General features: G+C 41.3%; 1 protein-coding gene across 3 annotated transcripts; it reads right to left on the bottom strand.

Annotated features, from left to right (window-relative positions):
* Nucleotides 1-18,447: 18,447 nt before the first annotated feature.
* asb18 (ankyrin repeat and SOCS box containing 18) lies at nucleotides 18,448-62,278 on the bottom strand. Of its 3 annotated transcripts, XM_062959881.1 has the most exons (6): nucleotides 62,004-62,278; nucleotides 52,098-52,221; nucleotides 43,369-43,636; nucleotides 25,093-25,597; nucleotides 23,306-23,419; nucleotides 18,448-19,045 (listed from the first exon to the last, which is right to left on the bottom strand). In XM_062959881.1, the coding sequence occupies exons 1-6, from the start codon at nucleotides 62,229-62,231 to the stop codon at nucleotides 18,860-18,862; spliced, it is 1,425 nt and encodes a 474-aa protein (XP_062815951.1). In that variant the 5' UTR covers nucleotides 62,232-62,278; the 3' UTR covers nucleotides 18,448-18,859. The 3 variants fall into 3 exon arrangements, with proteins under 3 accessions (XP_062815951.1, XP_008112256.1, XP_016850918.1); XM_008114049.3 differs by lacking the exon at nucleotides 52,098-52,221 and having other exon boundaries at nucleotides 62,000-62,275; XM_016995429.2 differs by lacking the exon at nucleotides 62,004-62,278 and having other exon boundaries at nucleotides 52,098-52,910.
* Between the last annotated feature and the right edge of the window lie 678 nt (nucleotides 62,279-62,956).

Raw genomic sequence — 62,956 nt, 5'->3', positions numbered from 1 at the left:
ATGTGTGCAGGACTTCTAGAAGACAGAAAGGATTAAATCATCTCCCATTCATTTTGGAAGATATAAAATTGCAGACTTGCTCAGAACTGCTTGTGTCCTTGAGTGAAATCTGCAAGTAGATTAAAGAAATGAGCCCAGCTCTGGTTTTGTAATATTTTATTAAAAATTGATGTCAGTTAAATGGACTTATAATTGGCTTTGCAAATTGTAGCTTGTTTCCCATCATAATTGCTATTACCTCTGTATTGTCCCCTTCTCTTTTAACAGCCCCTGAGCAAGGCAATCAAATTATTTCCAGGCCAAAATGAATTAGGCTCCCCCCACCCAAAATATAACCATCTCTCTTGTTTTCAACATTCTGAGACTATATCTCTTCACTGTATCACATTTTGACCAACATATGTGTGTGCATGTGTGACTGGGAGAATACTGAATTGAGCTGTTCCATAGTAGAATTCTCCATTGGAATAAGATGATTTTTATACCACTTAAAGCTGGGATTTTATTTTTTGAGTGTTAAGCAAAACCCAATTTGGTCTGAACTGACTTTTTCAACCTGGTGCAACATGTAAAATGACCTCAAGCTTTGTTAATATAGAGATACCCTAGTTTCTCTGTTTCCCATCAATCATAGAACCTTTCTGTTTTACCAAAGAAGGAAAACAGTTCCACTAGGATTTATTTTATTTCTCAAAATAGGAATCTACTATTTTTTCCTTTCTTGCTCCCAACAGTCTGATGGGAAATTCCAGCTAGTATTTGAAATACCTACAGAGATAATACCTCCTGCTAAGAGCTTCTGGAAATTCCACCTTTTCATCTTGAAACCCTGTTCATATAGACCCCACATTTTTCTCCTTCACCACCGCTCTCATGTCCAACATATTTTTTTGTAAAACCTTTCCTGATGAATGGGGTGGGGTTGGTTCTGACGCTTGCACATGTTTATGGCTTTTTAGTGGACTTAATATGTTTTTCAGCTAAAAGTATGTACTGGGGAAGGGACCCTTGGATCAAGATGCTTTGCTGATGGCTTTAGCAATAACTCTCTTTGAGCAGTGGCATCACTTGGGATGGTGTCATCTACATGGATCTTCTCGCATAGCAGATCCATGCCACTATAAAAAATAACAACTGCAACAAAAGCTAGAGTGCATGCCTGTAGCTCATGCAAATGGAGGAAACTACATGATTTTGAAGACTTTTTTAAAAGGTCTGTATCTAGATCTGGAAAATGAGATGTCTGCTTATCTGAAATGGGTGGACACTGCTCCAGAGATGAGGCATTCATAAAACCAGAGTATGGCAGTTATTTGAAAGAAAGCCCATGGAATCATCAGGGTAATAATGACAGTTCTGACTGCAGCACATGCACATCACAAGGCAAAAAAGCATATTAGCATAGTAATCCAGTTCAAAGCAGATTATCTGGAATTAGATCCTGGGATATAGGGCAGTGTAGATCTATCCTTTGTGTATCTGGCTACAATCAGCCTAAGGAGTCATGAGTCAGGGCTGTGTTAAAAGGCTGTTTTATGAATTTGTGTTCTTTAACAAAATTCAATAGACCTAGATTTGACATGATATTAAAGTTATTTGAGAAGCTCAAACTAAGCAAATGCCTGTTCACATGGATTCTTTGGAATAGTGGGAACAAAAACTGGAATCCTGTCTCAATTAGAGTAGACCCATTAAATCAACCATTGAATACTGAATCAGCACACAGGTAAATCCAGTGGATGCAGGAATAGTCACCTGCCTAATAATAATAGGATTTAGACCAAGGTAGGCATTATATAGGGATTATTTTTTTAGGCAGCAATGTAACTTCTTATGTCACATTGTTATTTTTACATGGCATGGCACCTTCATGAAGAACATGCCAGGGCTCGGCCAGTATGACATTGGGTTGCTGTGTCTTTCCAGGTTCAGACTAATGTTTCAGGAACATTTTCCATGCATTTCTCATTCTTACTCCCCAACGGTCACAAATACAATTCAAGCATGCATATTTATCTGGACCAAGTTTTATTGAACACAGTATCATTCCCACGCAATTTGCATTGCAAGAGAATAGTGCTGAATTTGTTCTGTTAACCCCCCTTTAAAAATGCCATAGTTTGTAAATGTAAATCAGCTTCAGCCAGACATCCTTTGTATTGATAAAGGATGTTAATCTAACACAGTAGTTCTCAACCTGGGGTCCCCAGATGTTTCTGGTCTACAACTCCCAGAAATCCCAGCCAGTTTACCGGCTGTTAGGATTTCTGGGAGTTGAAGGCAAAAAATATCTGGGGACCCCAGGTTGAGAACCACTGTACAGTATATAGTACTATGGTATGGAAAGGACTCTCAGGTCCCTGAAATGGCAAGCATCACTTCTGAGCAAACATTTGGGCTGTACTATGCTGTGTGTACTTCTACTAGGGGTAGTAGGGGTTTTTTTTGGGGGGGGGGCTTTTCTTGGTTGTTTTTAAAACAACTGTAATAGTAACACTATGTAACAAAATTTGATAAATTCCTGTTTCTGTTGAGAAGTATGGCATGTGAATTGAAATATGTATATTCTACAAACACAGAGCCAAATCTATAATATTTCTCTAAGGCCCCTTCTACACTGCCATATAAAATCCAGATTATCTACATTGAGCTGGATTATATGGCAGTGTAGACTGATATAATTCAGTTCAAAAGAGATAATTTGGATTCTCTGCTTTGGTAATTTGGATTGCATGGGAGTATATATCCAACGTAAGTGAGCCTAGTTTACTGAGGATTTTCTTAGGCCCCAACTACACTGCCATATAATATCCAGCTCAGTGCTGGATATACGGTAGTATGTCCCTTCTACACTACCCTATATCCCAGGATTTGATCCCAGGTGATCTGCTTTAAAGTGGATTATAGGAGCCACTGGTGGGAGTGGGGTGAGCTCCTGCTGTTAACCCCAGCTTCTGTCAACCTAGCAGTTTGAAAACATGCAAATGTGAGTAGATCAAAAGGTACTGCTCTGGGGAGGGGAAGGTAAAGGTGCTCCACGCAGTCATGCCGGCCACATGACCTTGAAGGTGTCTCCGGACAATGCTGGCTCTTTGTCTTAGAAATGGAGATGAGCACCAACCCCCAGAGTTGGATACAACTAGACTTCATGTCAGGGGGAAACCTTTACCTTTACCTATGAGTCTCCATTGCCAGATAATCTGAGATAAGAAGATGATCTGGGATCAGACCCTGGGATATAGGGCAATGCAGAAGGGACCCTACACTGCCACATGATGCATTGAACTGCATTGCACGGCCTTTCTGAGCCATTTATAATGCAATCCAATTAAGTGCATTTCATGCCAATGTTGTTCCAGCCTAAGGAAATGCAGTGGAAGAGACAAATCCCTACAAAGTCATTCAGGTCCCAAAGAAAAGCCATCTCCATCCATATCTCATCAGAGGAGACTGTGTTGGAGAGGCAAAAGGGACTACAGTACTTCTTCAGGGTTGGTGAGGCTGAGGAATCTCTCTCTCTCTCTCTCTCTCTCGTCGAGGGGGCCTCTGTCCCTTTAAGGGTCCAGCCGAAAAACAGGGCGCCCCGTGGGGTGGGGGTGGGGGGCTCCCGGAACCCCCCTCCGGATCGGAATCTGCAAGGCAGGCATTAAAAGCCCCGCATTTTTCAATTAGAGCGGACGAATTCAATCAAAATTCCATAGATTAGGATGAAATGAGGCATGGGTCATTTACAGGGGAATTTAATTGCAGAGCCATTAGACAAATAGTATATTTGCCGTTCTCGCACGATCCATCATTTCCGACATCAATAGTCGAAGAAGAAGAAGAAAAAGAAGAAGCCGCTGCATCTCGGCTCCTGCCGCAGCCGGGCCTGGCTCTCCCTGTCAACACCCTTCCTTCCTTCCCTCCCTCCCTTCTTCCTTCTCCCTCTCCCCTCACGACTCCTGATTATCTTCTGATTTCAGCCATGGGGGATTATAAATGGCCATGCAATCAGGTTCATTAGGACGAGAGAGAGAGAGAAGGCAAGAAAGAAAGGAGAAGGCCCTCCACCCGCCTCTTTTTCGCGTTGGTTTTGTGGGTCACGCACTGGAGAGGGGGCACGGAGATGCGGGCGGGCGGGCGGGCGCCAACACCTCCCCCCTTTCCCCCAGGCTCCTGATCGTCCACACCAGTGGTTCTCAACCTTCCTAATACAGTTCCTTTATACTTAACGCAGTTCCTCATGTTGTGGTGACCCCCAACCATAAAATTATTTTCGTTGCGACTTCATAACTGTAATTTTGCTACTGTTATGAATCGTAATGTCAATATCTGATATGCAGGATGTATTTTCATTCACTGGACCAAACTTGGCACAAATACCCCATACGCCCAAATTTGAATATTGATGGGGTTGGGGGGGATTGCTGTTGTCACTTGGGAGTTGTAGTTCCTGGAGTTATAATCAAAGAGCATTCTGAACTCTACCAACGATGGAATTGAACCACACTTGGCACACAGACCAACAGAAAATACTGGAAAGGTTTGGTGGGCATTGACCTTGAATTTTGGAGTTGTAGTTCACCTACATCCAGAGAGCACTGTGGACTCCAAACAATCATGGATCTGGATCAAACCTGGCACAAATACAGTACTCAATATACCCAAATGTGAACACTGGTGGAGTTTGGGGAAAACAGACCGTGTCATTTGGGAGTTGTAATTACTGGGATTTATAGTTCACCTATAATCAAAGAGCCCCTTGAACTCCACCAACGATAGGATTGGGCCAAACCTCCTACACAGAACCCCCATGGTCAACAGAAAATACTGGAAGGATTTGGATTTTCTGATGGTCTTTGGCGACCCCTCTGAACCCCCCCCCCCCCCCCGGTCCCGACACCGCTTCTTGGTTTTTACCGACAAACGCACACACCTTGAGGATTCTGAAGTCCCTTTAGGTTGCGCCCAGGAGGCCAAAAAAACGCCCCCCCCCCCGCCCCCCAGAGTCCCCTAGTTTGGCATTACCCACGTAATGGCGCAGGCTGGTTAGCAGCCGGCTGCAACAAATCAAGAGGTCATGAGTTCGAGGCCAGCCCGTGCCTGCGTCTGTCTCTGTTCTATGTTATGGCATTGAATGTTTGCCTTATATGTGCAATGTGATCCGCCCTGAGTCCCCTTGGGGTGAGGAGGGCAGAATATAAATACTGTAAATAAATAAATAATATCCATCCTTAGGGAGAAGAGTTAGCTTGCTTCCTCTCTTCCTCCTTTTCTTCTTTTCCTCCCTTCTCTCTTCCCTTCTTCCCTCCCCCTTTCTTCGTTCCTCTTTTCCTCCCTCCCTCCCTTCCTCCTTTCCTTCCTTCCTGGCTTGGGAGAAAGTCAAGAGGCTCCTCACATTGGGCAACAGAAGAGGCCTGGTTTCTCCATTCTTTCCCATCGGCCCCCTTTTCACTCCCCACATTTCATAGAATCCTAGAGTTGGGAGAGACCTCATGAGCCATCCAGTCCAATCTCCTGCCAAGGAGCACGAAAAGCGCATTCAAAGCACCCCCAACAGATGGCCATCCATCCTCTGCTTAAAAGCCTCTAAAGAAAAAACCTTCACCACACTCTGGGGCAGAGAGTTCCACTGCTGAACAGCTCTCTCTCTCAGTGAGGAAGTTCTTCCTCGTGTTCAGGTGGAATCTCCTTTCCTGTAGTTTATTCCCAGTCCTAGTCTCCAGGGCAGCAGAAAACAAGCTTGATTCCTCTTCCTTATGACACCCTTTCACATATTTATACATGGCCATCATGTCTCCTCTCAGCCTTCTTTTCTGCAGGATAAATATTTCCTCCCTCTCTGGCCATCCTGGCTTCCCAACGGTTACTCCTGCTTTGCAAACTGCTTTCCTTCCATCGCTGAGGGCGTGAGCAAGAAAGGTGCGCCTACCGGAGGATCCCGCACTTCAGGAGCAAAAGAACCAGCAGCGAAAGTTACAAAAAGCTTTCTTTTAAGAGGACCGCATGGGGGACAGAAAAGAGACGAAGCTCCTGTCCTTGCAAAGGCTCATTTTACCCTTACGTTGCCTTCTTATGCTCGTTTGCCGCCTTGGTGGCCTCGCTGATTTAATTGGCACGAAACGTAGAAAATGAGTCCTTTTTTTTTGTGGGAGAGAGTTTATGCATCGCTGGCTGGAAAGCTCATTGCCTTAACTAGGAGCTGGCTGCGCTCGCCTTCGCCCTCGGAAAACGCATCTCGGGGCGCGCGCCTCCGTCGAAATTAATGGATCTTCCCTTAAAAGGGAGGGGAGGGAGGGAGGGAGGGAGGAGTCAGCCCCATCTCTTTCTTTCTTCCCCCTTTAAACTGGGAATAGCCAGAGGGAGTTTCAGGGAGCCTCTCTTCTTTGCAAAGTTGTCCAACAGGAGCAGCTCCAGCTCCAACTCTCTTGTGAAAGTGCGCCACCTGCAGGCTGCCAGGAGGAGCGCATGGGGAAGGAGGCCACAGGATAGCCTCAGGCCTGGAACCCCCTATGGCGCAGTGGGTTAAACCTTTGTGCGGCAGGACTGCTGACCTGAAGGTTGGGTTGATGATCTGAAGGTTGCCAGTTTGGATGCAACCCATGGAGAGCGTGGATGAGCTCCCTCTATCAACTCCAGCTCCATGCAGGGACATGAGACAAGCCTTGCACAAGGATGGTAAAAACATCAAAACATCCGGGCATTCCCTGGGCAACACCTTTGCAGACAGCCAGTTCTCTCACAGTTTCTCAAGTTGCTCCTGACCCCCCCCCCCCAAAAAAAAGCGTCAGGCCCCATCTACATAACCACCTAAAATCAAGATTATCTGGTTTGAACTGAATTCTGTTAGTCTATACTGCCATATACCTGCCTGTCTATACATGGCTGTGTAGGTTCCTAGCCTGTAGGTGCAGAAACGGATTCAGGCTTCAGAAATAACATCCAGAGAAAGAAGGCTCAGAAAGGGTGAAGTGTGTAACTGTAACCTCTCCAAATGAAACCATTCTCTAAAGCAGAACTTTCTAAATATTTCATGTTATTGAGATGTGCATCATTTCACAACACAGTCATTCAATCATACTAGCACTATAATCATGAAATATAGGGAGACCCAATATATCTCATGAAAACCTTAAAAATATGTATGATGTATTGCTTATATCACATAGAGCAGGGGTCCTTAAACCTTTTAAGCCAAAGGCTGTTGGGTGGGTGCAGATTATAGACACCTCCTAGGTTATAAGGCCAGCATGCGTGCCATTCCCTTTCCGCTGTAGTGGTACCTATTGATCTACTCACATTGGCATGTTTTCAAACTGCTAGGTTGGCAGAGACTGGGGCTAACAGCGTGAATTCACCCCACTCCCAGGATTAGAACTGCCGACCTTTCGGTCAGCAAGTTCAGCAGCTCAGCGGTTTAACACGTTGCACCACCGGGTGAGTAAATTATCCTGGGAGGCTGTATCTGGCCAGTGGGCCTTAATTTGGGTGCTCTGACTTAGAGGCTTCTTGTTATGTTCTTGTGACACCTAACTTACTGCAGCTAACACACTAAGTTGTAACAGACAGTTTTCTCTGAATCAACACAGTATGCATTGTATGGGTCTCCGCAACACTGAGCCCACTCTCTGTTGCTCTTTTTACATGCAAATCCCCATCGGGTTGCAACCTCTGTGGCTGAAGTCTCCATTGCCAGCAATTCTCCTTCTGCCTTGGAGCTTTGCTTCCACAACATAGTTATTCCAATTTGTCTGTGGTGCTATCACATGTCTTCCTTCAGTTCCCTGCCCCATTGGTGTCCTTTTGTTCCAGTCCTGCCCTCCCCGTCAGAGTCAGCCATCCAGTTTCAGTTTTATTTATTTGGGCTAAATATCCAAGATAAAGCAGTTATTGTTTTTAGTATTTGGACATTGATCAGAACTCTACTCTTATTTTTAGGATAGATGCTGATATACAGATCAATTTCCAGACTTTAAATAATAATAGAAAAATGGTAATTAAGAAAGGGAATTATGGGAAGGGCTGGGTCCATATACAGATGTGGAGCATGTTAAATATAAAATATATTTGATCACACAAACAGCTAGGTGTTTTGTTTTTGCTTGGAGCATAGCAATGGCTGTAATAAAAAGTCACACTTTTCAGCTAGAAGGAAGCCTCAGGGAAAAGAATAAAATGATAAAAGCTGACTTTCCAAAATCAGGTTGGTCCTGTGAGTTTTTAATTTACAAAACCAAATACACCACCAAAACCCCCCAACAATATTCATATTCTAGTGTGCATTAATCAATTGCAATGAAATCAGGCTGGCGATTATGAACTACTTTGACCAAACCCAATGAGTAGCTATGAAACGGGCCAAAGGCCGATGGCCATCTTCCTAAATAGTGCCTTTGCAATAGTAATTTAGTCCTTCCTGATTAATATATTACTACGATAAGATAATGAGAATATGAGTAGTTATATAAATTGTGGCCTGCCAGAAATATATAGGAAGAGAATGTATAAATGAATCACAATGAACCTGTCTGGGTTATTTATGGTGCATGTTCTATGTAAAACAAAATTATGACTGAGAAGCTCTGCAGAATGTTTTTCTAAAGGCAAATTGTGCAGTGTCAAATTGTTCCCATTAAAACCACAACAGTCAGTTGCAGCTTTGTTCCAATTAGGACGCAGGCTCTTCCAATGCATGTTTTTTTTGACCCTGCGAACTTGGTCAGCATTTATATTCTCCAAACAGTATTTTCATTTGGCTCATGTCGATATCAAAAATATTGACTATTCAAATACAGAAGCAGCCTCTTTAGTTTTACTGAACAAATCAATGGTTGGAAAATTTGGATAAACAAGGTTGGTAACAGAAAGGAGATATATTTTTGGGTATGAATGTTATATGATTAGTTTCAGAGTATTCAATTTGTGAATTCATTCAAAATCTTAGCATATATATCAGGTTCAGTATGAGACCCATATTTCAGGCAACAAGCAGATTTTACTTCAAACACAGGCGTTCATTTTTGTACTTTGAGTATAAATCAAATTCACTTTTACTTGTTAAATTGTTGGGACAATAATAAGGTAAAGGTTTCCCCTGACATTCAGTCTAGTCATATCCGACTCTGGGGGTTGGTGCTCAGCTCCATTTCTAAGCCGAAGAGCCAGCGTTGTCTGTAGATACCTCCAAGGTCATGTGGCCGGCATGACTGCATGGAGCACCATTACCTTCCTGCCAGAGCGGTACCTATTGATCTACTCACATTTGCATGTTTTCAAACTGCTGGGTTGGCAGAAGCTGGAGCTAATAGTGGGAGCTCATTCCACTCCCCGGATTCGAACTGCCAATTTGGTCAGCAAGTTCAGCAGTTTAGCGGTTTACCCCACTGTACCATTGGGGGCATTGTTGAAACAATACTGAGATTTATTTCTCTGCCCAGAAGGAGAAAATTTTGGGTTGCTTCCACAATAATACATAATTATAGTGGAAGCTTCAGGGCAGAATTCCAGAATCACACATAGAATGGCAGATGACAGGGAAAGGGAACAAGATCAGGCCTATGCTCATTGCCTTTTTTCCTTATTGCTTTTTCCTTATTTTTTTTAAAAAGAGGAAGCATTTGGGGAGCAGCTGGCAAGCACTACATAGTTACAAATACTCATCTTATTTTTACTTTTAAATATATATTATTATTTTTCTACAATAGGATGGTGGTTACTCCCAAACAAATGATTGTCACATAACGGCAGCTAAGCTGCCTCCATTGTATTCCCATAGTTAACACGGCACTATGATTTAAATGACCATAAAATGAACAACTGAGCTTGCTTGGGGCTGAACGAAATGTGCCATGAAACGTGTACTTGGGGAAAAGGCGCTTAGCATTTCTGCTTTAATTTGGGAGGAAGAGCGACTGACTGCTTAAGGAGAAACAATCTAAAGTAAAGAGCAGTCTCACATCCTTTCCTTATCCTTTCAGCGGAGGCTAGAAAAGGACAGGGTAGAGAGATTTCCGTGTCAAGAAGGCCCAAGCACCATTTCCTCTGAACTCTGCCACTTCTGGCCCCCTTTCCAATGGTCCACACTATGATCCCCCTTAACTGCCTATGGGATCCTCATGGGGTTTGGTAGTCTGGCCAGAGATATCAGAGGAGAATTTTTCAGCAGAGGGTTTTAATGATGCCATCTTCAAATGAGAACCCCAAGAGTCCATGGGATGTTGCTATAGCAATTAAAATAGTATCATACTGGTGTAACTGTACTGTAACTCGACTTATAGGTGGAGATAAGGAAGTAAGCAGGGAAGAAAAGACAGTAGCTACACCAAAATCATCTCTGTTCCTAATACATACAGAAGAATAGAGAAGAATTTGGAGTGGCTACTGCCTTTTCCTCTACCACAGAATACTCCTCTGGTGCCTCTGGCTAAACAGGGACCATTGACTCCACTATATTATTAGAAAGAAAGGGGTGGGAAGACAGAGCACCTCTGTTGTACACCAGAGCTACACCTCTTGACCATAAAACACCACAACCGCTGAACATTATCAGCAAGCAGTTTATTGAAGAATATATATAAAAGCCAAGCAATAAAAAGGATTAAAAGGTAAAGTCCAAAAAGGTTATTTCAAAACATGAGCACTAGTTCATTACTTCCAAGGTACAAGACCACACAAGAGTTCAAAAGCATAACTTGACATGACAGGATCCGTGAAGCAAAATCCACATAGAAAGCTTAGAGTATAAATAAGCTTGACTGACTTGAATCACCAACGCTGACCCCAATGGCAACAAGCTGAAAACCTTTCCCTTAAAAAGCCTCCTGCAGTGAGAAAAATGCATTTTGTTTCACTTTCTCAGCAGATAATTTATATGCTCTTTTTTTTGGAGGCAGATTGACTGGTGAAAGACCAAGTAACTACCTCTTTGTTTATAAAAGTCTTGCGTCCTATCTGCCAGCTCATTACCCTCTGTAGCTGCATCTGTGTCTGTAGAATCTCCGTCAGAAAAGTGGACTCTTTCAGGTATTTGGTCTTGAAGCTCTGGTCTCTGCTCTGCAAAAGCTTCTGGTTGTAATGCAGGCCTGACTACATCATCATCCCCATTGCAATCAGACACAGGCCCAGAATCAGACACAAGCACAGGCCCAGAATCCCCATAGACATCAGGCAGTAACACAGGTGACTCAGGCTGAACTACAACAAACTCTGGATGGTACAGCACAAAGGATTTCCATGGTCATGGAAAAAACAGCTACCTTATCTGTGTATCCTTTCACCTGTGGTGCCCTCTGAGTGAGATGGTGGTGGGCAAAAAGGAATAAGGAGACAAAGACTGTGGGCTGCACCTTATTTAAAGGCTAGGTTCATACCACCAAAAGGTGATGTTGTCTCCTTGCCATTGCATTGCCCAAAGAGACAATCTGCAAAAACCTGGAAAACATTCCAAAGCAAGAGGATAGATGAGCTGACCAGTTCCCATCACTTATTTGTTCCTTTCCGTCATAAAAGTGCTGCTTCCAGAAGTTAGCTGGACACCAAAAAGGCTGACTGTCAGTAGTTTTACATGTTGCTTGTCACCAAGGCATGGCATAATATGTAAAGGTAATGCCTGCTGGTATCAACCATCACTTCTTAGAGATTGTAGGGATGCATGCCACTCCTGCTTCCAATTTGAAGGAAGACTGGTAAATAATCCATGCTATTATTTCTAAAGTTTTCTGAAAAGTATGGAAGTTCCTCTCCCAGCATCCTCCAAAGGGTGGAGTTGGGAGAAAAAAATGGGGCTTGAGCTCGAAACTCAACGATTTCCTGGAAAAACCTAGCAGTTTAAAAAAATGCATATGTGAGTAGATCAATAGGCACTGCTCCGGTGGAAAGGTAATGGTGCTTCATGCAGTCATGCCGGCCACATGACCTTGGAGGTATCTACAGACAACACCGGCACTTCGGCTTAGAAATGGAGATGAGAACCAACCCCCAGAGTTGGACATGACTAGACTTAATGCCAGGGAAAAACCTTTACCTTAACCTAGCGATTCCTCTCATGTTTTCAGGGGACATCATCTGGCCACCTACCATTTTGAACTGGGAACTCCTGGGATAAAGATACTATGTGGATGGGCCCCTAGTGGCAAATGAACCTTTGAGGGAGGTGTTCCTAACCAAAACTACTGACACTTGTTTTGCAGCCTTTTCTCTTAAAATGGTTTGTGACATCTTCTAATCGGATTATTTCAGCAATCAAATCTGCATTTTTTAAAATGCTACTAATGAGATTATGCATAAGAGAAAGGGTATATTTTGACTCTCATATATATATGTAGTTGTGGTGAGGGAGCAAGCGAGAGAAACCCATAAATCCTTATAGTTCCCAAAAGCTGATTAGTGGTCTTTTGAAAATAAAGTCTTCTTAGATTCATTTTTCAGGGAAGCATGGAGGTAGGTTGTGTCAAAGGGGCCATTGAGAGAAAAAAACATTTCCTTAAGTTAGATTACTTAAAGTGCATTGCTTATGAGCAAAATGCAAACTTCCCTTTGAAAAAAATCCTTCCAAAAAAAAAACTTCTGTAAGAGGTTTCTCTCAGAGTCCCCGTAAGCCGGAAATGACTAGAAGGCACACAACAACAAAAACAACAACAAACATGGGAGCTCTGTGTGGTTTTGGTATCTGGTGAAGAACAGTTGCCCTTTTGCCTCTTCTCTTTGGCAGCTGCGTCTTTGACTGACAGTGCCTGGGGGTGGTGGCCCAGAGTGGTTTTTTGACTTGCCTCCTTTGAGGCTATTAAACAATGCAGGGGATCCATGTGGAGTCCCACTGTTCCGCCTCCTTCCCTTTCTTCTGCCTCCTTTGTGCACTAGTTCTCTTTGTTTTATCCTGATTATTTTGCAAGGGGAGCTTGACTATGATAAAGTTTGAAAACATCTGTTTGGTGTCATTCACATGCCACACATCCTCTTTCTCCGATACCCCAGGGAAGTCTGCTTACATAGCTTTGAAGAAGGCTGGACTGCAAATCAAAGAAGCCTAGCAGAGTTAGTGTGTGTGTGTGTTTGTGGTGATGGTAGTCATTACACCATACAGAAAAACATCACAGAATAGCAAGAAGACAGAACTTTATTTATATGTCTTACAATTAAATCTCAGCACTTAATAAATTCTAGCAATAATTTTTCCAGGAAGATTGTGTAGGATATTGTGTCCAATTTAGTGAAAAGCTCATTGGCTATTTTGTTACAGTTGTCCTCTGAATGACTAAATGCATGGAAATAGTGTGGGGCACCATGCAGATCTCTACAAACAAATCAAAGCTGCTCCAGAGACCAGGACATGAATTGAAAGAACTTCGTGTCACTTTTGAGGGTCATAGAATCAAGCAATTTTGGATTCAGTAGGAACAAATATTCCCTGTAGTCTTACAGTAAAGAGAACAGCTAATGCTGAGTACCCATTCAACTCCATATATGCATACATTTAATAACCTCTCTACCTCTGTCTCTATCAATTCTATGTCTATCTATACACACAATAAAAGCAAAAATCTGTATTTGTGTATGTAGTGAAGGTGTCCATTTATACAGACAGCCTCCGGCCTCCACAAACTGCTTTAACCCACAGTGCTGGAGAGCCACCAAAACATCTCTCCAAGGACATTGCAGTTTACAGTGAGCTACATCCCAGGGTTCCTCCCCTCTTCATTGGTGTGGAATTTGCATGACCCCTTCCACTGCCTCTCCCTTAATCCTTTCCTATTCTTTTCTAAGGCACACAGCAACTGAACATACTAGAGAAAGAGGTTTGGGGTAGAATTCACCATGATTTATAGGAGTTGTAGGGACTGGGATGTATAGTTCACTTACAATCTAAGAGCACTCTGAACCCCACCAACGATGGACTTGGAACTAGCTTGGCACACAGACCCACCACAGCCAACTTTGCATACTGGCAGGGGTTGGGGGGGTGACTGACCTCCAGGAGTTATAGTTCATCAGTATTCAGAGAACACTGAACTCACCTGATGATGGTTCTGGACCAAACTTGGCACATAAATTCAACATGGCCAGCTGGGAATACTGGTGAACTTTGGGGTGGTTGACCGTTAACTCTAGGAGTTATAGGTCACCTGTATTTCTTGAGCCTTCTGAACCCCACCAATGATGGATCTGGACATAACTTGGCACATAGACCCAACACTGCCAAATTTACATACTGGTGGACTTTGGGGGTGATTGACTTTGAAATCTGGGGGTTATAGTTCACCCTTATCCAGAGAGTATTGAACGCAGCCAATGTTGGATCTGGACCACACTTGGTATACAGACCCAACATGGCCAACCGTGCACACAGGCCTGGTTCAGGGGTGATTGTCCTTGGATCTGGGGGTTGTAGTTCACTCTTATCCAGAGAGCCCTGAACCCAGCCGACAACGTATCTGGACCAAACTTGGAGACCCAACATGGCCAACTGTGCATGCAGGTAGAGTTTGGGGGTGATTGTCCTTGGATCTGGGAGTTGTAGTTCACCTTTATCCCGAGAGCACTGAACCCAGCTGACGTCAGATCTGGACCACACTTCACATACAGTCCCAACATGGCCAACTGTGCATACAGGTGGGGTTTGGGGGAGATTGTCCTTGGATGTGGGAATTGTAGTTCACCCTTATCCAGAGACCACTGAACCCATCTGATGATGGAGTTGGACCAAACTTGACATACAGACCCAACATGGCCAGCTGTGCATTCAGGTCTAGTTTGGAGAGGACTGACCCATGATTCTGGAAATTGTAGTTTACCCATATCATTATGTATTTTCTAATGGGAGCATTTATAAAAAATGAAATCAAAGGCTGGCTTTTTCCTAAGAAATAGTGTTATTAATTAACGAAATGATATTACTTAACATCCCCAAACAAACAGTGCCGGATACCTAAGCTAGTCTCCATACTAAAAATGAAAATAGGTTTGTATCTATGTTTATGGGCGATTTCCAAGATGGCACCTACATCCAGAAAGCCCTGGGATCCTCATCGGTGATGGATCTGGACCAATCATAATACTGGCAGAGTTTGTGGGGAGCTGACTCTTGATGATAAATGCTGTAGCTCACCCACAATGACAGAGCACTGTGAAACCTTCCAACAACGGGACTCATGTGTATCCTATAACCAAAGAGCCATATGGGACTATTCTTAAAATGCATAACCAAGCAAAGAGTATTACTAACAAATAGCATTACAGAACCCTCACCCAGGCATCACTAGGTACCAAAGCTAGTTCTTCTATAAAGAGAAGATACAGCTTGCTTCTTTTTCACCTAATGATAAATGAGGTGAGGGGCAGGTCACTAAAGGCTGCCTGGTGCTTGTCCTAAAATCTTTTTAGTACTTTCAAAATCCCAAGCTTTTAAAATGAAAATTTAATCTTGCTATCTTTTTGTGCTCTTTTTATTAATTTCAGTTAAGATTTTTTAAAAATTGTTTTATTAAAAATATTCCTGGACCTGTACATAGTCCAGGACAATATAAAAGCACATGTAATAATTAAATAACGTTACACCAGTGACTTGGTTCATGAAATAAAAATAGCAAGAGGATAGGACTTTATTTATATGTCTTACAATTAAGTCTCGTCACTTGATAAATCCCAGCAATAGTTATTTCATTTATAAATTAAAATAATTCTTTTCCCCTCCCTTGGCGCTGACCTCCAAGGCACCTCACAACAACAAAATTTCAAAACGATCAGTAAGCAAATAAATAACCACACCAGAGCAGCCCATGGCAGATAAATGGCCAATTCTAGCAACAACACAACCAAATTAAATCAAACGGCTTCTGTTCAAAGGCCAGTGTTGGCCACTTGCCAAAAGGGGGGCAGTGAAGCAGATACCTGGGCCTCTTCAGGTAGGAGGATGTTCGACAACTTGGCTATTCAACAGACAAAGGGGTCACTCTTGGACACCCACCTGCCATTTGGGGGGAGGGAGGAAAGAGGGGGGGGCAGTCAATCAGCAGCATCTCCTCTGCTGATCAAAGCTCTTGAGCAGGTCTTCATGGGAAAGGTGCTGCTACCCTTCATGTATAGGTAAAGGTAAAGGTTTCCCCTGACGTTAAGTCCAGTCATGTCTGACTCTGGGGGTTGGTGCTCATCTCCATTTCTAAGCCAAAGAGCTGGCGTTGTCCATAGACACCTCCAAGGTCATGTGGCCGGCATGACTGCATGGAGCGCTGTTATGTATCTTAGCCTCCAAATGTTTGACTACCTTATTTAAAACTGCCTCTTTGAATGAACCCAGGCCCTGAATGGAATAGCCAAGGAAGCTAAAGTACACTAACAATGGAGTCATTGTGCCTTGGTTTTGTTAAAGAGAAAGGAAAGGTTTTCCTCTGACATTAAATCTAGTCGTGTCCAACTCTTGGGGTTGGTGCTCATCTCCATTTCTAAGCTGAAGAGCTGGCGTTGTACGTAGACGCCTCCAAGGCCGGCAAGACTGCATGGGGTGCCGTTGATTTTGTTAAGTCCCTGCATCTTGGAAATTCCAAATATTATGGAAAAGCATTGTTATTATTTATTGATTTTAGTTTTTAAAACCCACTTTCTCATCTACAGCTGACTCTGGATTGTCAAATAATGAGGATTGAACTGCATTATATATGGTCAGTGTGTAGACAGATATAAAGCCTTGAACTTACTTACTTAGGCGATCCCTCGTAGTTCGAGGATGATGGTCCTCCATTTCTTGGAAGACGCCTTTGCGTGATTTTTTTTTAATGTGTGGAGGTCGGTGCACGGCCGGTCAACACACAGTCTTCACAGAGTGAGGTTCCAGCAGTGGTGTGGTTAACACAACGAAAGTGGCTTCTCAGTCTGTTGCAGCCTTCTTCCGCCTTCACAGCCGTTGTAACATATACCATGTTATCCTCCGCCTGCTCCGCGGTTGAGGTCTTGGGTCTTCGGATTGTTCTTGGTCTGGATCCTCCCCTGTGGCCACTCCTGGGAGTGCATGACTCCAGTGGTTGTGCCCGCAGGTTCATTGGAACACGCAAGCCCCCTCACCACGTCAAGGTGACAATCCATCGAGGGGGTGCCTTGAACTACATTATATGGGCAAACTTCAGCCCTCAGGGTGTTTTGGACTTCAATTCCCAGAAATCCCAGCCTGTTTACCAGCTGTTAGGAATTGTGAGAGCTGATGTTCAAAATGCCCGGAGAGCTGAAGTTTGCCCATGCCTGAACTACACTGACCATATAGTGCATTTCAAACTGAATTGTTTGGCAACCTACCGCTACTTGACACTAAAACTGGTTCTTAAGTTGTGTAACTGATAAAGTATAGAAAGATAAAGTAATTTTAAACTCAAAGTTACAATATTTTAAAATAATAATAATAATAAATTTGTAGCCCGCCCTATCTCCCCAGGGGACTCAGGATGACTGAGGCCCCTTCTACACTGCCATATAGAATAATGGAATCATAGAATCATAGAGTTGGAAGAGGCCATCCAGTCCAACCTACTGCCAAAAGCAGGAAAATTGCATTCAAAGCACCCCTGGTAGATGGCCATCCAGCTTCTGTTTAAAAGCCTCCAAAGATAGAACCTCCACCACAGTCCAGGGCAGAGAGTTCCACTGCTGAACAGCTCTCACAGGGAGGAAGTTCTTCCTAATGTTCAGTGGTGGAATCCCCTTTCCTGTAGTTTGAAGCCGTTGTTCTGCATACTAGTCTCCAGGGAAGCAGAAAAACAAGCTTGCTCCCTCCTCCCTATGACTTCCCCTCACATCTTGATCCATGGCCCTCATCATGTCTCCTCTCAGTCTTCTCTTCTGCAGGCTAAACACGCCCAGCTCTTTAAGCTGCTCCTCATAGGGTTTGTTCTCCAGACCCTTGATCATTTGAGTTGCCCTCCTCTTGGAGGCTGCAGCACTAAGAATGTGGTGGCCTTTTTGAAAATCTGGATGCTTGTTTTTTGTGAGTTTAGGAGTTGACAACATAGGGCCCTTTCAGACAACCATATAATCCAGAATATCAAGGTAGACAATCCACAATATCTGATTTGAACTGGTTTATCTGAATCCACGCTGCCATATAATCCAGTTCAATGTGGATTTTATACTGCTGTTTGGATGGGGCCTTAGAGGACCTAATTCTGTTTCCAGTCTGTGAGATACCATTATGTCTAGACTAGTGGCTTCCAACCTTCCTTTGGCCATGCCCCACCCGAGCATCTCTAAATACCTGGTGCCCTCCTTCCCTTGTGGCATATAAGTCTTATTATTCAAAAAGTGAATTCCGATTCACATGGAGAAAGCCTTTTTTGTTAACAATTCGAGGGCACATATGGTATGCGTTTGTCTTAAAGAGACACAGGCAGTGAAGATAGGTCCAAAACTTCAGCTTGTGGGTTTTCTGACAGATGTAGTCCAATAGATTTTTTGTAAATCCAAAAATGTGAAAAAATTGCCATCAAACATGGATCATTCATATTTTATTAGCACTTTAAAATAAAACACCAAGCAATGTACTCTCAGTCACTTTTTACTGGTGTCCCAACATTTTAGAAAGAAATGCTTTTACCTAAGTGTTGCTAATCCTCTATGGTATAGATTGTTTGTACTATTTATATTGCATTAACATATTGCTCAAAAATAGAGTGTGAAGTAAGCAATAAATATCAAATCAAAGGATTTTCAAGGCACATCATACGCAAATGCTGGAAAACCACAAGCTTCAGCTCACAGTAAAGCTTTGATCATAACAACATAGTTTCTGAAATTGCATATGTGTGCATGCATTTTAACCAAAATTGTAAACTCTTTATTCAAAGTCATAGACCAATGGGGATGTCACAACAGCAAGGAGATCTGGTGATCTGGCAGTTGTTCAAAGCAAGATGCCTTCAGGCTCTAAGAGGAGGTATTTGTGCAGTGGTTTAGGCACAGGAAGCAAAGGGATGAGATAATGGCATTTACTGCCAAATCGCCTCCTGATTTCACAACGGCACAAATGTTGGAGATACTGGACTCTGTTTATTTGGGCAAAGAAGGACTCGTAGAAAGTTAGGTGCCTCTGAAAGAAAAAAAGAAAATCTGTGAGGTCTGAACATCTGATCATAGTTAGCAGTCAATATATTTCTAAAATTTTGCTAATCTTAGCAGACTAATATATGAGCCCCCAATGGCACAGCAATTTAAACCACTGAGCTGTTGAACTTACTGACCAAAAGGTCAGTGGTTCAAATCTGAGGAGCGGGGTGAGCGCCCGCTGTTAGCCCCAGCTTCTGCCAACCTAGCAGTTCAAAAACATGCAAATGTGAATAGATCAATAGGTACTGCTCTGGTGGGAAGGTAATGGCGCTCCATGCAGTCATGATGGCCACATGACCTTGGAGACGTCTATGGACAACGCTGGCTCTTCGGCTTAGAAATAGAGATGAGCACCAACTCCCAGAGTCAGACATGACTAGACTTAACGTCGGGGAAAACTTTTACCTTAACACACTAATATATTTTTCAAATATTTCAAAATTTACTTTTTGGTCTCAGCCAAAACTTGCAAACTTGGGGTAGAATACATATAACATGACACCATTTTAAAACTGCAGTTTGGTGAGGCACCAGCTCTATTTAGCAGAGAAGGTCTTGTAAAACAATAACTCCCATGATCCCATTACACTGAGTTGTGGCAGTTAAAGTAGGGTCAAACTGCAATAATTCTATAATGTAGTTGCTTTTCTGAAATCCTATGCTCCTAACTCAATCTTTGCACATTACTGTAAATAAATCCATCCATTCAAACTCCATATAAAGGATTTCCTTTACGTAGCTGTTCCACAATGAATATATTATACAGGTATAACTCAATCTCAGTAATTAAAGGTGTAGGGAAGGTTTAAACCAATCTTGTTATCTCTTTATGCTTCTGTGTAGAGGCAATCCCCGAGTTACAAACATTCAATTTCCAAATGACTCATATTGAAGAACTGGGGTGAGAGAACAGGAAGTGAGAGAAATCTACCCCTCGAAAGGGAAATTCACTCCTGAAAGAAGGAAAAGGTGGCTCCACTGAAGCTTTATCACCAATCCTTGTTTCCACAACAAGCAAATTATTTTCAAAATTCAGTTATCACTAGGACAGAAAGTGAGAGGGAAATCTGAACAGAGGCACAGACAACAAAACTAACCCCACAGGGGTGTTAATGATTACCTTTGTTATCCAAAGCTGAGATAGAGATATAGAGATAGATGCTGGAGTTATATTTAAAAATGTACCTGTTCTGACTTACAAACAAATTCAGCTTAAGAACAAACCTACAGAACCTATCTTGCTCATAACTTGGAGACTGCCTATAATTAAAATGTTAAACATCTAAAGTGAAATGTGTGTCACACATTAAATTATGACTGCTACATTGTTCGGATTCATATCCTAAAATTGTTCTGATATCCATAGTGGTATTAACACCATGTATCTTAACACCATGTCAGAAGTTAGAACAATGCTTACACTATCACACTGTCCCATCTTTAAATGAATACTTTCATTTAACCCTTTGTGGGTCAAAATGCCAAATCTGTTGTGTAAATTTATGTTGTCATTGTTTTATATGCTTATGTAGTGTGTATTTTAGAGTGCTTTTGGGAGCCACCTCGAGTCCCTTCAGGGAGATGGTGGCAGGATTGTTGCTGTTACTGTTATTAGTTAAGCCCTGCTGTTTTGCTCAAAAAAAGAGACTGAAAATGCCTTACAGTAAAACCAAAACAATACAATTTAAAACCTAAAAATATACCAACTAGCTTTCTTTCTTTTGATAGCCATTCTGAGAAAATACTACATCCACATTTCACAATATAAATGGGAATGAGTTATAAAACCTCCTATGCAATACTCCTGCTGGCTCCTGGGATCAGAAAAAGGACACTATTTTATATGGATGTTTGCAATATGTATTGTGTCCACAGGGGTGATGGCCTATAGGTCAAGGAGCAGCAGGTAGACTATTAGAGACTATGCTTTTCCCCAGATCTCCATGCTAGTATCACTGTGTATTAGTATAACATGACTACTGTCAATCCCTTTGGAACTTCCAAAATAACGTATTCCAAAACCTTCCAAAATATGCCAGTACTGTATTTCAAAACACTCAAAATTGTGTAATTTGCTCACGATCAGTTCCCAAAATAACAAAACAGAATCGAAGTGACACTATTCAAATATGGATTATTAGCATGGCATTCTCAGTTATTAAACCTGAGGATCACAATGGGCAGAGTGGGACAGATGCAAAAGAGTGTAGATCAATGGCAAGCTATTCAGCCTACTGCATCCTGCCAGTGTCGAAACAACCAGTCCAGTGGCTTCATTACATGAAATGGTGATGGAGGAAGCAAAATACCTTGGGCTATAACAATAAATTTCAACCAATCCAAGATTGTTAAGAGACTGCATGGCCCCCAGGTGTCCTGGTGTCCTGGTTTATTACCGGATTATCTTCTGATGGTCTACAGCAGTGGTTCTCAGCCTGAGGTCCCCAGATGTTTTTGGCCTTCAACTCCCAGAAATCCTAACAGCTGGTAAACTGGCTGGGGTTTTGTAGGCCAAAAACATCTGGAGACCCCAGGTTGAGAACCACTGGTCTACAGGACATTTAGGACTTCATCAGATGGGCAGGAGGTGGAGGAAGCAGGGGAAAGCAAAGGTGCCCTACCACCTTTCCTTATCTTCTGGGATGGCCAGCCATCCCACATACTTTCTGTGCCTTTCCCCGTCTTCTGTATTCAGGCTCCATTTCCACTTAGGAAATGGAGCATCATGGAGTCCCACTAGAAGTGCCCTTATGCCATGTGACAGCCTTGCTGGGACTTCTGTGGGACTCTGTTCCAAAGCGCATGGAAATGGAGCCTGAAGACCATCTGATGTGGTCCTTAGTGGAACTCTCTCCCAATATAAGTTAAATAGGGAGTTGTACCTGACTTCTGCCCTTTCTTGAGTAAGTTTACTTGTTCCAGAAGTATCTTCTACACATCTTGTTTATATATTAGAGGATTTTTTTTAAAAAAAGAAATGATAGTGGTAAAGTGATATTGATGCATAATAAAAGCAAGAACAATTTATCAAGATCTTTGAATAAGTAAAACAAGTCATCAAGTAAAACCTTGTGTTAGCCCTGTGTCATCAGTATGCTGATAAAGACATGGAATCCAGTTCTCTATTCACATACGGAATGGAAACCTACCCAACAAGATCATCCAAAATATTTGATCTGGAAATTGATCTCTAGAGAGATTTTGAAAGGAGTCTATGGAGGGAAGGAGAAGAGGCATGTTTTATTGATAAAAGGTAAAGGCTTCCCCTGATGTTAAGTCCAGTCATGTCTGATTCTGGGGGTTGGTGCTCATCTCCATTTCTAAGCCAAAGAGCTGGTGTTGTCTGTAGACACCTCCAAGGTCATGTGGCCGGCATGACTGCATGGAGCACTGTTACCTTCCCGCCGGAGTGGTATCTATTGATCTACTCACATTGGCATGTTTTTGAACTGCTAGGTTGGCAGAAGCTGGAGCTAACAGGGGCTGCTCACGCTGCTCCCGGCGTTTGAACCTGCAACCTTTCAGTCTGCAAGTTCAGCAGCTCAGTGCTTTAACACACTTGGCCACTGGGGCTCCATTTTATCAATAGAGGTCCATTTATGTAATGCTGGATGTAGCTTACAGGATTGTTCTTGGCATGAGTTAAGTCTGGGAAAGGACACTGGGGGTTGTCTCATTCTAAGCAAGGTTTTTGCTTTGTACTTCTAATTTTTTTTTAAGCTCCAATTAATTTTAGGTAGCAGCTGATGAGAAAGGGAGTAATGGGAGAGACAGACCAATGTTCTGAGTCAATATAAAACAGTCTTACACTTTCAGTCATTATGTCAAATAATGTGTTATGCTGCAACACACATAAAGGCACATCTAGCTGCATTATGTGTGCTGCAGAACATTGACTTTCCTGAAAATAAGCAAATGGGTCCCGTATTTCTATTAAGAGATACAGATACATCTTGATAGAAAGACATGACCCAGTTGCTTATTTTCAGGAAACTTCTGTAATTTATGGGTGCAGGAGCTCCCAGGGAGAGCAAAGCTCATTTTGAGAATGGTATTTTCCTTGTGCTGTCCTTGCATTAAATTCTTAACAAGAATGTCAGTTCATTGCATACATTTTCCAGATACATTTGCCTGGCAACAAGAATGCTAACTTTTCGACACCAGACAACCCATGCTATCACTTCTCCCAATGTGTGGAATTCCTATGATTTTAATGTATTGTTCTTTTAAAATGTCATATTACCTGAAAATCTTCCTTTGGAATAACATCTACCCATTTTTCAGAGATGGGCAGCTGACGGTAGGAATTGTAAAGGATTTCAATGATTTCTGGCACAGAGGCACAAGATTTCAGTACCTGGAGAAGTAGAGAAATCAGTTTATCAGGATGCATATGGAAAATGCTTTTTGCATCTGTCTTACACTGTTGGAAATTCCAATCTTCTTCACTCCTCTAGTAATTTATCTATAATCCTGTTGCTTACTTATTGTATGTATGTTATAGTATGCAGTTTTCTTTCCTTGCTGTATGTTTTTCCTGAGAAGTTGTGGGTGGGGATTCAGACCAACATGATTTGCTCTGGGATGAGCACAGAACATACACTTCTTTTTTGTTTGTTTAATATATTTTTATTTATTCAAATAGTCATATATTTCTAAGTGTGTGTTGCGTACAGTGCAGTATATTCCAGCTATTAAAGTTTCATTAATCCGTACGGCACTTTATCACTGTTCCTCACTCTATATGTTATAGCACTTTAATGCAATTAGTTCCCTTGTTCTTCCCCTACTTGCCTTATTTTTATCTATGGAACTTTTGGAGCTCTGCACTAGTCACCCTCTGCCATGTGTAGCAATTGATGCTCAGGCCTTTAAAGTAACTGTTATGTTGTTTTTATCTTTTGTTGTAATGTTTTAAATTACTGTTTAATTACTGTGTATGTAATGCTATGCTATGTTGTTGTTTTGGGCTTGTCCCTGTGCAAGCCGCCTCGAGTCCCTTTGGGGAGATGGTGGCGGGATCCAAAAATAAAGTTATTATTATATTATTGTATTATCATTTCGTACATAATATCTTTTCTTTAAGAGGTCACAGTCTTCTTGTTGAATAGTATATTTAAAAGTATTGTCGATTCTCAGTTAATATCCACATAGACTTCTTTAGACATTGGGACTGCTCAGATCGCAGACATGCAGACACTTGCCTGTTGTTTTGTTTCACGAGAGATGTTCTGACCGGATGGCATAGACACTATCTCAAACATATCTGTAATGGACTGATAAGTTGTTAGGATTGTGTACCTGTGTATGCTGAACACATAAAGGTTGTGAGTAAACCAAATACGTTATTTTTTCCTCAAAGTCTACTTTATTTTGTCTCTTGAGTGCATAATATAAAACAAGTTGGGTTGTTGTATGTTTTCCGGGCTGTATGGCCATGTTCTAGGAGAGAATACTTTTAGAACATGGCCATACAGCCCGGAAAACATACAACAACCCCTGTGATCCCGGCCATGAAAGTTGTTTTATAGGAGAGTAGATATATTTTTGGGCACTGAAAAACACTTCTGAAGAACTTTGATTTTTATGCACTGGCATATTCTTTGTCTTCTGGTAGATTAGAAACAACAGGTCATTCAGTCTAACAACTGAAGCCAATTGCCTTGCATAATTACATTTGGTTGTATACCACTTGAGAAGATTCCACTTAGCAGCCAACCCGGAAATCTTAGGATGTGGGATGCTACCGACCTGGCAGGGTTATGGTTATAATGAGACTAAAGGTAGTTAGTTCTCAACCTGTGCATCCTCAGATGTTTTGGCCTTCAACTCCCAGAAATACTAACAGCTGGTAAACTAACTGGGATTTTTGGGAGTTGTAGGTCAAAACACTTGGGGACCCACAGGTTGAGAACCACTGTCCTACAAAATCTCGAGACCTTGAACCTGAAAGACTAAGTTTCACTACAGAATTTCGAAGCAGAGCACAACAGAACATAAAGACTTTACTCTCCTTTAATCATAAAGTACCTTGACAAAGGCTGTAGGCCATATTTTCTGAGAGCCATAGTTTAGCAAGGTTTGTACCGTGAGATGTGGCTTCAGTTCTTGTTTAAACGCTGCTGCCTGCAGGACACAGGACATGGGATATGCCCCGTTGTAATCTATAGCATTGACATCAGCTCCTCTCTGCAGAAGGAGCTGGACCAAGCTGTGATTTGCATTCCTGCAAGCCTTGTGAAGGGGGGTCTTTTTTTCTTCATCCATGGTGTTCACATCTGCTTCATACAACAGCAGCAGTTTGCATACTTGCAAGTAGCTCTCTTGGTCCTCCACAGTCTTGGCTTCTCTGCAAGCTACACTGAGCGCTGTCTCTTCCATGCTGTTCTTCTCATCCACAGTGGCTCCATACCTCAAATACAGCTGCAGGTGGTCGTAAAGGCCATGTCTGGCTGCAATGTGAAGAGGAGTTTCTTGGGTTTCTTCACTTGGCAGGTTCACCAGGGCACCAAATCTCACCAAAGCTTTGGCACACCTACAAAGCAGAAACACCGAGAAAATGGGATAAATATCTATGTTTATCTGTATTATTCTGTTAGGACAACTAGTGGAATGTACAGCAGAACTAAATAATAAAATAAGTCAAACAACTTAAAAAATACAAGAAATTACAATGAAATGACTGATTTGGAGTTTCTGTGTGCCTTCAAGTCATTTCTGATTTATGGCAAACTGAAGGCAAATCTGTCATGGAACGGAGAGTTCATAATGTACCCAGGTCATCTAGAGTAAATTACGCTTAACAGGGCATCAAAGTCCATTCTCCGGAGTATAGTCCAACACTCAAAATGCATTCTATGGTTTGCATCAAGTTCACTGCCATGAGTGGAAGGCCTCTATTCTGCAAACAGAAGGGTTTCATTCCCAAATTAAGGACCCACTAAAATCAATAGACTAGAGTCAATGAATGTTACTCTACTGAAAGAAATATTTTAACCCAACAAGACATCTCTCAATAGAATGAGGAGGAAGGCCATTCTGGAAAATCCACAACTCCTTCTTCTCAAATCCACTCAAGAAGGTGAGGAGACCTTTGGGAATGACCAGGGAGGTGGCACAGGCGTGGACTCTTTCAAGTTTGAAAATCTGTCTTGTTCAGTCTTTAGTGGTGATGTATCTTATATTATAACTTTATCATTTACATTGTGTTTTGGCTATGTTTTCATGTGCTGCTCAAATAATTTTAGTTACAGGGAAACACACAAATACAGTACAACCCCTGTATCTATGACAGATATATTCCAATACCCACTGTGGATACCTGAAACTCTATATTTCAACTATACTTGGGTTGGAAGCATACTGTAGAATTACTATGGAGGACAGGAGATATCCCCCAAACACTTCTTTGGGGATTTTTTTTAAATCATGCATAGCTGAAATGATGGCTATTGAATCTGTGGATAAGGAGGTTGTATTTTACCATAAAGTGGTGCTATCTCTTTATTGGATGGTGGACAACATTGTCTTTTGGGAAATTGGTGCTGTGAACTGAACAAGATTCTTTGGCAAGCTATGCCGAGAGATATCAAAAAAGTCCACTTTTCCTATCAAAGGCTGTTGAATCTCATAGTCATATTAAGAAGCTCTGCTGCCCTTTGCAGTCTCAGACTATTTGCAACACTTTCTACACTCTACTAATAGAGAAAATCTCCAATGCTCTCAAGCAATCTTATGTGGAAGGGCTGCAATTGTTTTTCCATTGCCTATTTTTGTGCCATTCACTTCAACTGCTTATTTGTAAACTCATTGTGGTTTGGCAAGTTCTTGAGACCCACACTTTGAATAACACTGCCATATGGTGCCTCTACACCAGTGGTTCACAACCTTTTTTTGACCAGGGCTCACTTGACCACTCTCCAACATTAGTTACAAATCGGTTTTTGGTCAACTTTAGATTTGGTTTGGTTATTTGGGGTGCTGATTCAGGAAAATAGCATTGGATAGATCACATCAGCTCTAGTTTCTGATACAGAACATATGCCATACAGTACTCGCCATCTATTTACCCACAGAAAACAATATTAATAATCTAGAGCTGATGTGTTCTGTCCAATGCAATGTTCAGCTCTGCAGAAAGGAGCGGAAATAAATAATTAAAATAAATAAATAAAGAGGAAGGGTTCGCAGACTAGATTTCTTTTCTCGAGGCCCACTGCTGGGCCATGGCCCACAGGTTAATAACCACTGCTCTACACTGTAGAATTAATGCAGCTTGACACCACTTTAGCAGCCATGGCTCAAAGTACTGAAACCTTGAAATTCGTAGTTTAGTGAGGCTCCAGCACTCTTTGGCCAAGAAGGCAAAAGATCTGGTAAATCTACAACTACTATGATTCCATAGTATTGAGCCATAATGTGATTAACGTGGTCTCAAACTGCATTAGTTCTACAGTGCAAATGCACCCACAAAGAACTTTTATAGATATTTCTGTTTTTAGTCTTAGTCTTAGCACCAGGTAGGGGTGGGTGGGTGTCCATAATTTAAACTTTTCCCATACTCACAAAAAGGAGATATGGGAAGCTGAAGCCCTTTCCCAAGCTTCAATTTTAGCCCAAACAAGTTATGATTCCTAGAACACTGCAACAAACGGACTCCTTCCTGACCCTCCATACATTTGATCAAGGAGTAGTCAGGGCTGTTCTGTACTTTTCTGTACTGTTCTGTCATTGTTATCAGAAGAAATAAATGTTCTGTAACTGCACCAAATGTGACCTGGGCTGCTGTGGAACACTGTTAGGGCTGCTACACAGGCACAAGGAAGCTTTACAAATTAATCACAGGCATTTTCAACTGAGGGGGGAGGGAACTTTCATGTACACTTTATTTTAAATTCAGAAAGAAAGGCTAGGTAGAAGCCCCAAACTCACAGCTGCCAACCCTTGCCCTGAAAAGTTTTCTTTTGCTATAGATTTAAAGGACGGGTAGCATTAGTGTGGAAGGCATCTAGACCAGTGATAGAGTATATGCCTGCTGTGAAATGGTTTGAAATGGTGGAAAAATCCTCTCAATGGACAGAACCATTAGCTGAAACGCAAGATATAACAACCAATTCTAATTCATTCCCATGTCTTTAGTAAGCCCAGTCCAATGTTTGGACCCAATTACGACCTCATCACAATGGCAAATCCATGGGGTTATGGAGGGAGGGGCATGGAGAATCCGATGATACACCCCCTGCATTGTTCAACTTACCTGGGACCCCATCACATGGTGGGAAGAGTCTCCGCCTGGCTTCCCCCCTTTGTCCTGAAGGAAACTGGGAAGCATACACTGCTTGCTCCCCCCTTTCACCATTGAGTCCAGCTGGAAATACGCTTGTGTCGTGTAATAGGCTCTGTAGGAAACGGGGAGAGCAAGCAGCGTACAACTTGGAAAGGAGCCCATCTGATGCAATAGTTAGAGCATGCCCATTCAGTCAATGGAGCAGACATTAATCTTTCCTTCCCATGGAGTCTCATTGGGATTGTTGTTGTTTATTTGTTCAGTTGCTTCCGACTCTTCATGACCTCATGGACCAGCCCACACCACAGCTTCCTGGCAGCCGTTGCCGCCCACAATTCTTTCAAGGTCAAGCCAGTCACTTCAAGGATACCATCCATCCATCTTGCCCTTGGTCGGCCTCTCTTCCATTTTCCTTCTATTTTCCCCAGCATCATGATCTTTTCCAGGCTTTCCTGTCTTCCTATGATGTGGCCAAAGTACTTCATCTTTGCCTCTAATATCCTTCCCTCCAGTGAGCAGTGAGACATTATTTCCTGGAGTGTGGACTGGTTGGATCTTCTTGCGTGTCAGACCCCAGGCAGCAGGGCACCAAGAACCATACACGGAGGCCAATCTCTATCTAATATCTTTATTAAGGAAATGTATAAAAGTAATAAAAACAAGTGAAGAATATAGTTCAGAAGCAGACCTTTCAAATGAGGTCAAATAAAGTCCAAAAATGTATTGTCCAATAAATGATATTAGAGTTCAAGGTTTAAATCCAATACCGAAACACACACTATTGCCAAGCAATAGTGTGGGGAAATGCCAGAGTCTTAGGAGTCCAAGGTAGCTTGACAACAAGGCTGGATATAATCTTGGTTCTTTAACAAGGTCCGTGACTAGGAACAAGGCAAACAGTGATTCTTGGAACAAGATCCGTGGTTAAAAGCAAGGCAAGGCAGTACTTGAATTCTTGATCCGGGAAGCAAGGAACTGGGGTTACGAAGTCCACACATGATCTTACTCCTGAAGCTGCTCTGTTGACTCCGCAAAGATTCTCCCGCATCAGGCACCTATATTGGGGTCTCGTTTTCCCGCCAACAACCTCTTTCCCTAGAGAACGGGAAGCGAAACCCAACTTTGTCCAGATGCAAGACTCCTTAGAATTTCCCAAGGGAAGCAGGTCTAATCAGCCTGTTGTTTGGCTGCAATCCGTAAACTCCTGCGATTCTGTTCCCTCACTCCTCTGTCTGCACAATAGGACTCTCTCCTAGGGAACGGAGGCGAGGAATGTCCAAGGTCTGTTTTACTGAATTCTTGGGTACAAACATCAACATCCGGCAGGTGAAAAGACTCCGGCTCTTGTTGAACCGGCGAAAACCCCATGTTTTCGTCTTCATCTGCCACGATGGCACTAGGAACAGGACTACAAGGCCCATGAGGCATCACATTGCGGTCCAAGGCACTCTCAGGATTTTCCTCCAACACCACAATTCAAAAGCGTCTCTCTTCCTTCTCTCAGCCTTCCTTATGGTCCAGCTCTCGCATCCATAGGTTATTATAGGGAATACCATTGCTTTAACTATGCAGACCTTCATTGTCAAAGTGATGTCTCTGCTCTTCACTATTTTATCGTGACTAGCCATTGGATTTAATGCAGAGTTCCATGTGAGCAACATGGGTTGAGATCACTTTGCCACAAAGATTGGCGGGTGCTATATATTGCCCTGAACCCATCTTCCCAATGTCAGCCCTTTTTCTGGAGTGACAAAAAGGTCTCTTCCAGAAGCTCTCTGGAATGGTAATTAATCTTTTAATACATTGGATGCCTCCTGAAATACTGAACAAAACAAAATTATCTTCCTCAAAATGCATACATCAGTGCTATCACAGAATTTGAGCCCTCAGTGGTGCAGCGGATTAAATCGCTGAACTGCTGAACTTGCTGACTGAAAAATTGGCAGTTTGAATCCAGGGAACAGAGTGAGCTCCCGCTATTAGCCCCAGCTTCTGCCAACCTAGCAGTTGGCAAATATGAGTAGATGAATAGGTACTGCTCTGGCGGGAAGATATCAGCGCTTCATGCAGTCATAGCAGCCACATGACCTTGGAGACATCTGCGGACAACTCTGGCTCTTTGGCTTAGAAATGGAGATGAGAACCAAACCCCAGAGTCAGACATAACTAGACTTAATGTCAGTTGAAAACCATTACCTTTACCTTATCACTGAATGTCCACTTATGAAAGCACTTTTTAAAATGTTACTTTGTCATGCCTTTGATGCCCCATACACACTAACTGTTTACAAGTAATTGTGTCACTTTCAATTCATTATTTCCAAACACATTCTTTTCCAGGTTTACGATTGTAGGTGGTTTGTAGACTAGTGAGGCGTTCACACAGTGACCAGTAACAGTGGCAATTTTGGGGGATAGGAAATGGTTCCCATAAGTCTTCACTGGGAACTATGTCTAGCTGGAAGGAATCTGATGCACTTCAGTTGAATTTCCTTCTATGTAAATAGGCAGAGGATTTCAAATATTTTTCTGAAGCAGCAGAAGCTGACAAAACTTTGAACAATCATAGGGGACACATTCTGTCTTCACGATATTATTTTCCATTCGCCGCTTAAAATACCTTCTGACAAACCAAAGAGCCCGAGACAGTCCACTGCAATGTTGTTAGTGTAAGTAAATTAATGTGATAAGCTAGTCCAAATGAATCAAAATGACTGCTGCTTTGCTTTGAGATGTTGACACTGCAGCTGATGAAATGGGTGACACCGTCACAGAGCAAGGTCAAATCCTCTAGCAGATGGAAATACTGCAAGCAACAAAACCAGTCCAAGGGTCCCTTCACACTTTCCCTAATGTTTGGTTTCTGTGTGGCCGGGGAGCATAAACCGAATAAGAGATATTTACACATCCATTCAGCAGAATGAGATGTTAATGAAAAGCACAAAAGAGGACATATACTACTTCCTCATACAATATGATGGAAAATTTGCAAATGTTTGAATTTTACAAACTAGCTATTGTTGCTGTGTACCTTCAAGCTGTTTGTATTATAGGTGACCCTAAAGAGATTTTCTTGGCAAGGTTTGTTCAGAGGAAATTTTCCACTGCCTTTCATGGAGACTGAGAGCCCTTCCACACAACCATATAATCCAGAATATCAAGGCAGATCATCCACAATATCTGCTTTGAATTGGCTCCACACTGCCATATAATCCAGTTCAATGTGGATTTAATACAGCTGTGTGGAAAGAGCCTGAGAAAGAGAGTTTGATTTGAACAAGATCATACAGTGGATCTCCATGATGGAAGTAAGTAGAGGTTGTAATCAGACTCTCCAACCACTATACTACACTGAAAACCAAATGGCCTTTTAGATGCAAAGAAAGGCATTACCACATTTGCACTGATTTTGCAGAGAAAGAAAGGTAGAAAATGTCTGTCTAAATATTTTCCCCTGGAGCCAACATAATGTAGTGGTTCAAATGTTAGAGCAGGTTTCTGGAAGACCAGGGTTCAAATTCCCATTTGACCATGCAGACCCACTAGATGACCTCGGGCAAGCCACACTCTCTCAACCTCTGGGCATGGCAATGGTAAACTTCCTCTGGAAAACTGACCTACACAATGACATCAGCAACAACACTTTTCAGCATGGACTTCTCCAACCAAAGGCAATAAAAGGCAAGCAGAGAAGCAGCAATGAAGACAACATACATTCTTAATTTTTTAGGAACCAACCTCTTCTTTTAGGTTATCACATTAGGAATCCAGAAAAGTTAAAAAAAAAGGAATTTAGGCCCCCTCTATACTACAATATAAAATCTAGATTATCTGTCGTGAACTGGATTATATGGCAGTGTAGACTCATATAATCTAGTTCAAAGCAGATAATCTGGACTTTATGCTTTGATAATCTGGATTATATGGCAGTGTGGAAGGGGCCTTAGTATCTATGTGGACAGAATGGCAAATGTTTTGTAGATGACTTGGACAGAAATGCAGGATATCCTTGGCTTGAGTAAAGGCAGGACTGCTCCCTTGCCTGCTTTCTGTGACAGGAACCAGATTTCATTTCCAAATCATTAAAATAACCTTTTTAACCGTGCTCCATGCAGTCATGCCAGCCACATGACCTTGGAGGTGTCTATGGACAACGCCGGCTCTTCGGCTTAGAAATGGAGATGAGCACCAACCCCCAGAGTCAGTCACTACTGGACTTAACGTCAGGGGAAAACCTTTACCTTTTACCTTTTTAACTATGGGCCCTTCCGCACAGCCATATAACCCAGAATATCAAGGCAGATAATCCACAATATCTGCTTTGAACTGGTATCTGAGTCCACACTGCCATATAATCCAGTTCAATGTGAATTTTATACAGCTGTGTGGAAGGGGCCTGTATTTCAAATACATTGTGAGATTAGAGTTTTCTAATATTCGCTAGCCTAGAGCATAAATCCTCTGCAAGACTTGATGAGCTAAAGGAAAGCTTTTCTAAAGCAGTTTCTTCTTATTCCGGAGGACTAGGGACACCAGCAGGAACCTTTGTCCTTCAAGATAGCTTACACGCTCTTGGTTTCCTTCTTTATGTGCTCCACAAGCAGGCACTCACTGCCAGGCTGCAAACACTAAAAGTTCTTGCCCTGTAGTCACCTTTTGAACCTGCTTCTTCTGTTTGGTGTAATTAACCACAAGGTGGTATTGAAAAGGAAGCATAGAGGTGAATACCCTGCCTTGGATGCTCAGCTCCCTGGAGGCTCGGCAGGGTGCATCCTGAACAGCAAGAGGCGCCTTCTGTTTTATCTTAAGTAACCAACCTTATTAAGTTAAAAATAGCCCTGAAAACAGACATGGATGCAATGCACCAACATGACTGGAAGGGAAATGGGTGGATGGGTGGGGGTACTGTTTACTGGAAAAGTTTGCACTGGCTATGTTATTTCTACACAGTTGGTAGTTTGGGATAAAAGAGATAAGGCAGAGTTGCATTGCAAATATACAGGCTGAGTTTAAACACCTCAACAGTCTGTCAACTCTGTTGCTTATACCAGGGACCTCCTCGCATTGGAGGAGGAGAGGGAACGGGAGGGGTGGCTAATTGTCTTCTTACGATAGCATTTCATTCCATTTGATTGATATAGAAAACTGATAATATCTTCATCTCCATCACACGCAATGTACTTCTGTCCGTTTCTACTGTAATCCTTCACATTCTCAGCTATCACACAGGCAAATGTAGTCCCCACCCATTCTGCATTCTTTTTTTAAAGGGAAACTTTGCAATTGCAGAAGTCTGAAATCTAGGTCTAAAAAGGGAGAAAATATAGTCACAGTAAAGTGGAGTTAAAACTGCTGGAAGAACCATTAACAATCTTAGATATGCAGATAATACTACTTTGTGTTGTTGAAGGCTTTCATGGCCGGGATCATAGTGTTGTTGTATGTTTTCCGGGCTGCATGGTCATGTTTCAGAAGTATTCTCTCCTGACGTGTCACCCACATCTATGGCAGGCATCCTCAGAGGTTACCTCACACCCTCTGAGGATGCCTGCCATAGATGTGGGTGAAACGTCAGGAGAGAATACTTCTGGAACATGGTCATACAGCCCAGAAAACATACAATAACCATAGAATCATAGAATCATAGAATCATAGAATAGTAGAGTTGGAAGAGACCTCAAGGGCCATCTAGTCCAACCCCCCGCTAAGAAGCAGGAAATCGCATTCAAAGCACCCCCGACAGATGGCCATCCAGCCTCTGTTTAAAAGCCTCCAAAGAAGGAGCCTCCACCACGGCCCGGGGGAGAGAGTTCCACTGCCGAACAGCCCTCACAGTGAGGAAGTTCTTCCTGATGTTCAGGTGGAATCTCCTTTCCTGTAGTTTGAAGCCATTGTTCCGTGTCCTAGTCTGCAGGGCAGCAGAAAATAAGCTTGCTCCCTCTTCCCTATGACTTCCCCTCACATATTTGTACATGGCTATCATGTCTCCTCTCAGCCTTCTCTTCTGCAGGCTAAACATGCCCAGCTCTTTAAGCCTCTCCTCATAGGGCTTGTTCTCCAGACCCTTAATCATTTTAGTTGCCCTCCTCTGGACGCTTTCCAGCTTGTCAGCATCTCCCTTCATCTGCGGTGCCCAAAACTGGACACAGTATTCCAGGTGTGGTCTGACCAAGGCAGAATAGAGGGGGAGCATGACTTCCCTGGATCTAGACGTTATTCCCCTATTGATGCAGGCCAAAATCCCATTGGCTTTTTTAGCTGCCGCATCACATTGTAGGCTCATGTTTAACTTGTTGTCCACGAGGACTCCAAGATCTTTTTCGCACACACTGCTGTCAAGCCAGGCGTCCCCCATTCTGTATCTTTGATTTCCATTTTTTCTGCCAAGTGAAGTATCTTGCATTTGTCCCTGTTGAACTTCATTTTGTTAGTTTCGGCCCATCTCTCTAGTCTGTCAAGATCGTTTTGAATTCTGCTCCTGTCTTCTGGAGTGTTAGCTATCCCTCCGAGTTTGGTGTCATCTGCAAACTTGATGATCGTGCCTTCTAACCCTTCGTCTAAGTCGTTAATAAAGATGTTGAACAGAACCGGGCCCAGGACGGAGCCCTGCGGCACTCCACTTGTCACTTCTTTCCATGATGAAGACGACGCATTGGTGAGCACCCTTTGGGTTCGTTCGCTTAGCCAATTACAGATCCACCTAACCGTAGTTTTGTCTAGCCCACATTTTACTAGTTTTTACCTGTAATACTACTTTGATGGCTGAAAGTGAGGAGGAGCTGAGGAACCTTATCACCAAGGTGAAAAAAGAAAGTGCAAAAGCTGGGTTGCAGTTAAACATCAAGAAAACCAAAATTATGGCAACCAGACTGATTGATAATTGGGAAATAAAGGGAGAAAACATGGAGGCAGTGACAAACTTTGTATTTCTAGGCACAAAGATTACTGCAGATGCAGACTGCAGCCAGGAAATCAGAAGATGTTTACTTCTAATCTTGGGAGAAGAGCAATGACCAATCTTGAAAAAATAGTGAAGAGCAGAGACATCACACTGGCAATGAAGGTCCACATAGTTAAGGCAATGGTATTCCCCATAGTAATCTATGGATGCGAAAACTGGACCATAAGGAAGGCTGAGCGAAGGAAGATAGATGCTTTTGGACTGTGGTGTTGGAGGAAAATTCTGAGAATGTCTTGGACTGCTAGAAGATCCAACCAGTCTATCCTCCAGGAAATAATTCCCGGCTGCTCACTGGAGGGAAGGATATTAGAGGCAAAGATGAAGTACTTTGGTCACATCATGAGAAGACAGGAAAGCTTGGAGAAGATAATGATGCTGGGAAAAATTGAAGTAAAAAGGAAGAGGGGCCAACTAAGGGCAAGATGGATGAATGGTATCCTTGAAGGGACTGGCTTGACCTTGAAGGAGCTGGGAGTGGCCATGGCCAATAGGGAGCTCTTGTGCGGGCTGGTCCATGAGGCCACAAAGAGTTGGAAGTGACTGAACAAATAAACAACAAAATTGTATCAAAATTGCCCAATTCCTGAAATTATTATTTTTTAAATGCCATAAAAGTTTCATTCAAGAAGATGACTGGTGAGAAAAGGAGCTCATTCCAAGACCACTGATAGGAACGTCCATGCTTTAATGTTACCAAAATAATCTAACATGGGGGATCCTGACAGTTTCCATCCCACATGTCAATAAGCACCTTTACTAATTTCTGCACAAATCGGGAGCTCTGAAGAGAATTGCTACCCGACTCCCAAAACCTTTGTTTCTACACATTTTCAACACAGTTTTAAGATGGGAGTCCCACGGGGAACGTCTGGAAGTAATTTTGTGTCGTATGATGGACTCTGCGGAAGTCTCGCTTTAAACGGTTTTTAAAGTGCATAGAAATGGGGAGGGGTGCATCTGATGAGGTTTCAGATTTCTAATGGGAGGTAGTCGTCCAAAACATACTTGATAGCCTTTTCTTTTCTTTTTTCTTTCCTTTTCTTTCTTTCATTCTGTCTCTCAGTTTTCAATTGCAGTCATAGTTTTTAAAAAGAAGAGTATGCACACCCTCCCCTCCACAAAGATTAAGAGAGAACAATTATTCTTGGGCCATATCAAGTAGGAATGGGAATTGGAGCTGAAGTTCTGCAATCAAAGCAGTCCTGGCATCTTTCTATATCTGAAGGTAATTGGCCCCTACCTTTCTCCATATTTAAGAGATGCTAGAGTTGTTGTAGCAAAAGAAGGGAATAAATGTATCTATCAGCTTTTGGTATGAAGATACCAATGCGGGACAGGGAATTTAGAAAAATGGCAGGTTTCTGCCACACAGGACCGGCCTGAGGAAATTCGAAGGGGTACGCAACTTTTTTTTTGCGCCCCCTCCCCTGCGCCGCAGGAGGCGTGGCCAGGACTGGCCCCGCCCCCTGCGCCCTAACCCCGCCTCCAACGCCGGGCGGCCACGCCTCCCGCGGCGCGGGCGGCATGGGAGGCGGGGCCAGGGTGCGCGGCACGGGAGGCGGGGCCAAACGTGGCCCCGCCTCCTGCGGGCGCGCCCTGGCGCAGCCAAGCTGCGGCAGGAGTTCTTCCAGGCCGCAGCCTGAAAGGACTCCTGCTGCAGTGGGCGCGCGCCGTGGGAGGCATGGCTGGTCCTGCCTCCCGCGGGGTGCGCCCTGGCGCAGCCAAGCTGCAGCAGGATTTCTTCCAGGCCGCAGCCTGAAAGGACTCCCGCTGCAGCGGGCGCGCGCCATGGGAGGCGTGGCCGGTCCCGCCTCCCGCGGGGTGCGCCCTGGCCTGGCTGCACCAGGGCGCGCCCCGCGGGAGGCGGGGCCAGAGCTGGCCGCGCCTCCATGTCACATGGCCCCGCCTCCGCCAGGTGTGGCCCCGCCTCCCAGGGGTTCAATAGCGCCCCTGGGAAGGTGGCGCCCAACGCGGGGGCGTGGCCAGCGTGCCGTGTTAGGCCGGGCCTGCTGCCACATCAAACCTGCTCCCATGGTTCATTTATAGTCTAGTATGATATCATCAAAAAGGAGTTATCCGAATAGGGCACAATGGCCCTCTACAAATGAGATGCTTGTTCTGATTTACCTGTGATAACTGTACTTATTTCAAAACACTTGCATTTACCACCACCTCTATGAAACCAACGGGCTATTAATTTTCCACCTGCCTGTTATACTTCTGCTCTGAAGGCCACATCACTTTCCCCAGTGTTTTGTTGAAAAGTGCCTTTTTTGACTTAACCCTGACTCTGAGATCCTGTTTGTATTTCATTGTATTTTTGGCCCTGTGGCATGGCCAAAGGATAGAAACAAAGAACCTTTTCTCCCCCTCAATTGTAGTTTCTATAAAAACCGGCATGGTTCTCCCCCTTTTTTTTAATCATCCCAGCTTTTGCAAAGAGAGTGCAGTGAATTTGTAGACTCCTCTTACCCCACCATGTTAATTATCGCTGATATAAAAAGAAGGTCAAGGAGAGGAACTCTACTAAATAGGGCGAAGTTGGCATGCATGACTCCTAAAGTGAAGAAGACAGAAATGAACTTTGCTGGAACTTTTTTTAAAAAATGTCTTCAAAAAGCTTCTAGATTAAAGCTCCTGTATCTTTTCTATATTTTTTTGGTTGAATTCTCATGGATTCTGAAAGTTGAAATGGTTGGAAGGAAGCCCAGATAATTTTTTTTTATCCTTGTCACTGAGAGGCTCAAAGGTTTTTAAGTCCTGCCCCCATGGTGAATCGCAGACTATATGGGAACATTGAAGAACCTGACACATAGGTGTTCAGGCCATTGTTACAAAGAGGGAGCCAAATAAAATAGCTCTCTATGTAGGTCAATGACCTGCTCTTTGTCGGTAAAAAATTAAGGATGACCTTGAATCCATTACTTGAAAAAAAATCAGGGGAAAGTAGTTTCCCCTAATCAAAGAGAATATGTTTGTTACCTAAAGCTTGACCTCCTCACCATCTAACTTTAGCATAAGTCCCTGCTATTGAAAAGCAGTGGTTGAATCCTCAAAACCCATCTGAAACATCTGTTAATTTTTGATCCTTCCAAGTAGATGGCTTAGTTATTGTAGAGGCATCCAGTAGCGCAGCTGTAGTTAAGGGCCTGACGGCATTTCCATTATAAAGCCACAATATTCAAGGGCTTAGACTTGGCTCAGCTCTTTCAACATTGCATCTGTGATATATATATATATATATGGGTTATAGGATGGCAGTTCAAATAGTGCCCCCCTTCCCGTTTGTGTAAAGCAAGGTATGCATCAACAAAGATGTCTTCACAGCCAGACAGTCACAGAGGTGGGCTCAAAGTTTTTGTATTTTGTATTTTCTTTCACCCTCCAAATTACTTTCAAGGCAAAGTGTCAGTGTCAGGTTTCATTCAATGTGCCCTCAGATGCAACTGTGGCAAGAGACTATGTTGTAATAAGGAGCCTGACAAAGAAAGTTATGAGTGCTTTTGGAAGGAAACATAAATGTAGTTCTCACATTGTAATTTTCCCAGGTTTCCTACATGAAATTATTTTCACAAATTAGTAGCATTTGTAGGACAGAATTTCAACAGATTATTTTCCTTATGCTGGTTGCATGAAATTATTCTTATATTTTGGTGCTCAACAGGAGTCCAAAGATGGACTAATTAAGATACTTATATTCAGAATTGTGTTTTTCTTTGGCTCTAGTGATGGAATACCTTAATTTGTGATTGCATAATGCTTCTGCTGCAATAGATCACAGAATCTCTAGTTTGACTGTTTTATGTAAAACTTTGGTCAGCTGAAGTTTTCAATCAGTGAGGAATAATTATCAGGAGCCATATTAATCACTGCCAGTTAATGATGCATTTTACTGTGTGTTTCCCAAACATTAATACTACAAATGCTCCAGTCTTATTAGGAAAGGTTCTGTGCAGTTCATTCATTTTCTATAATGTTTTTAACCAATTAGTATATTGCCAGGACAACACAAACAAGGATGGTATAATGATGAGTGCTTTGCTTTTATTTTAAATCTCTACTAAACTTTCTGGGTGACTTTATTAGGACATGTCTGCTATTTTCTGTTTATTTGGATACCAAGGAAGGGTGTGATTTTATTTTAAAAATAGTAAGTAAAACAAGCACAAAGATAATGTTATTGTTGTTGTATTCCTTCAAATCAATTCTGACTTATGGTGACCCTATTATGGGGGTTTCTTACCAGAATTTGTTCACAGTGGGTTTGCTGAGGCTGAGAGAGAGTGGCTCCCCCAGTTCACTCTCTAGGTTTCCATGGCCAAGCTGGGATTCGAACATTGGTCTCCCAGTGTCCTAGACCCCTTCCACATAGCTGTATAAAATCCACATTGAACTGGATTATATGGCAATGTGGAAGGGCCCATAGTTTGCCACTCAGATCACTACAGCATACTGGCTCTCACAAGGGTAATTCAACTACAGGCAGTCCTCAAGTTTCAAATATCTGACCTTCAAACGACTCCTAGTTAAGAATGGGGGTGAGACAACAGGAAGTGAGAGAACTCTACCCCTCAGAAGGGAAATTCACATATGGAAGTATTATCATGGGGAAAACGTGTCTCAGCTGAAGCTTTTATCACCAATCCTTGTTTCCACAACAAACCAATTTTTCCAAAATTCAAATATTATAGAGACAGAAAGTGAGTAGAAATCTTCTGAAAAGGGGCACAGACAGCAAAAAACCCAAAACAAAACAAAACAAAACAAAACACCACGAGGGTGTTACCCCTTCCCTATGCTATTGTTGTATCTCAGAGCAGGTACACCTCTATCCTTAACCACCACACCAGTCCAATAAAATAAGGAAGCAGTTTGTTGAAGAATATATATATTAAAAAGTAATAAAAATGGTCAAATCAGTTTAGTCTAAAGATGTGAAATAGTCCATTAACTCCAAGGTACAAAGGTAGAATACAAAATCCAAGGATAACAAATATCCAGATAAACAAGGCAGCATGAAATCTGATACACAGAACTCCAGAATAATCCTTTAGACTTGAAACCAAGAGCTTTGCTAACTTGAAACAAGATAGGGGCCTCTTAGCTAAGGAACGCAATGAGCTTCGGCAAGCTTGGGAACTCGCCCTAAGTTTATAGAAGTTTTGTCTCCTATCTCCTGGCTCATTAACCTCTGCACCTGACAACTCATCTTCAGAAATTACTTCCCTAGAGAAAGGCTGCTCTGGGCCCCCTTCAGGAAGGTCCATAATCCGATTCAATGCAGTTAATCTACATTCTGAAACTACATTATATGGCAGTGTAGATCCAGCCTAAGAGCTAACAATTTAGAGAGGCGTTTGGTGGATTTTTAATCATATGGCAAAACAATATTGAAAGTGGTCTATTCTTTGTCTTGAATGTTTTAAATTATGTTTTAAATGCATTTAATGTATTTATTTAATTTGCTTTTATCTAATTTCTGTATAAAATCATTGTTAACTACCTTGGGTCCCTTTCCAGGAGAAAGGCAGGAACAAATGGAATACACGAATAAGTCCTCTACATTGTCCATGTGATGTATATCTTCCAGTTGTATATTGACTAAAATGGCAACCAGAGCTGATGGTGCATCACTTCTGGTCTCCATTTGGCCCAATAGGTATTTTGGTGCACCGATGGACAGATGGGATCAATGGTGTTTTTTGGAAAGGGGGGGAATTGGTTCCCAGCTGCCCATTCTTGCTTTCAATGTCGCATTTCACTCCAAATGGAAATGGTGCCTGACCTATCACCTTGCCCCTGACACTCATCCCCAGAGGGGAAAGGGAAAGTGGGAATGATCACTCCTTCATCCACAAATGTGGAGGGAGCTGTAGATGTGACTACCAGTAGAAAATGAGGCCAAAGGGAATCTAGGAACTGCATCATGACTGCAGCAGGGATCTTCAGAGAAAACATTGTAATTCTATGCACAGCTTTGTACTTACTGTATGCTTTCCATGTATATCTTGTAAAGAATTTGTGTATACACAGAAAAGGGCACCCCTTCTGTCAGAATGGCCTCTAGGGCTGTCTACAATATGAGCTATGCAAAGTGAAAACACAGCTTTTCATATTTATGTGAGCTGTCGCTACAGCTGTCAGCGAATTAAAGAAATACGAGCAGTTTAATTGTATGCATGTTAATTGATGAGACCTGCAAAAATGCATGCTGCTTTCCATGAAACAACAGTGAGGATCAACTCTGAACATTGACTCTGACTTATGGCAACCCCATCAGTGACTTTTCATGGCAGGATTTGTTGCAAAGGAGTTTGCTGTTGCCTTCCTCTGAGGCTTAGAGATTGTGATATGCCGTCACCCAATAGATGAGGCAAGATTTGAACCCTGGTTTCCTGGAATTATAGCCCAAGACTCAAGCCAATACACCAAGCTGGGTCTGAAAACATTATGTGATAGATTATGTGATCATTCCAAAGGGAAGAGATAATGACATAGGTATATATCCTTGTGATCACTCTCACTTTAGAGATGGTACTCTCACATGAGAAGAAAGTGACATACCACTTCTATATAGCCTGCTGCTTTTAAAATGAGCTGATACATGAACCAGGAGGTACCTTTTAAATCAGTTTTTTATCCAATTAACCTAATCATTGCAGCCCTATCAGTTATGCACTGAAAATTTAGAAGAAGCCTTGGTGGATACTGTATACAGTAGAGTCTCACTTATCCAACACTCGCTTATCCAACGTTCTGGATTATCCAACGCATTTTTGTAGTCAATGTTTTCAATATATCATGATATTTTGGTGCGAAATTCGTAAATACAGTAATTACTATGTAGCATTACTGCGTATTGAACTACTATTTCTGTCAGATTTGTTGTATAACATGATGTTTTGGTGCTTAATTTGTAAAATCATAACCTAATTTTATGTTTAATAGGCTTCTCCTTAATCTCTCCTTATTATCCAACATATTCGCTTATCCAACGTTCTACCGGCCCGTTTATGTTGGATAAGTGAGACTCTACTGTATCAATGTTTTTTTCTTCACAGTTCTATCAACCACAGAGAGACACAACACACTATTTTTGTTCTTCTTGTGTACCATTTTTGAGTTAAGATGACTCTAAAGACTTCATTGGGTGGCTTTAGGACTCCGTTTTCATGCGCTGTGGCAACAGAATCCCAGGAAGTCCCATGAAGGCCAGCACATGACACAAGGGCACTTCCAGTGGAACTACATGGGACTCTGTTTCCACAGTGCGTGGAAATGAGGCTGTCTTCAGGAGTCAGGTGTTAAAAGCTAAAGGTAAAGGTTTCCCCTGACATTAAGTCCAGTCATGTCTGACTCTGGGGGTTGGTGCTCATCTCCATTTCTAAGCCGAAGAGCCGGCGTTGTCCGTAGACACCTCCAAGGTCATGTGGCCAGCATGACTGCATGGAGCGCCGTTACCTTCCTATTGATCTACTCACATTGGCATGTTTTCGAACTGCTAGGTTGGCAGAAGCTGGAGCAACAGCAGGCGCTCACTCCGCTCCCGGGATTTGAACCTGGGACCTTTCAGTCTGCAAGTTCAGCAGCGCAGTGCTTTAACACACTGCACCACCGGGGTTCCAGGTGTTACTTAACTCTAAATCAATTAGAACAGGGAAAGATGGAGAAAGGATGTGGGATGGCTGGCCATCCCAGAAGATGGGGAAAGACGGTAGCGAACAAAAGAGGATGGTTTCCTCTGATTTCCTTCCACCCGACTGATGAGGTCCTAAGGCTGTTCTTGAGCTTCCTTAGCAAGATATACTTGGAGGGTTTGCTGTTCTCTGAAGCTGAGAGAGTGTGACTTGCCCAAGGTCACTCGGTGGTTTTCCATGTCTGAGAATTGGATTTCAACCCTGGTCTCTACAGTCCTGTTCCAATTCTGAAGCCATTCCACTATATCAAAGTAAAATAAGACATAAAGTCAAACAAGACCACATTTTGTGCGTAGGTTTAGTTCTAAGTTTGACAGCTATTGGGAACCTGTGAAAAGACAACCGTCTTGCTGGCTCCTTACCCCAGTGTGTCCTGGCCAGTGCAGAGGTGCAAAGGGGCTTGACCCTCATCACTCAGAAGATTAGGGTTAGCCTTGTGTTCCAGCAAGAGCTCCGTGCAGTTGGTGTGCCCTTTGCCACAGGCCTCATGGAGAGCGCTTCGTCCTCCTGGGGCTGCATTGGGGTCGGCCCGCCAGAAGAGCAGGTGGCGAAGGCAAGCGGTATGTCCGTGGCTGGCTGAGATGCAGAGCGGGTTGGTTAGATCCCTCTTGTATTCCAGAGACCACAGGCCTGGGTCAGACAGACAGACAGACAGGCAGACAGGCAATCAAAGATTGGGAGGGAAGAAGAGAAAAGAAAAGCATGTATGAGAAGGAAATAAGAGCAAGTAGTTTGTGGTTAAGACTGAAGATAAAGGTTGAGTCTTCCTGATCCAAAATGCAACCAGAAGTATTTATTCTCTGATTTGATTTGGGAATACCTTTATTCACATGTCCGTGCACAATGAAATATTTTAGAGTTGCGATCAAAATTTGTGTTTTTCATATGCATCTTAAACACATAGCCTGAAGGTAATTTCATGAAATACAGTTTGTAGACACTGTACCATTGAAAAGCAAAAATGTCACTACCTCAGCCACCTGTGTGGACAATTTTTGGATTTGTGAGTCTTTTAGAGTTCTGGATAAGGGATGCTCAACCTGTACAGAGCTGTTATTAAGCTCCTGCTTTGCCCTTAATTGTTCAAATAGTTTTTTATTTTTATTTTTGTAAAATAAATCAGTACATTTATAATACAGCAGACATATAATATCTAAAACACATATTCTTTCTCCCCCGCCCCTATTAATCTGGTTATATTGACTGTAAATTCCACTCTTATATATACATTTCTATCATTCACCTCAGTGCCCCGCTCCCACTGACCCACTTGTTTTTATATTCTCTGCCCAAAATTTCATTTCCTCTTGTGGAGGTAACTTTCCATCCTCCTTTTTCAATCCTCTTTCAATAAATTTTCTCCAGACATCATCAAAATCATTTTTCCATATTCCTTTTTAATTTTTAACTTGCATGTCAACTTACTGCCAGTTTCCACAATTCCTTATACCACTTTTCCATTTGTATATTTATTTTCCTTTTCCAGTTCCTTGCTATAAGCAGTCTTGCTACTGTTAATAGGTTAGATATTGTGTCTTTTTCTTCTTTTTTCCACTGATTATTATTATATAAGGATAACAAAGCAATACTAGGACTTCTTTCTATTTTTATATTCATAATATCTCCCATCTCTAATTTCTACCCAAATTATTTACATTGCCACCGCATATGTATATATGTTCCCACTTCTTGGCATCCTCTCCAGCAGTTTTTGTTAATCTTAGCTATTTTACTGGTTAGATACCAATGTTAGATACCATTTCCATATCAATTTATAAGTTTTCTTTACCACATATTATAAGCTTTTAAAATGTCTTTGTTCCCATAATTGTTTCCACTCCATATCACCTATTTTGATCCCTAAGCCTTCTTCCCATATCTCCTTGAGGATATGGTTCTTTGTTTTTCTTCTTTTATTTTGACTATTATCTTATACATTTTACTAGTTATTCCTTTCAAATTTTCATGTTCTTCCATATCTCTTCGATTTTGTACTATTTGCTCAAATTGGATGAGTTTGCTTCCATTTCTATTATTTTGTACCCAATTCTTGAACCATTGTTCTAGTTGTATACAGTGGAACCATGATAATTTTATTTGCCTAAATTCCTCCACCATCATTTTCTTTTTCATACCAACCATTATCCAGTCACTTATTTTATCTAGGTGTTTTCCCCTTAATTTTTTATCTGTTATATTTTTTTAATTCTTTGGGAATTTTTCCCCCACTATAATTGGGGGTTATTATTGAGCCTTCTGTCATTAACTTTTTCCTGTATTTGTTCCATATTTCTAGTACGTTATTCAACATTGGGTTTCCAATTTCTCTAATTTCTTTTCTTATTACCGTATATACTTGAGTATAAGCCGACCCGAATATAAGCCGAGGCACCTAATTTTACCACAAAAAACTGGGAAAACATTGACTCCAGTATAAGGCGAGATACCAATAAAATTACATTAATTGAGGCATCAGTAGTTTAAATGTTTTTGAATCTTTACATCAAACTGTAATTTAATATATGACTGTTCAACTCTGATTAAATCATTATTTTCATCTTCTTCAATGTAAATGTGCTTATGTATCCTTTTAATAATAATAGAGTGAAAAAATAAATGTAATAATAATAATAAATGCAGTAAAATAATAAATGTAATAATAAATAGTGTAAAACAGGGGTCCCCAAACTAAAGCCCGGGGGCCGGATGCGGCCCTCCAAGGTCATTTACCCGGCCCCTGCTCTCAGTTTTAGACTTAGGCTTGCCCAAAGTCTGAAGCGACTTGAAGGCACACAACAACAACAATCCTACTTAACTTGACTATCTCATTGGGCAGAAGCAGGCCCACTTACCATTGAAATCCTGATAGGTTTATGTTGGTTAAAATTGTTTTTATTTTTAAATATTGTATTGTTCATTCATTTACTAATATTGTGCTATGGTAATAATATAATATATTGTGTATACATATAATTTTGATAATAATATTATAATGTAATACAATATAATATTTATTTATTTATTTATTTATTTATTACAGTATTTCTACCTTGCCCTTCTCACCGAGTAGGGGACTCAGGGCGGCTAATAATAATAATACAATGTAATAATATTGTATAATATAATAATATTAATTATATATTATATATTAAATGTAATATTACTAATAATAATATGGTATATTGGTATAGTACAATATAGTAATATATAATGCTAATATTGTGCTATGCTAATAATATAATATATTGTATGTACATACAACTTGTAAGCCACTCTGAGTCCCCTTCAGGGTGAGAGAGGGTTGAGTATAAATGTAGCAAATAAATAAATAAATAATTGTTGTTGGCGATTTTTTTGCACTACAAATAAGACATGTGCAGTGTGCATAGGAATTTGTTCATTTTTTTTTCCAAATGATAATTCGGCCCCTCAACAATCTGAGGGACCATGAACCGGCCCTCCACTTAAAAAGTTTGAGGACCCCTGGTGTAAAATAATAAATGTAATAATAATAATTAATAGAGTAAAATAATAAATGTAACAATACCAATAATAATAGAGAAAAATAATAAATATACCATATATACTGGAGTATAAGCCAACCTGAATATAAGCCCACCAGGACTCTCACCCGAGTATAAGTCGAGGAGGTTTTTTTCAGTTCTAAAAAAGGGCTGAAAAACTAGGTTTATACTCAAGTATATACAGTAAATCTTTTTTAAAAATTCAATTTTTCCTCCATTTCCTCTTAATCCAGTTTTAACCATTCTAAATCCTCCTTATTTATCACTCCCTCTATAACCAATCGTAACCTATTTGCTTCATAATATTTTTTTATATTGGGAAGTGCTAGTCCTCCTACTTTTGGGATCTATTCCATACTTGTTTATTTAATCTGTTTCTTTTACTACCATTACAATATTTATTTATCATTTGGCATTTATTCAACCCATCCTCTGAAATTTGCAGTGGTAGCATTTTGAATATAAAATTTATCTTTGGGAGAATTTTCGTTTTAACTAATGCTATCCTTCCAAATCAAGATAAATGTTTGTTTTCATATTAAGTTAATTTTTTAAAACTACTTCTCTTAATGCTACTACATTAACCTCTTTAATTTCTTTTAAGTGCTTGGTTATAATTACTCCCAAATATTTTAATTTAGTCTTAATTTTTATTACCATATTGCCCTGTTTTATAAAAAAATCCCTCATTTTTTTGTATAGTTAAATAACATCATTTCTGATTTATTCCAATTTACTTGTAAGCCCGTTGTTTTACCAAATATGTCCAAATGACTCCTTTTATTGTCTATTTTACTAACCATGTTTTGATAGTTAACAATGTGTTAATTGTTCATATATTTTAACATGAGCAGGATACAGCCATTGCACATTGCCCAGTAGTAATATGCCCAGTTGCCTTCTGCATATGGAAGGCAACTTACACCAGCATATGACACTCATCTGTGTCCCACTCTTGCACTCTCCAAGATTCATTAAAACCTTTGGTGGAAGAGGGGGAGGGGGCTCATGGCTGAAGCAGTGGATAGTGCTATTAGTTTCCCTCTACGTACATACTATGCTTCTGTATTGGCTCCATCAGCAAATAGACCTGGATGGGAAGTTCTGCTTGAAAGCAACTCCTTGCAGTACAGTCTAAATCAGTGGTTCCCAACCTTTTTTTTGACCAGGGACCACTTTGACCAGAGACCACTCTCCAACATTAGTACCAAAGGGGTTACAAATCAGTTTTTGGTCAACTTTAGATTTGGTTTGGTTATTTGAGGTGCTGATTCAGAAAATTGGATAGACCACATCAGCTCTAGTTTCTGATACAGAACATATGCCATCCAATAGACGCCATCTGCTTGCCCAGAGAAAACTATGAGGTCTATCCAATGCAATTTTCTGAATCAGTACCCCAAATAGCCCCAGGAACAGGCCTAAAAAGAAAAACACCAAGGCGCCCCAGCTTCCAGGTGCCACATGGAAGACCTTGGTTCAGGAGGAGGGAGGAAGAGGAGAAGCAGCAGGAGAAGGTTTGTTGTTGCACTTTTCATAGGTAGTCACCCTCTCTGCTCCTGACATCTCTGTTGCCTCGAAATTATAAAAGGGTTTCGCAAGACCAGACACTCTAGTTGCAACTGTGTATTCACAGTGAGACCGTGAACCATATTTTAGTTATTGGAGACCACTAGTGGACCACGGACCACAGGTTAGGAACCATTGATCTAAAGGGTGCAGATCCCAAGTGCACCTGCAGCTGCTCTTAAGGAGAATTTCCTGTTTTGTCCTTTCTGCTCAGCACAATCCAAGCCCTATAGCAATCCTGGCAAAGTTGAGATGTTGGGATGCTGAATGTTTGTCCGAGCAGGAATCAAATATTGTGTTGAGAAAAGGGGAGTTTGGCAAAAGATGCCCCATTTCATACTGGGACTCTTCTATGTTTTGTAACCTAAAAGAAGCATTGATCCCCTCTACTCTTTATGGACCTCCTCACATGGGATTTTTTTCCCTGTCGTAGAATGCTTTCAACACTGAGCCAGTATGGAACCTGTCAGAGCCCATCATATAACATAGGGCTGCTTTTTGCAGGGCTCTGTGCCAGCTCCATGTTGAAAGCATGCTGGGAGGAAGAATTCAGTATACGGGTGACTGCCTGTGTTCTGATTGGTGGGGAAGGGGGTGATGAAGGTGATGCGGGGCGCAGAGCGATGGTTTTCTCTATTGCCCCACAAATTCCTCCACTGTCACCCAGCTTGAGGGCCTCAATGTGATGAGGTTCTATGTCATGGCCACTCTTCTAGTCTTTCTAAATACATGGGAAAGAAAATGATGGTGCTTCTTTTATTTATTTATTTATCTGTGACATTTCTATACCGCCTTTCTTCGAATACCCTAGGTGGTTTACAGCAGCAATTTCACACAAATATAAAAATAGCCTTCAAATAAAAGTCCATCAAATAAATCCCCCACCATCCTAACGGACATACATTTATCATTAAATAATAAACCAATAAACTTCCCAAGGAACAAAAATAATAGAAATAGTTAAAATGATTAAAATGCAGTTCCAAGCTCCTGTTGACATTAGTTAAAAGCTGTTTCATGCAGGAAGGTTTTGAGGTTCTTCCTAAAGGACAGAAATGTGGGAGCTGCCCTTATCGATACTGGCAAAGCGTTCCAGAGTTTAGTTCTTTTATGCTGTCCCGGGATAGAAGAACCTCCTCAGAGAAGGAATGGCTCATTTTTTAAAATAAGGTACAGTACTTACATTGACTCATAGATAGGTTGACTCAAGTTTTAGGGATATTTTTTGTTATTAAAATTTGTAGATTTATATATGAGTATATACAACATTTCAGGCATATAGGATGAATCTGTAATGATGAGCAGGAAAAATAAATGCAGTGGAGCCAAGAGTCCAAATTTGTCTTGGTTTACTCATCCAACAATGTCTACAGCAGGGGAAAGTTTCAGTCAAGCAAAACGATTGATACTAGCTCTCAGTGCTTCATGTTACAGAAAAGGATCACTGGCACCCCATATTCAACCACTTTAAAGTGTTATTTACTTCAGCATGTGCTGCCAAGTGTTGAATATACACACTGAACTTCCCTGCTTAGAAAACCTTTTGGTGATTTGAACAACTCTACAAGGTTCTCAACCTGTATGACTAAGAATGGATATGAAAGTAGGCAAAACAAATAATTTTTAAACAGTTTGCAGTGAATACACATCAGCTTTCACATGGCAGGCAGAGGTACCTTCGTGTAATGAAAGGCAATTCCATATTATGCCTGTAACAAGCTACAAACTTAACATCTCCCCAGAACCAGTACTGAGAATCTTAAAAAAAGATTTAGTGATCTTGTAATTGCTGTCCCCCATCTAATGCTGATGTATCAGCTATTGAGTTTGCCATACAAAGGAAGGCTGAAACTAAGACAAGTCAAATCCACATTCTGGGTTTTAGGAGTGCTAACTTCCACAAATGAAAGAAATACTGAGCGGCAGTCCATGGATGCCAATACTAAAAGACAAGGGAGTTAAGGATGAATGGGAGTTTTTCAAAGTGAAATACTCAAGGCACAATTGCAAACAGTGTCAACAAAGAGAAAAAAATAATACAAGTGCAAAGAAGCTAGAATGGATGTCCAAAGAACTTCTAACTGGGCTAAGACTCAAAAGAGACATGCAGAAGAAGTGGAAAAGGGGAGAAATCACCAAAGAAGAATTCAAATGAATAACCAATTCCTGTAGGGAAAAAGTTCTCAAGGCTAAAGTGCAAAAGGAGCTCAGGCTTGCTAGGGACATTAAAAACAATAAAATAGGCTTCTTTGCTTATGTTGGTAGGAAAAGGAAGAACAAGGAGGCGATAAGGCCTCTACAAGGAGAAGATGGGATAATGATGACAGGGGATAGAGACAAGGCAGAACTACTTAATGCCTTCTTTGCCTCAGTCTTCTCACAAAAAGAAAGCCAATATGGAATGGACAAAGAATTAGGGGAAATCCAACCCCAAATAGGGAAACAAGTTGTTCAGGAATACTTGACCACTCTAAACGAGTTCAAGTCCCCAGAGTCAGATCAACTACATCCAAGAGTATTGAAGGAACTAGCAAAAGTCATTTTGGAACTACTGGCAATCATATTTGAGAGTTCTTGGAGAATGGGACAAATCCCAGCAAATTGGAGGAGGGCAAATGTGGTCCCTATCTTCAAGAAAGGAAAAAAGGACAACCTGAACGATTACTGTCCAGGCAAGATTCTAGAAAAGATCGTTAAGGAAGTGGTCTGCAAACACTTAGAAACAAATGCGGCCATCGCTAATAGTCAACATGGATTTATCAAAATAGAGTTACAGACTTGGTAGATGCAGAGAATGCTGTGGATGTAGCATATCTTGCTTTCAGGAAGGCCTTCAACAAAGTCTCACATGACCTTCTTGCAAGCAAACTAGTCAAATGTGGGCTAGGCAATGCTACTATTGGGTGGATCTGTAATTGGTTAAGTGACTGAACCCAAGGGATGCTCACCAATGGTTTCTCTTTATCCTGGAAGAAGTGACGAGTGGAGTGCCGCAGGCTTTGGTCCTGGGCCCAGTACTGTCCAACATCTTTATTAGTGACTTGGATAAAGGTTTAGAGGTCCAAGTGTACAGCAGCATCTGCTCAGCACACGTCAGCAGGCAGGGTTCACATACAAATCAAAGCATGGGAGTCTTCTCAGTCTGAAAATGTATTGCTGCCCTTCATAGACAATCCCCACTAGTGTTGAACAACAAATATTGCTTGTCATTTATATTTGCAGCATCTTACACACCAGATTGTACCACGATATAGGCCTCTACATTTTCCCTCTGAGTCTGCAGCAAAGGAAAGCAGAGAGCTGAGTCTGACCAGAAAGCAATAAGCTGAGTTAATGCAGCTGGTGCTGACTACCCTAATGCCAAGGCAACAGAGATGGACTGCTGAGGGTAATGTTAGAACATTACCAACTCCATTGGCAGTTTCTCGAGATATGTTGCTTAATGTTGCCAGAAGGGGCAGGCTTTCAAGATCTGGGCGGGAAACAAGAAGCGGTCCTCTCCTTGAAGGCCTCATTTACTAGAGGTCATACTAAAGAGGACCTCCTGATGCTCAGTTGAAAGCTGGCAGCTAACCACAAAGGAGAGGAATACTAGTGACTGCTGGATACCTTTTGAGTCTCAAACCAAGATCCCCAAATTCTGAATGCTGAACACAACTAGTCAAGTCCTTCCCCCATTGAACTGTCATGGCTTCTTCCTTGATCTGTTTCCACTGGCCTGCCCAGCACAAGCATGTACAGAGAAGTTGCAATACTTTTCAATTGAGATAGTGTTAACTGTTTATCCATCATACAAAACATGATCCAACATATATGAAAGAGCAGAGTAAGTGAATAAGAGTCAGGGAACTAACGGGATGGCAAGAGAAGGACAAAACTTGCACACAGAAATTAAAAAAAAAGACAGGGTGCAATGGGAGGCGGGGAACCCACTACCCTTAATTTGTATTAGCAAATACCTGTTTAAGATTGAAAGTGGTCCTTGGAATCTAGAGTACCTGACAGTCCATAAGCAGCTTGGCTTTTCACTTGCCATTCCAGTTCATTTTTATTGATCTCAAAGACTATATTGACATCTTCATAGTACTGATCGATAAGCGCTTTGAGCTTCTTCAGGTCTCCCTTGACCAGAGCTTCATAGTATTTTTCCACAGGGGCATGAGGCTTCCCAGAGAACTTGGATCCCTCTTGTTCAAAGATCTGCAACTTCTCTACTGCAAGTCCGGGCAGCTGTTCCATTGCGCTGACCTGGAGTTTCCGTTAATCCCAAATTGTATTCTGAGGATTGGTGGGGGCTTTATAGCTAGAGTTATTTTGACTTCCCTGTTTGTACTGTCCAATTATGTTCTAGTTAGGGCTCTTGACACTGCTTATTTTAAATCTAGTAATAATAGTTACTTGATACGATTCAAGTCACATGGGCTTCTGGCTACAATAACAAGCAATTTACTACTACCTGATTATATGCCTGTGTGTATATTTGTATCTAACAGAGCTGAACATTCATAAGGCTATTGTGTGCTGGAATTCCGTTGTGAAACTATTTCAGCTCCCAATCCTAGTTTGGCAAGGAAACCTACTCATGGTGTTTTGCTATATTGGTCTATCAAGCCCCAGGTAACATGGCAAAATGTATGTGATAGTTTGCGTGCTTTTGAGTCCTCTTCTTCTTCAAACATTTGAAGACTGTTTATCCTCACGCTTTTTAGAGCTAGATTCCTTTTCATGAACTCCCTATAAAAATCAGTGGTATGATGTGTTGCTTTATCCTGTCCATACACTCTGCTATCCAATTTGTATTTTTCCATTGCATTCCCAAATCAAAGCATGTTAAGCTGAGCTAATCTTCTAGGACCTTTTAATGCTGTAGAGACTGTGATTCCTAGTGATTAGGAAACTATGCAGTAAAATCCATCTATGCTTAAATTAACGGACAACCTTTATTGTGGTAGTGCTGCCTTGACTAAAAATTGCCCCTGGAAACAGGCTCTCTGCCCGAACTGACTGGCTGAAGGGCACACAGGGGACAAGTCGAAAATAGAGGTGGCATACCGCTTACATTCCATGCCTATGGTTCAGAAACAAACTATTTGCACTCAAGTGGTATCTGATTTTGCAACCAGTTTATTACCAGAGCCTAACTTTTGTCTAATTAAAAGCCTTCAACACGTCCCATTAATAAATGTAGCTATATAATTATTATTATTATTATTATTATTATTATTATTATTATTATTATTAATAATAATAATAATAATTGTGTGGTTTTCTGGCATTGTATATTTCTGCTGCTTCTGTGACTGTTTATTTGTATTTTGATTCCGAAGCCCACTTGTCGATGGATGTCCAGAATCAGCAGCATCCACCGCGGTCCTTTTTATCCTGGACGACGACCGAGCCAGTATAGACTTCATTTTGGTTTGTTTCTCCATAATGCTAATGGGTTAGGTGCTCTTAGTTCTGCTCCTCAGCTGTGGGACTTCCGAATCCTCAGCTGCTGTAAGAAAATTGCACAGACAGACTACAAACAGAGGCACAACTACATGGCCCAAATGATTCATTGGAACTTATGCCTCAAGTACCACCTTCCAGCAGCAAAGAACTGGTGGGATCACAAACGTGCAAAAGTATTGGAAAATGAACATGCAAAGATACTGTGGGACTTCCGAATCCAGACTAACAAAGTTCTGGAACACAACACACCAGACATCACAGTTGTGGAAAAGAAAAAGGTTTGGATCATTGATGTTCCCATCCCAGGTAACAGTCGCATTGACGAAAAACAACAGGAAAAACTCAGCCGCTATCGGGACCTCAAGATTGAACTTCAAAGACTCTGGCAGAAACCAGTACAGGTGGTCCCGTTGGTGATGGGCACACTGGGTGCCGTGCCAAAAGATCTCAGCCGGCATTTGGAAACAATAGGCATTGACAAAATTACGATCTGCCAACTGCAAAAGGCCACCCTGCTGGGATCTGCGCGCATCATCCGAAAATACATCACACAGTCCTAGACACTTGGGAAGTGTTCGACTTGTGATTTTGTGATATGAAATCCAGCATATCTATCTTGTTTGCTGTGTCATAATAAAAAATAATAATAATAATAATAATAATAATAATAATGTAAAAAAAGTTAGGAATATCTTTGATTGAGTCTTGGTTAGGAAATTCTCCAGTGCTGGGAAAAGAAGAGGGACAGTGTTTTCCAGATAATCTTCCATCGAAAATTATATTTTTTGTTGCACATTACTTCTACAGCATCCTGATATTTTTCATAGGACTTCAGTGAATTCTGATGTGCTACTTTTGTGAATTGTTTAGCATGCCTCATTTAGGTGAAAAAGGAATAAAAAATATACATGATCAATAACTAATTCCAGTCACAGACATACAAGTTAAATATCCCTTATTTGGAATTTCAAAATCAAAAATAGTTTATATGGTTGACTGAGATAGTGACACCTTTGCTTTCTGATAGTTCAATGTACCTAAATGTTGTTTCATGCACACAATTATTAGAAATATTGTGTATAAAATCACTACAGGCTAGACTGGATGGTTGTACTGGATAGCCTTTGTGATCTCTTCCAATTCCATAGATGATTCTATAATTCCATGATATATGAACTATACAAGAATCCTGTCTCCAAGTTCTCTTACTATTTATTTAATTAAAACATTTATATTCCGCCCTTCTCTCTCCGAAGGGGACTCAAGGCAGAGCACAACATATATATGGCAAACATTCAATGCTGGAACATAAAATAAGCTATAAATACACAAAAAGTAAAATCAGTTATCTCCACTTTAAAATCAATTATATAAAACCATCTCAGATCAGCCATACGGAATTCAGTTAGCAGGGTGACTGTTATTGGAGTGTCCCAAAGGCTTGGTCCCACAGCCAGGTCTTTAGCATCTTTCTGAAGGACTGGAGAGAGAGGGCTGATCTAATCTCACCAGGGAGGGAGTTCCATAGCCAAAGAGCAGTCATGGAGAAGGCCCTGTCTCTCGTCCCCGCCAATCGCGCCTGTGATGGTGGTGGGACCAAGAGCAGGGCCTCCCCGGTGATTCATAGAGGGGAGATGCGTTTGGATAGGGAAACTGGGCTGGGTCCATTTAGGGCTTTATACGCCAAAGCCAGCACTTTGAATTGCGTTTGGGAGTGAATTGGCAACCAGTAGAGCTGATACAACATGGGAGTTGTGTGCTCGCTGTATGCCGCCCCAGTAACCTGGCTGCCTCTTGTTGGACTATTTGAAGCTTCTGAACAGTCTTCAAAGGCAACTCCATGTAGAGTGCGTTGCAGTAGTCTATCCTTGATGTAACGAGAGCATGGACCACCATGGCCAAATCTGACTATGTATGTGTATCCAAGTAGAGATATTCCAAATTCTAAGAAATTCTGAAATCCAAAACCACAAATGGTCCTGATAATTTCAAATGAAGGATACTCAATCTGTATGTATACATCTATATATGCAGAGCATTCACCCCTACTGACTCACTGGCTCAGTTTAACAACAACTTTTGTGCGTGTTGTCTTTTTTTTTGCAACTTTGACACACCAAAAAGATGGAAGAGGAAAAAAAATGAGGAGAGATGTAACACATATATTGGACATTTAGAGAATGAAAATCCAATATACTGACCCGTGAGCTAGCAATACAAAGCTATGTGGATAGATGGTAATGGCCCAGCAGGAGTACCATAGAGCCCAGAAAAAACCTTCCTATAGCATATTTGCTGTATGTAAAGCTGGATGAGATGTGAGGAGAGGAGATGGTGGCAAGTATTTAAATACTGGAGATATTTTAGTCAACAGCATCAACAAAAGGTTTCCTACTTAGTTCTGGTATGTCATATTCACCCAGATTCCTTTTGCCTTTCCTCCCTAATCAGTAGACCCCAAACATGCCCACTTGTTTCTTCTCAATCCTGCTTTTGCCCTGTGGCATCACAAGGACTAGCTAATAGGTTTCAGGCTTTATCCAGAGAATCTCAATCAATGGGATACATCTATGCTGGTCGTTTTAATTACTCACACAGAATTTAGCCTTCTTTGAATCAGACTTTAATATCTGTGAAATGGAAGGATGACGGAAAGATGAAGGAATTAGATAAGATCAGGATATATAATTGAATACTAAGGTATTTCCAGTTTCTATATATGGCTATGAAAACTGGACAGTGAAGAAAGCTAATAGGAAGAAATGCAATGCATCTGAAATGTGGTGCTGGAGAAGAGTTCAGCAGATACAGTGGGCTGGTAAAAATACAGATAAGTAAGCATAAGAGCAATTTAAGCCTAAATTCTCCTTAGAAGGTGGGATAACTAAACTGAATATCATACTTTGGACATATTGTGAGAAGAGATGACTCACTGGAGGCTCCTTCTTTGGAGGCTTTTAAGCAGAGGCTGGATGGCCATCTGTTGAGGGTTCTTTGAATGTGATTTTCCTGCTTCTGGGCAGGGGGTTGGACTGGATGGCCCATGAGGTCTCTTCCAACTCTATGATTCTATAGAAAAGACAACATCTCTGATACAAATCTAGTTATTGTCCAATTCTGGCACCTAGTTGCTTGAATGCTCTTCCCAAAAGAAGCCTGTGAAGCCCTTGTCACCATGATCTCTTCTCGCCACGCTTGTACGTACAGACCCACATCTACACAATGCACTGCAACGTTCTGCTGTTTCACAACACTTTTAAATATTGCCTTAAGTGTTTCTTCCTTTGGAGTTGATTCTCTCTTTCTCTCCATCACATTCCTGCTTTTAAAAGCAATGAACAGACGAGCACATCTCCCTTGTGGGCAGCATGCTGAGAAGTGGTTGCTGGACTGGGCGGCTACTAGAAGGAAAAATGTCTTTTTTTATTGTCTAGATCAGACTTTGGTAGAGCTTCTTCACCTTATTTCTGCCACATTCCACCCCCCGGCTGCTCCAATCAATTTGGATGATGTAATTTGCCTGATAAAATTATGTGTACTAATTATGCAAATGAGGCAGACTAAATTAGCATGCCCAGTCTGCATAATTTCTCATTGAAGCATAGAGGCATGCAGGGAGGGAGGGGGCAATCAAAGGTCACCTTTCTTGATGGCTCGACCAGCTAAGAAACTGTTTCTGTTCACTAGCTTTTTTTAGAGAGTCTGCTCTGCTCACTGGATCTAATGTGTCAGATCGGGATTGGGCCCTCTCAGTTTTTGCATCTGTTGCAGTCATTCATCATGGCAGTTATTATTTCCTGTCCTAAGCATTCACTTTTGTTTCCAGCTCCAGTTGGAAGGAATCAATCAGAATGTGGAAGAAGAATAGTGTCCTTTGCTAGACAACAGCATGTGCTTAAATGTGGAAGATTTTATTTTTATTTTATTTTTATTTGGAATGATAACAATACTTCTGGGCACTGGAAGCACTGTTACTAGTTGACACCCACTGATACTTTTTTTTCTTAGCATTAGCAACCTTTGTATACTTATGTTGTCTGATTGCTAACTTGCATGTTTGCAAATTTTCTGTTTGCTTTGTCACACTTGCTCCCTCATCACGCTAATGTGTGACCATTTTCTTTCATCCTTTTGTTCCTTGATTGTACCATGCATTTGATCATGAAAAAAGTAAAACTAACTTTGTATCTTTTTGAAAGAAGAATAAGCTTGCATCTTCCCCACCTGGTTAAATTCTATATACCGTATATACTTGAGTATAAGCTGACCCGAATAGAAGCTGAGGCACCTAATTTTACCACAAAAAACCTGGGAAAACATTAACTCCAGTATAAGCCGAGGGTGGTAAATTTCAGAAATAAAAATAGATACCAATAAAATTACATTAATTGAGGCATCCGTAAGTTAAATGTTTTTGAATATTTACATAAAGCTCACATTTAAGAATAGACTGTCCAACTCTGATCAAATCATTATTCTCATATTCTGCTTATGTATCCTTTTTAATAATAATAGAGTAAAATAATACATGTAATAATAATAATAATAAGAAATACAGGATAATAATACATGTAATAAAAACAGTAAAATAATAAATGCAATAATAATAATAAGATCAGAGTGAAATATAAATGTATTAATAATAATAAAAATAGAGTAAAATAAATGTAATAGTAGCAACAATAATAGAGAAAAATAATAAATGTAATAATAATAATAAATACAAGAAAATAATACATGCAATAATAAATAGAGTAAAATAATACATGCAATAATAATAATAATATCAGAGTGAAATAATATATGTATTATTAATAATAAAATAGAGTAAAATCAATGTAATAGTAGCAACACCAATAAAGAAAAATAATAAATGTAATAATACCAATAATAATAGAGAAAAATAATAAATGTACCATATATTCTCGAGTATAAGCTGACCCAAATATAAGCCAACCAGGACCCACACTTGAGTATAAGCCGAGGGGGGCTTTTTCAGTCTTAAAAAAAGGGCTGAAAAACTAGGCTTATACTTGAGTATATACAGTATGTGTGTGAGCATAGAACTGGTCATTGTTCAGCTTCTGTCTTGCAAAGTCATTACTCTGTGAGATCCAGTATTATTTCTCCTACTTCCCAGCATTTTTGCCATTTGCACAGAATGAAATCAGTTGCTATATATATATATATATATAGGTAAGGGAGAGGGAGATGTAATATTTTAACAGTGAAAACAGATACAGTAGAGTCTCACTTATCCAACATTCGCTTATCCAACATTCTGGATTATCCAACACATTTTTGTAGTCAATGTTTTCAATATATTGTGATTTTTGAGTGCTAAATTCATAAATACAGTAATTACTACGTAGCATTACTGTGTATTGAACTACTTTTTCTGTCAAATTTGTTGTATAACAGGAATGTTTTGGCGCTTAATTTGTAAAATCATAACCTAATTTGATGTGTAATAGGCTTTTCCTTAACCCCTGCTTATTATCCAACATATTTGCTTATCCAACGTTCTGCCGGCCCGTTTATGTTGGATAAGTGAGACTCTACTGTATAACAATTTGAACATGCATTTATTGTCCCTTAAACACATTCCAGAATGACAAACCAGTTCCTTTAAGCACCTTTGAATGGTTTGTCTGTTTTTACTGTAGTGGTAACCAACATGCTTTGGGGACACATTTGTCACAGCATTTGTTCTCAAGAAATATTCAAACATGCTTCTTAATATGACACAAGAGACTATACATTCCACTGATATCCAAACCTCTCTTTTATCAGTAGAAAGAGAAGCTCCAGTTTTAGCCTTCAACTCCCAGAAATCCTAACAGCTAGTAAACTGGCTGAGATTTCTGGGAGTTGTAGTCCAAAACACCTGGGGACCCACAGGTTGAGAAACAATGGCCTAGACACTTGGTGTTTCTGCTCAACTCATTGCATATGAAACTCACAGACAAGAGAACTTTTCAGTCCAGCAGGCATCCCCCCCCCAAGTGTGATGAGAAGTTGCTGCTAACTGTGAGAGAAATAAGGTTGAACACTGTGAAAGCCATCATCTGCATGGTTATCAGCCTCCTCCCAGTAGTAGACTCAAATCAAGGCAAATCTTCATGAGAACCACCACTCCTCTTAACGTTCCTCCAGCAACAGCAAGGGTGTCCCTCTGGGCAGCTAAACCTGGCAATCCCAACTGGATGGCTCCCCATGAGGGTCTACCTCCAGGGGCAAACCTAGAATGGGCAACTTGGAAGTCCCTGAACAGACTCAGAAGCGGAGTGGGCAGATCAAAAAACAACCTGGCAAGATGGCACTACCTGAAGGAATCCACCTTGTGTGACTGTGGAGCAGAACAAACAACTCTGCATCTGTATGCTTGCCCACAATGTCTTGCCTCATGTAAAAAGGAAGAATTGTTTAAAGCTACAGACAATGTGGTTGCTGTTGCCTGCTTTTGGTCTAAAACTATTTAGCTGCTTGTGATCCCTTAATTTTATTAGTTTTAAACTTATTTATTATGCAGTGCTTTTGACACAAAATAATAATAAGTCCAGTTTCAACTGCTTTGAATCTCCTTTTTGGAGAGAAAAAGTGGGGTATAAGGTAAAGGTTTTCCCCTGACGTTAAATCCAGTCGTGACCAACTCTGGGGGTTGGTGCTCATCTCCATTTCTAAGCCGAAGAGCCAGCGCTGTCCATAGACACCTCCAAGGCCATGTGGCTGGCATGACTGCATGGAACGCCGTTACCTTCCCGCCGGAGCGGTACCTATTGATCTACTCACATTTGCATGTTTTTGAACTGCTAGGTTGGCAGGAGCTGGGGCTAACAGCAGGCACTCATTCCGCTCCCGGGATTTGAACCTGGTACCTTTCAGTCCGCAAGTTCAGCAGCTCAATGCTTTAACATACTTTGCCACCAGGGGCAAAGTGGGGTATAAATAAACATAAATATCATCATCATCATCATCATCATCATCATCATCATCATCGACCTGCATTTTATGAAAGTCATTGAAAGTGCACATGCAAATGATGCTGGATTCATTGTGAACAGAAGCTATAGTTCAAGGAAATGATTTCTTTCAAATCAAATTATCTTTCTGTATTCCTTTGCTATTTATTACGCTATTTATTTATTGTGTCAGAAGCGAACTGAGGGTACAAGCTGTAATGTATTTGAAAACATTAAGTTAAACACACACAACAACAACAACAACAACAACAACAACAACAACAACAACAACAACAACATGGCATTATTCTAAATGCCCTTTGACCAGCTAGCCTCTTGGAGTTATGCTTATGGCATAAACCAATGAATCTCCCATATCCAATTCACTGTTTCTTTACAAAGAATAAATATAAAATTATGTAACACGATTTTTGTTCGTGAGTTATAAATATAATTTCCTAATTGGTTCTATCATAAAAACATGGAAAAACTTTGTTTTAGCAGGACATCCTGCAGCACATTTAGCTATAGTTTTCAATGAATATCTCATAGAATCCCAACTAATTCAACATAGTTTATGACAGCCACAAAAATGAAGTTTCTGGAGTATAACAACTACTTTCAAAGTAGATACCACACAATTAAATTGGAATAACATGTTCAAATGAGGAACAGAAAAATTTTCAAATTTTGTTACGTAGTGTAATACAAAGCACTCATTCAAGGGCAGGGGTGCAGCCACAAGAATTCATAAGACCAGGTGTCTAGTCAGGGTGGGGACAGAGATAGGTCATACTGTTAAAAAGAGGGGAAGACAAAAGGAAAAGATGTTTAGAGAGAACCTTCATTTCTATAAACAATATTCAGCCATTGCTGGCTTGGATTTCCAACACACACAAAAATGACAAAATAAAATGCCCAAACAAAACCATCTTGGCAATACCCTCATGTGAACACCAAAAATCTATGGATGTTCTCACTATATATGGCAAAATCAAGTTTTGCTTTTTAGAATTTTTTGGAATATTTTCAGGCCATAGATGGTTAAATACGTGGGTGGAGGATCCATGGATATAGAGGGCTAAGTATACATTTATACTAAAACATAGCTGCTAATAAATGGTTGTTGTATGTTTTCTGGGCTGTATGGCCATGTTCTAGAATAATTCTAGAACATGGCCATACAGCTCGGAAAACATACAACAACCCTGTGATCCCGGCCATGAAAGCCTTCGACAACACATTGCTAATAAATGCTTCTGCCTCCCTACTATCTTCAACCATGCATTACACTCTTCCTTATAGAAATCTACTACACCCACATAATTTAATGTTTGTCAGAACTTCAGAATAAAGCATGCAGTCCTGCATCTGACAAAGTGTCAAAGGCATGTTTAAATGGCTGAATTATTGGTGGAGCTCTAGATTCAAGCAGTGGCAATCCCCAAAACGGAATGGTGAGTTTCCACCAATAATCCTGGTACCTACTAACACCAGAGGGTGCAATTGAGCTGCTGGGTCCTTCATCCAGTCGTCATTCGCGAGTTCTATGGTGGCGTCAACATGTTTTACTTCAGTGCAGAGTAAATCCATCACAGTCTTTTCATCCTCCACTTCTAGGGCATTCTTTAATTTGGTAACAAAATCTGAGTTGACCGGATGATCTGGGATACAGTCAAAACCGGACTTCCTGAGCACTTTGCGGTTGGGAACCATTTTATTTTCAGGCCGAATACACAGTCAGCTGGCTGTAAATGAGAAGTGTTGCTTGGTTTGGCTAAAAATAGCTCAAGCTACTCTTTCACCCCTGGGATTATAAGCGGAGAGGGGAATGTGGAGGGAGCCACTGAGAAGCATCAGAATGCAGTTTGTGGACTCATGGAGTTAGAAGAGACCCCAAGGGTCATCCAGCCCAGCCCCCTGCCACGTAGGAGCACACAACCAAAGCATTCCCAACAGACAGCCATACTGGGTGTTGGTCTAAGACTATTGTGACAATGGTTGCTGATGAGTTACGTGGGTGAAATTTCTTAGGTGATGGGATTTCCTGATCCATCCAAATGCGACAATGGGAAGCTGGGTTGTGGGAATGAGCTTTCAGATGGAATTTATTATGTCTCTGAGTTGACATTCTAATCTATTATGCTCAGGTACGTGTGAAAAAGATCTTGGAGTCCTCATGGACAACAAGTTAAACATGAGCCTACAATGTGATGTGGCGGTGAAAAAGGCCAATGGGATTCTGGCCGGCATAAATAGGGGTATAGAGTCTAGATCCAGGTAAGTCATGCTGCCCCTCTATTCTGCCTTGGTCAGGCCACACCTGGAATATTGTGTCCAATTCTGGGCACCACAGTTGAAGGGAGATGTTGACAAGCTGGAAAGCGTCCAGAGGAGGGTGACTAAAACGATCAAGGGTCTGGAGAACAAACCCTATGAGG

This window comes from Anolis carolinensis, chromosome 1 (genome assembly GCF_035594765.1).
Source record: "Anolis carolinensis isolate JA03-04 chromosome 1, rAnoCar3.1.pri, whole genome shotgun sequence".
NCBI lineage: Eukaryota > Metazoa > Chordata > Lepidosauria > Squamata > Dactyloidae > Anolis > Anolis carolinensis.
Note: the sequence above shows the minus strand (reverse complement) of the source record. Positions and strands in the feature narration are given on the sequence as shown.

What these genes read in the sequence shown, in the direction of transcription:
- asb18 (XM_062959881.1), bottom strand. Translation starts at nt 62,231, where the DNA reads ATGGTTCCCAACCGCAAAGTGCTCAGGAAGTCCGGTTTTGACTGTATC. An exon ending in AGCTGCTTATGGACTGTCAG is followed by an intron (nt 43,637 to 52,097) that starts GTACTCTAGATT and finishes TGTCTGACCCAG; the next exon opens with GCCTGTGGTCTCTGGAATAC. An exon ending in GGCCTACAGCCTTTGTCAAG is followed by an intron (nt 23,420 to 25,092) that starts GTACTTTATGAT and finishes CTACTTCTCCAG; the next exon opens with GTACTGAAATCTTGTGCCTC.